The 69,946-nt window shown below is 53.7% G+C and overlaps 4 long non-coding RNA genes across 6 annotated transcripts; 1 reads left to right on the top strand and 3 right to left on the bottom strand.

Moving 5' to 3' along the window:
- Positions 1-14,384: 14,384 nt before the first annotated feature.
- Positions 14,385-17,669, bottom strand: LOC121077451. The gene is made up of 2 exons (XR_005824052.1): positions 17,527-17,669; positions 14,385-15,319 (listed from the first exon to the last, which is right to left on the bottom strand). It is a non-coding gene; the product is annotated as an uncharacterized LOC121077451 (long non-coding RNA).
- Positions 17,670-22,024: 4,355 nt separating this feature from the next.
- On the bottom strand, positions 22,025-36,903 carry LOC121077450. 2 transcript variants are annotated; one of them, XR_005824050.1, is made up of 2 exons: positions 36,807-36,903; positions 22,025-23,810 (listed from the first exon to the last, which is right to left on the bottom strand). It is a non-coding gene; the product is annotated as an uncharacterized LOC121077450 (long non-coding RNA). The 2 variants fall into 2 exon arrangements; XR_005824051.1 differs by lacking the exon at positions 36,807-36,903 and adding an exon at positions 24,703-26,592.
- On the top strand, positions 23,680-36,910 carry LOC121077449. The gene is made up of 3 exons (XR_005824049.1): positions 23,680-23,812; positions 27,846-27,851; positions 36,813-36,910. It is a non-coding gene; the product is annotated as an uncharacterized LOC121077449 (long non-coding RNA).
- Positions 36,911-49,575: 12,665 nt separating this feature from the next.
- LOC121077542 lies at positions 49,576-54,752 on the bottom strand. Of its 2 annotated transcripts, none has more exons than XR_005824132.1 (4): positions 54,550-54,752; positions 51,589-54,421; positions 51,267-51,483; positions 49,576-50,398 (listed from the first exon to the last, which is right to left on the bottom strand). It is a non-coding gene; the product is annotated as an uncharacterized LOC121077542 (long non-coding RNA). The 2 variants fall into 2 exon arrangements; XR_005824131.1 differs by having other exon boundaries at positions 51,589-54,452.
- Positions 54,753-69,946: the final 15,194 nt, after the last annotated feature.

Here is a 69,946-nt window from a genome sequence, read left to right on the forward strand (position 1 = left end):
GCTGTCCCTCCTGCTCCGGGACATCACCAGTCCCTGGTCACTGCACTGCACCAGCAAGAAGTTCCTGACGTTCAGCCTACGTTTTCCTTTTCTCATTTCCTTGTCTTTGTATCACTCACTGTAGCCCCTTGAGCTAACCTAAACAACTCCCCCCGCCTTGGCATTTGTGCTCCGAGGAGACTTGCAGATGGTTCTCATATCCCTCCTGCTATCGGCTGGCCCGGCTAGATGTAGTTAAGTTGTTAATGCAGTTGGGTGTAGTGTATGTTAGCTTCTTTTGAGTGCAAAGATGAAAAACACTGTGCTGTGAGCGCTTATTATTGTTGCTATTATGCAGCCCTTTTAAACTTGCCATATAAATCATGCCCTCCAGCTCCTTGATTATGTTCCTGGTTCTCCTCTGAACTCTCTCCAATCCATCAGCATCGTTCCAGCCAGGAGCACAATATCGCAGGTGCAGGCGGGGGAGCCTTGCGCCAAGAGCCTCTCGTCCTCCTCGGAGGCCGGCACGATGCCGAAGGGACCCAGCCCCGAGGTCCCGAGGTGGCTGCAGTGGCACCAGCCCTGCACCACGCCTGCAAACCGCCTGTGTTGCCAGAGCGATCTCAGACAATGCTCTGACGTTAACGGCTTCTCTGGTTGCACTGTCATTTCCCATTAGAGGCCTTGGTAACTAGCACTTCATGAGGCTTTGCAGAATAATTTGTATGTTTAATACACCTCGAAAGCCCATGTTGGGCTGCAATTAAGGCGGGGGGAGGGAGAGGAGAGAAGAGGAAAAGCCTACCTCCCGCTGGTTGCGAGGAACCTGCTGCTTTCTGCAGAGGGCTGCTTCAATTGAGGATGCCAGGGAAGCTGGAATTAGAGGCAAAGGCATAATTTGTCATTTGCAAGTGTAAGCCAAAGTCTGCGCTGCTCAGAAGAGAAACGAGAGACCTGGGAGCTCCTCCTGGGAAATCAGAAGGGGAAATGCCCTGTTTGAAGAGCTGCTCTGTCCACGGGGCAGAGCTGGTGGCCCGGAGCAGGATGGGGACCGCTGGCAGGACAGGGGCTTGGTGCCGGTCCCGGGGGAGGAGACGCTGCAGCCTGGGCTGAACGCTGACCCGCTCCGCACCAGGGATGGGAAATTCATCTTTCTGAGCGCTGCTGGGTAGCTCTCCCTTGCTTCATTTCTGCTTCTGTTATATACAAATGTTAGAGAAAATAAACAAAGGCAGAGAGTGGCCCTCCCCCCGCCGGGTCCCGCAGGTGCTGGGTTTCGGCGGCGCGCACCAGCGTTTATTAATTCATCCAGTCGGCAAGTAGAAAAACACACGGAGATGCAGTCACAGGTAACCCACACAGCTCTCCTTATTTCAGCAAATGCAAACACTGCTTCACATGAGGAATTATGAACTGCTGGGAGTAGAGAAGTCTCGAGTGAATTATTCAGTGTGAATTATTCTCTTAGCCCTACACCGATGCACTGCCAGTTGAAAGGAGTTTCCACTGATTTCAGCCAGTGCAGGGCTGGTGCCTTGGCCGAAAGGTGACAAATGTTGGGAGCAATCCACGTGTCACCAGAGGCAGAACAGGACCCTCAGCCCCTCCTCGCCTCCCCCGAGGTCCCGGCCAGGGATGCTCCAGTTTGTTTCAGGACACACAGACTGGGTCCGTCAGGAATCCCATCAGCAGCTCTCGTGGCTCCTGAGCAGCAGAGACCTGAGGCCGTTCAAAGCCAGGCTGCCACCAAACCTCACCAAACCACCCAGGCTGTACACCCCTCCTTCCAGCCTTGGGCTGCTGTGGGTCCTGCACTCCTGATGGTAACACTGCCATCATCCCCTTAATGACTTGTCATGCTAATTAAAGGTGCCTCAGGTCCCTGCTGGTGCTACCACCAGGCTGGGTGCAGGATCTGCCCCTGCACTTTGCTCCTGCCTCCTTCTCCAGCCCAGGAGTCCTCACCGGCTCTCTTCTAGGCAATGCTTTTCCTGTGCTCTACTCCTGGCTGTTGCTCCCAGTTAATCTCCCAGGGCTGCCCCACACAAATCCCCCGAGCTGTGATTTATGCCCCTCATATTCTTGTAGATAGTTATCGGATCTTGCCATGGATGTCGGGTAGCCTAGCTGGACAGATTTAGCTCTTTTAATCTCTCTTCATAAGTCAATCCCTTCAGCCGCTTAATCATTTTTGTTGTTCTCCTCCAAATTCCCAACGAGATGGTTTGTCTTGCAAGTGCCTGATGTACAGTCATATATTTACCAAAACTTCAGCAGCTTAACATGGAAACGGCCGCACGGAGCAGGTTGTTTGCTCGCCAGCAAACCCAAAGAGCCACCGAGCTCCCGATGAGATGCCAATGGCTCCACGAGCTGCTGGCTCGGGTCAGAGCCTCCGGGCAGCCTGCTGGGGAGGGCTCAGCTGCAGGAAAGTGGAAAAAATAAAAAAACATGCCGCTCGTGGCAGCGAGGATGTGCCCTGCGGCACGGTGCACGGGCAGAGGGACAGCACAGCCGAGCCGGGTGACAGCCCTGCCCCGCTGGGTTTTGTCACCGTGCTCATTTCTGGGACACCCGGTGAGAAGCTGTGACCAGGGACTTGCTTTCTGATGGCTCCCCTGGCCCAGCTTTATTGCATTTCTTCTGGGAGGAGGAGGGCTGCAGATAGCATCTGAGGGCTGGGAAAGCCACCTGGCCGAGGGGCCCGGCTGATAGAAGGGCAGATGGAAAAAGCTGAGGCAGGCTTTGATCCCGGTGGAGCTGCCGGGAGGAGGACTGGCGGGTGGTGGGAGTAGCAAGAGCAGGGAGGGAGCCCAGACTGCCTCTGTCCTTTCTCCGAAACCTCCAAAAGCATACTTAAGGGTTCATGAACAAACTCTTCCCCCTGATCCTGCTGCCCCTGAATTCCCCGGTTAACAAACATGCTCGTGCTTGAAATCACAGCCGAGGAGCTCACGGGATGCGGGCTGACCGCACTCGCACCTGCTCTTTTAGTGGAACAGCCTTCACTGTTTTTTTTTCCGGCCTCTGAAACATGGGAGGGAAGCCACCCACTCCTAAAAGCAGGTCACGAGCACCCAGCCTGTGGAGCTGGGAAGAGCCCATCCCCGGGCACGGTGCTCAGGGATGGGAAGGAGCATGGCTCAGGACCGAACTGGAGGCCAAGGATGCCTCAGAAGTGGCTCGGTGCTGTTGAAAGAGAAAAAGGGAGGGCTCCTGCCATATAAAGGGAATTTTGGAGGTGTTTTTTTCTCACACAGACCCCACATGGCCGTCCTGGCAGCTGAAGCCCCATGGAGCTGCAGTGCCCAGAGCCAGCTCACCCAGCCCAATGCCCGGGGCTCAGCACCCTGATGCTGCCTCCTGGGGCTGGCGTGGGGCTGAACCCACTGAGGGCACGGGCTGGGCCCTGCCAATCCCTGCATCCCACCCCAGGACCCCAAAGCCGAGCGGAATTCGCCTCCATTTGGGACAGGGGTGATTGTTTCAGCAGAGCTGGGTTAAGGTTTCACCGAGGAGCCCCAACAGCGTGGGGCTGGTGGCTGGCAGAGCTTACATCTTTCAGTAAAATCCCCCTCCCTCTTCCTTCCCTGTTCCCTGATATTTATTATTTCCCCTCATAATGCTTTTTTCATTATGAGATAAAAATCTCTCCCACTCCCCCTAATTGGAAACAACAGCTCCCAGCCTGCCGGCCCACCGTGGCCGGGGCTCGGTGCTGCAGCCGAGGCTCCGCTCCTCTCCCTGCACCATGCCCAGTCGGCGTCCCCAGCCTAGGACACCCATCTGGGCTTTTTTTTTTACAGCAAAGCTGTAAGTGATGTGTAGTTTCCTCTTTTCCAGGAGGCCAGAGCTTACTTAGGATGGGAGCGCTTTGGGGCACGGCGCGCCCAAGTGTAATCCTGTAGCTCGTGTCCTGAGCAGCACCCAGCCCAGCTCCCTGCCCGCCCCGGCAGCCAGCTCCATCCTGCACAGCCAGCCCAGGCTCCCCTCTCATGGAAACCCTATCTCTGCAAACACTTGCTCCCTTTATATCTTCCTCCTTCCTTTTTTTTTTTTTTTTTTTTTTTTTTTTTTTTTTTTTTTTTTTTATGGGGAGGCCTCGGAGGAGAGGGAAGCAGAGGGGGCTGGCACGTCCCCCTCCCTCTCACCTCTCCAAAATAAAGGGATGCAGCTGGTGAGGCAGCGGTCTCTGGAGCAGTATGGATGGGGTGAGAAAGTCATTACCTGCCTTGGGTTTCACTGTGGGAATGGCTGCACCTTTCGCTGGGAAACGCCTGCGTCTGAGGGGGCTTCGGAGGGGCAGGGGGGCGGGGGGGTGGGGGCACAGGGCAAAAAGAGTCCATCAATAAAAGAGCTAGGAAAGAAAAAGAAGGGGATTGCTTTTTTTTTTTTTTTTTTTTTTATGTAGACATGTAGAGTCTGAAATAAATTACCTGTCTCCAAAAACAGTGCATTAGGAGGAATAATCGATTGAACACGCCACAAACTCTTTTTTATGGTGCTGTAAGGCTGGCTGGTGCTGGGAGCCGCGGGAAGGGAGAAGCTGTTACATGCAGCAGAGGGGGTACTTCGGGGAGGAGGAGGGGGTTGGCCTTCTTTTTCTTTTCTTTTCTCTTTCTTTTTGTTCCTCTCCTCAGTTTTATTTATTTATTTATTTATTTATTTATTTATTTAATCTTCCCTTGGGGACTTTCCCCTTTGTTCTGTTGTGGGGGAAGAGAACTGGATTGTGTTTCTCCTGTTCCTGACTCAAAGAAATGACATCAGCCCAATGTGTTTCAGCATCTCTTCCCTTCTGCACTTCTTACCCCTTCCCTGCCCTGAGCAGTTCGGTGATTTGGAATTTAAGAAGAGATTTATTCTCCCCCACCCCCTGTTTTAAGTGATCGTGGAAGAGGGAGGCTTGGGGTGGCGGTGGCAGAGAGGACCCAGCAGGATCACCCATCTGCCTGTTTTTTCTCAGCACCCTGCCGTGGTGCTCGCCGTGTACCCGACCCCTCGCTGTGCCACGTCCCAGCACCCCCAGCCCAGCAGCAGGGACAGCCTTGGCTCGCCTGCTGCCAGGGGAACACATCCCTGTGCACCTCGAGCTCTCCCTGGTGAGATGGCAGCAGGACAGAGCCCTCAGGTGGTCCAGGGGCTTAGACTCTGTTCCTCTGGGACCAGGGAACAACAATGAAGGGGGAGGAATTAAAAGATGATTTCCAGAGCCAGGAGTAGATACATGAGAAAGAGCAACAGCACAGCAGTCGGGGGAACGCGAGGGTTTCTGACAAGTTCCCAGCCTAGGGGTGATATTCGCCAGGAGGGTCATTAACTTCCCCGGTGGGAGGGGAAAATTAGCTTTTTTTGGAAGCCCTTAGGTTGTTTCCTAAGGTTTTTCTGCTTACCTGATGCTCCATCGCAGCACCCTGACGGCCTGCAGGGAGGTGGGATTGACTTTATTCCACCCCGATGCTGTGTGTACGCCACAGCCTCGGTTTCCCTTTGAGCACCAAAGAAGAACCGGCCCTTTTCCTGCGGGTACCCTCTGCATGGGCAGATATCCAGGCTTTGTTGCCAACTTGCCCATGAACCTCCAGGTCCTCTAACACTACACAAGGCTGAAGATCTGGAAAAAGTGGTCGTGGACCCTCCGGTTGGCCACTCAGGGGTCACAGATGAGCTGCGTAGCTCACTGCTTAGCTAGAGCCAGCTCTGCCACCCGCAGGTCCATCGACAGCTCTGGGCAGATCCTGTGCATCACCCAAAAGTGCTCCGCAGGAGACACCATTAACCTTAGCGATGCAGCCAGCTCAATTCCCGGCTGGTGTTATCCATAATTAAAGTCGCACGGAGAAAATAAATCTTGTTCCCCACTAATATGATGGTGGAGCATGTTAAATTATGGTGCAGTTTATCAAATGATTGCCCGGTGCAGCTACCTTCTTTAATAACTTCTGATAAAACATGTCATAAAATGATTTGGGAATTAATACCTACTGGATGATGCTGTGACAAACGGCTATAATATGTTTCGCTACAGAAAGGTGCGAGTTCTTGTTTTATTTAAGAATCTCCAGCTGGATTTCATATTCATGTAAATAAGGGGCTGATTGACAGGCGAGGGCTTAGGAGGGCAGGCAGGTGGAAGAAGGGCACTGCTGTTTTGCCAGCATTACCTTCTCCAGCAGCATGCTTCTCCCACACTTCTCCACCAACAGCCGGAGGGGACCGGCACCATTTTGGTGCTGTTACATCCCTTCCTCCCATTTTCCCCTTTCCTCCCTCCTGCAATCCAACCTCCGATAACCTCCGGGACTGCGGTACCCAGCCTCCAATATTTTCATGGTGATAAAGAGGTGAGGAAAGCTGGGTTCGGCTCGTTCCCACTGCCTCCCGAAGTCGTGTTACTGACTGCAGTTAGACACCGTGGTTTCCACCTCCTCCTCGCTTGGAAGCGTTTACAAGTGGTTTGAGAATCCTTGTCAAAATACAAGAGCTGGGAACTGCCAAAGACGCCAAACGGAACTCGAGAGAGAGGAGCAAACAAAAAAAAAAAAAAAAAAAAAAAGAAAAAAAAAAAAGGAAGAAGGGAAAACATCCTGTAAAACTATCGCTCTGTTACACAGGTCACATTTGATTATCTCCTCTGAAAATTGAGTTCTCAGCAGAAGATGTAAATTTTTCACAGTGCAAATCTGCTGTCAGACTCTGCAGGGATTTCCCCTGCGGAGCCTTAATCGTGAGCCCGCTCCTGCTCTGCGCTGAGCCCATCAGCAGCATCCTCGGGCTCTGTGATGGGCCAGAGGGGCTCCCAACATCCCGCAGACCCACGACACAGGTCTGCAGCTCTCCTGGGCTTTGCAGCAGCCGTTGCCAGCACTACAACCATTAAATAGCCCAGGGCACAGATCCTGCTGCAGCAACCCAGCTCCCCTTCTCCAAGACGTGGTGCTCACCATCTCTCCTCCCACCCCTTCTGGGGTCTCGAGGGGCTCACAAGGGCACCCCAGTGCTACCAGAGCACCCGCTGCCACCAGGACCCCGCCATGAGCACCCGGCCCTGCCGGCCCCCAGCTCGCAGCCGGGCAGCAGCAGCTGCCAGTAGCACCCCTATAAAGTCGCAAAGCAGCTCTCATAATCAGCCCCTGTTTTCCCACCCTCATAAATGTCCAAAGCATTTGCATTTTAGGCTGAAATTCCCCATGTTTAATCTCTGCCCAAAGGAGAAAATCTGCGGGGAAAGCCTGAGCAAATTTTCTTCATCCATTTGCAATTTATCAGCAAAAAACAGGGGAAAACCGACTCTTTTTCTAAAGTAAAAAATAGCCTAACCACACTTTTATAAAAGAAATCATGGCTGAAGCAAAACAGTAAAAGTTTGTAACTGGAATCCCAGATAGAACCACAGGCTTTACAAGGTTGGGGAGGGGAGAGGGGGGAGAAACATGCTTTAAAAATAAATAAATAAAAAATCCCCACATTGTAAACTAAATTAGATAAATACCACAAAACAAATATTGCATGTACTTGAGTCCTCAAACAATCAGTTCAGACCCTGCCCTGTGTCCTGTTTTGTCTTTGTTACCCGTGAAAACTCTGGCGATTGTGCTCACTGCCAGCAACCTTAGCAGAAACAGCTAGATTTAAGTAAATATTACGGAATATCCATAGGAAACACATTTTGGGTTGATAAGCACAAATATATGCACTACTAACCTCACTCAACAACGTGCGTTCATCCGCAGGCGACAGAGCAGCGCAGCGTGGCTGGCTCGCCCCGCAAGGCTGCCTGAGCCTCAGCCGCCGAGTATTGAGGCAAAATGCTTACAGATGGGCCCCAAGCAGATGAACATTACTCACTACAATCACTCAGTAAAAAATAAAATAAAATAAAGAATTACTTTGATTAAAATCACGCTCCACAGACGATTCATGGAGGAATGACCAATCCCCAACTTGGGATGCTCCAAGGTCTCCCCACGTCCTGGTTAGCCCTGGGTCCCCCCCAGCCCCATGGGTTATGGGGTGGCTGTGACACAGGGTGCATTGGGGACTGGGGAATAGGGATGTTACCCACCTACTGCTGCTGAAGGACTGGAGGGGAACCACGATGCTGGAAGGAATAAGGTCCTGCCTGAACTGACACAAGGCTGGGAGCTTCTCCTGTGCTGCAGGGGACAGAGGGTGCACCCGGAGCTTGGTGTGGTTTGCTCAGCTTCCCGTGGGGACGTGGCAATGCAACCCACCAGCCCCTTCCCACCCCTCTGAGGCAGGGCTGGGGGCTCCCTGAGAGCCAGGGGGGGAAAAGAGGGTCCTGAGGGGGTCAGGCAGCTGTGCTGTTCCTGGCGTGGTGGCAGGCACAAGGAGGGCACCAGCTTCGAAACCCGCTCATGTCACAGGAGGACATTCAAGCGCTGCCTAAGTCCATTTAAACCTGATATGATCCCATAAACTCTGCCTACCTTAACTCGTATTAAATGGAATTGGCTGGGAGTGTGTTGTAACCGAGATGTAAGTCAGTTCATCTAACTCCTTCCCCGTCTCTCCTAAATGGGGGCTTAGGGGAAAAAGAGCCATCAAGGAGCTCAAACCAGTAATAATGGTGTTATGTTGCAGTAGAGAAAATTAAAGTCAAACATTAGAGAAACCTTTATAACTCTAACTAGAGTTCAGACGTGGAACAGGCTGCTCAGGGAGGTTGTTGAATCGCTCTCCCCAGAGATATTCAAGGATAAGGCTAAGCACACATCTGACAGGGATGGTTTACCGGCCTGACGCAGGGGATAAGAGGGAGCAGGTGAGCTGGTGGAGGTGCCTTCCAGCCGCAATAACTCTGTCGTTCGCGATGATCGGTGCAGGGCCCTTCTGCACGGGAACATCATGAAGCATAGCCTCGTTTTTGCATAGCCTCATTTTTCACCACCTCTTGCATAGAAATACGCTCTCTGAGCACTTTCCAGCGCTAAGTGACAGAGAAGCATGGATCAAGCACCACAGCCACTACGAGGCCCGTGCTCAGGAACTCGAGAGGGCTGCAGGAAACGTAAAAGCTCGGAACAAAGAAATCCACAGCAAAATGCATCTAGGGGAATTGCCGGGCAATGGGAACGCCTCCAGGAGGACTTTAAACCTCTCCATCCAGAAGGCTGCACTGCTGGGGCAGTGAAAACAGAAGCGGCAACCCGGCATGCGGAGCGGCTGAAGATTTTCTCCTGAAAGCACTTCAGTGAATATACAGCCCGTCTGCCTTCGCCTCCCTTTGTTTATAAGCTGCAAATACAGGCTACAGCCGGCGCGCTGCCGGGGCTGCTCCCTGCAAGGAGCCCTCGGGTGCCGCCTGCTTCCTGCACCCACCAGAGCCGCCTTCTGCAGGGGGGGCACTGGGGAGCGTGGCAGGGCCCTATCCTGCTCCCACCCCAGCCCTGGGTGCTGCAGGGGCAGCGCTGGATGCTGCCTGCTCCCTAAAGCACCAGCTCCTGGGGCCGCCTGTGAGTCTGGCTGTGGCACCCAGAAAGTCCTTCTGGCTGAGAGGAAAGGAGAAAAGGGGGCTCTGGGCACTGCGGGGGCCGGGTCTGCACTGGGGGGCCAGCTCCCCACCCCAGGATGAAGCCCCAGCTCCAGCGACTGGTGGGCCAGGCGTGGAGGTGCTGGGGAGAGACTGGAGGCAGCAGGTAATCTCTCCATCGGCCCTAGCTAATTTGTAAGGCATTACTGAAATGTCGACTGTACATATGTTAGTGTTAAGTCAAGTGGAAGGTATGCTCAAAATGTGATAAAGAAGTGGCTCAAGGAAAGAGGAGGAGCACAGGAGATAAGGAGCGGGACCCAGGGCCACGCTGTGCCATGACCACAAGTGCCCGCTGACAATGTGACAGGGGATTTTGCTCAGGGCTGTGCCCGGGTGACCCAGGGTCCCTCTGCCTCTCATTCCTCTGCTGTTCCCGGCACGGACAGACCCCTGCGATCCTTGGGTACCCGTCTGTGCCCAGTTTCTCCCAGAGAAGCATAAGAGACAGCTCAGATGTGGGTGAAGCATGGAGTGGGCTGCAAGCAAAGAGGAGTGTGGGTGAGGGCTTATCTTGCACACAGCTTTGGGGTATTTCTTCCACCGTGACCTCCCTGGCCCCTGCCATCACCACACTGCTGCAGAAATCAGTGCCCTGAGCCCGGGAGCTCTGCGTGGGCTCCCCTTCGCCACGGCGGTACGGCAGACCTCTCCTTGGACTTATCCCAGCGCTGTGGCTTTGAAATGCTGGGAGAGAGAGGAGGGAAGGATTTGCCTGGCCAGCAGATCTCTCCCAGGACTTCAAAGGCTCTTGGATTCATCCCAAAACAAAATAAGATTTCTTTAATTTTCCAGCAGGATAAGGGGAGAGACCTCCCTGCCAACCTCTGCTGAGCGCCTGTGCAGAGCCAGCGAGCGGGGCAGCTGCGTGCTTCCCTTTCCCTGCGTCTCCGAAGGGGAGAGGACATCGTCTCCTCCTCCCTCGGCTCAGAGCAGACACAGAAGATTGAGTGCCAGAAAGATTGGCAGCAGGAAACTGGAGTTCTTCTTCATTCCAGCAATTTGATATATACACGTGCAGTCTGACTTCGATTTCGGCAGTGCGGGGATCCAGAGGTGGGTGTGCAGCCCAGCTTCCAGCTGCTCCAGAGGCAGGAGAGTGCTTGTGTTTAATGGCTGTCATATTAGCAGTTGCTATTTAATATTTGATGTTTAGTCTGGTTTGTCTGCTTTTCCCTTTAGATTCGGGTCTATTCCAAACAAACAGAGCCAAAACAGGCTTAGGGAGGAATCAGGTTCAAAGATAGACACAAATTGGTTTCAGGCTGGCCGGGCAGCTCGCGCTCCTTGCTGCCCAGAGCAGGGTGCAGCTTTTGGCTGCTGCCTTCTGCTCCTCTGACCTGTCAGGTGCTGCGGGGGCACACGGGACACCAGGACCTGGGGCTGCCTGGGCTCCCCGTCCGAAGGCTCATGACCACAAAGAGGCACCAGATGGAGCCACTGGTGGGGAAGGTCTCGCCTGCCTTGTCCTGCCTGGGGCTGGAGCAACACAGGGAGTGCCCTGAAGCCTGGTCCCAGCTACAGACACACGTGTGATCCTGCAGGAGCATCGCTGGTGTCAGATAGTTCCTCCAACTTCTAGAAACCAGAGTTAAGAAAAAAAAAAAAAGTACCTGGCATCTCCTTGGCAAGGTGTGGAGGTGTAACATTAGTGTGTGTTTTACAGTTCATGAGCTGCAGACAGCTGGAAAAATAGTTAACGTTCCTGTTTTACATGCTCCAGCCTGGCTTTCACAGGGAGCAGGTCTAGCAGCTGAGCTCTGCCAAAACAGGCAACTGCAGGTATTTAACTTAGGGACGCGACTTGGACCGTGATGCACCAAGGTCTCTGGGGTTTCTTGGCACAGTGGAAATCAGAGAGCAGGTCTGGTCTCGGTAGGCTCAGCTTTAGGGAACAGATGAATCTAGCGCGTTGTGGTTTGGAGTAAGGCACAGGCATAGCACAAGTAGGAGCAAATGCATCAGTTTTAGGGGCCCTGGACTGGGAAGGTAATGCTCAGCCTGAGCCCTGCGTGTCCTGCTGCGTGTGGGACATCCCATCCTGGAAGAGGCAGCAGCCGTTTGCAGACCCACGTTGCCCAGCCCCTCTCCCCTACCCCTGCCTCCCGGGAGCTCAGGGGAGGAGAGAGGCAGACTTATTTTTTCTCGCCTAAGTGAAGAGCTGGGTAACCCTACATTGACCCCAGATGCCTGCGCTGACCTCCTCACCCAGCCAGCCTCCCCGAGCTGCGTTAAGCATCGGCCCTGCAGCCACAGCCAGACACCCAGGAGCCGGAGGTGGCTGGGGGAGGATTAGGAGCAGAAACATCCCCAATTGCTGCGGGAGCAAGGACGTGGTCAAGCAGCCCCTCGCCCTGCAGTGTAGTGCCATGGAAGAGGGTACAGAGCCCGAGGCACAAGGCTCATCCTCACCTCTCTGTGCTCACACAGGATTTGTGCTTCTGGGCATGATGCCTAAAGCCAGGCAGGATGGAAGCTCTGCACTTTGGGCAGCTCCATGTGGTCTCCTTAAGATGACAGACCCACCGTGGTGGCACTGCAGTCTCAGCTGCTTGTCCCAGTGTTCCTGATCCACCTGGAAATTGTCTTGTAAAAAAAAAAAAAAAAAAAAGATTCGATCAGCTGAGACCCCTGAAGCTCACCTGTGCTTTGCACAGCAAAGGAGAAGGCACATGGGGGGTGCCTTTGTTATTAGTACCAAGCATGGAGACAAACGATGTTCCTCAAGCAGTATCACAGGACAAATCAAACCCACAACAAGGAGAGCACTGCAAAGAGCCCTACAAGGCTTCAAAAGCTGGTTTAAAATAAAAATTAAACTAGGAAGCAACAGCATGAATCATGGTGCATTTCAAACAAGGAAAGGATATATTTAATTTCCAGTTTATGAAGCCAGTTTTATTTATTTATGATTATGCTCCAGTGTTTAGCTTATGTACAAAGTAATGACTCATTCCTGAGGCAGCTACAAGTCATATTCGGAATAGTACATTTCCTCCATGAGGAAATTAAAAAAACAGTAGTCCTTTCGGCCCCATCATCTGAGCATCACAGGGGAAAGGCTTGACATTTGCATCAGAAGATTTTCCTTGCCTCGTCCCTCCTCGGTGCGGAAACCGCCTGTCCTCCGGGGTAGGAAACTCCTGTGTTGTTAACCAACTGCACCAGGGAGCGACGTGTCAGCACTGAAGTGGGGCTTCTGAATGTTCTCCATTATGGCAAATAACATTTAATGATAAGAAATAGCTCCTGTCACAAATATGAATTTTTTCCTCCCGGTGAGGTGGCAGGGCGGTGGGATTCATCAGCCCCTGACTTCTCAGCCTCGTTCCTGCTCTTCTGCTGGCTCCTTGCTGCCCGTAAGCAGAGCCTTTCACACTTTTTGCCCTTTGTCAGGGTGATGTTTTCTGTCTGTTTCTGGAGATGCACATGGGAATATCGGTGTGGGAGCCATGGCTCCCACCCCAAGGGCTTGCAGATGCTGGGGGAGCTGCAGGAGCCTTTGCTGTGCGAGGGGGCATGGGGCAGCAGCATGTCCCCACCACCCTCCCCATCAGGGCACCCCAGGGCAGAGCGCTGGGCTCAGGGACCCCTCTGTACACCCCAGGCCATCACCAGGAGGCTGCAGAAGCGTCCGTGGTCCCACCTCACCTGGGCCTTTCCCCCAGGATCGCTCCCACCCTGGGGTCCCGGTGGCCCCCCAGCCCTGGGAGCTGCTGCAGACCCCTGGAGGAAGCGCCATCAGGCTGCTATTTAAGGCTCATTATCTCAGCTCTGCTACAGGCTTCCTGATAATTCCCTGAATTAGCCAGGCAGCTTTGTTCTCGAGTGTTTTTGTCAGATATCTTGGACTACACCTCGGGGAGGGGGCGGGATGGGACAGGGAAGGGGGGGTGACAGCACCACTGCTGCGTGTTTACAAGTTCCCAGGCAGGAACTACAACGCTAATTAATTTCTCATTAAGGAAGAAGTTGAAGGATAAAGAAGCATAAAACCAGAGCTCTGGGACATGCTGTGGAGTCCAAAGACACGCACACACTTTTTTGCCTTTCATCCCTGAGAATGAGGTTCCTTTCATAGCGCAAACACCTTGCTTTCTGCTTCTCCCTTTTATCGCCAATGCTGCTTTCCCAGAGACCTCCTCTTCCTTACCACACGTTTTAGGGGCTGTGGCGCAAGGCACATGGTGAATCAGCACAGCCCCGTGGGTCAGCAGAAATAGGGGATTTCTGGCAAAATCTCGACCTTAGCCCAGGGTGACGCAGTGACAGTAACTGGGAGCAATGACTCGGGTGCAGCTGCAGCTGCTTCCTGCGAGCAGAGCGGGGCTTCAGCCAGCCCCATCCTCCCCTGCTGCAACCCGAGGGGAAATGCGGGTGTAGCTGCTCCCTGCAGAGAGCCGGGACACGCTGGGGACGCCTTCCCAGCCTGGCTGACCCCTGTCCCTGCTGCTCCATGAGCCTTGCAATGAGAAATACATGCTTGGGTTTGCGCCTGAGTGCCCGCACTGTGCTGGTCTCTGGCTGCTTTACGGGTCAACCCCGGGAGTTTTCCTTCAGCGAGCAGGGGACGAGCCAAGGGCACCAGCAAATGGGGTGGGAAATGGCTCCGAGTAGAGGCAGCTACAGCCTCACTGCCAGACGGGGAAGGTTTGGGTGCTCAGACAGCACCCAGAGGTCTTTGAGTCTGGTTCTTGCTTTATGGGAGATCGTTTCATGGCCTCACGGGAAGATCAGAGCCCAGGGACCCAGTCCAGCTGCCACGAGGGACAGGCACCAGCACCCTGCTCATCTAGCCGATCAGAAACTCCGTCCCAAGGCTTTTAGGGTTTTCTTTTTATTATTATTATTGTCTTCCCCCCTTCCTGTTACAAATCTCGCCCAGACAGTGTGGGATCGCATGGCCTCTCAGAGCCGTGGGGTGACACAAGCGGCCCAGCCACACGCCCTTCTTCTAGGTGGGATTTGCCTCGTGCCATAGCTTTTAAGTGCTATGAAAACTGGTCCATTTTACGGTGTTCAGCGGACTGTGTTTTATAAGATATTTTGTCTCAAACATTAATTATGCAAACAATAAGTTTTATCAGGCAAATAATGAATGTGAGGATATTGAGTATGAACTTCTTGCCTCCCCTTCTCAGCACACGAACGGGGGAGCAAGTGTTTCCTGTGTAGTCACAAAGAAGCTGAAGGCAGCAGGGGTGTGAGGAGCTGTGGGTGGCAAGGCTCTGCCAGGGCCACAGCAGGGACAGTGGCCATAGAAACACCATGATGCTGTGTAGGGGCCATGGGGTGGCACACGGGGGGGGGTCGCATAACCCATTGTCCTGGAGAGCCCCTGCTGTCTCCAGGGGAAGGAGCTCCGTCCTGCTGCACGGCTGGGTGGGTGCAGCCAGCAGCGGCCAGCGGGGAGGACTGGGAGCTCTCCTCCTCCTCCCCACCACCCCCAGCCTGGAGCTCGTGAGCGCATATGCAGAGCTCATGGAACAATTTCTCCTCTCATTTACAGAAGGTTTTTCCCAGCTTGGAATTCAGTTAGCTGCAGTTTTCGTGCACAGCGTGCCTGAGTTGGCTGGAGTTCGGGGAGGTGCAGCCCTTCCCTGCTCCCCCAGGTGCGGAGGGAAATCACACAGTTCATTTTTTCTGGCTGCAGAATGCCTTTTCCTTTGCATTCTTCATCTCTCAGGTACTTAATCACCATGCTTCCTATTCACATGTCTGGTCATTTCACTTGTGTCAGGGCTCCTTAACTAGGAAATATCAAGATGTTTTCACCCTAGAAAGCTGAGAAGCATATAATTAGCCACCCAGGTAATAAATTACCTGCACTGGCGACAGCCCACTGGGGGAACCTTTATTCTCCATCTCATCCTATTATGCTGAGCCAATTTAGCACATCTGTAGTTGTTTTAAAATAGTAATTTAGATGGAATCATAGCAAAAGGAAGCTTATTAACAACTTAGCTGCCAAGAGAAAGATGGAAGGGACAGAGGCTGCGGCGGAGGGCGAGGCTTGTTCCTGGCTGCAGGACAGCCCGAACAGTGCCGCCAGTCGCGCGCTGGAAGCGCAGCGCAGGAGCCGGGGAGTTCCCTCGCCAGCTTGGCACGTGGGTGAGTGCACGGCAGTGACACTGAGCTGGTGAGGCTCCCCGGGTCCCCAGCTGGCAGAGCCGAACCCCCACGGCCACCAGCTGCACGGCCCCGGGCACTGCTCCTTTGGCACCTCCTGAGCCCGGCACCGCAGTGAGGGGCGCTGGGCTCCACAGGTGACAACGCAGCGGACAGCTGAGGCCACCGGCCACGTACAAATCACCAAGAGCAGCTGCTGGGAAGGAAAGAGCAGCTCCAGCTTGGAGGTAGAAGAGAGAAACAATATCAGTGCATGTATAAATAAAACAGTTTCTTTCTGCCTCCGTGGTGCCACACTGTAATCCCAGTGCAACCATCCAGGCCGGTGTTTGTCGTGAGAACTGCGCTCTCCAGGCTCCTCCCGCAGCCTCAGACACAGAATCACTGAAGCGCATTCAGCGGGAGAGCCAGCATTTGCTCTGGTGGGCATTTTGTCAGCCAGCAGCCTTACCTAATGCACCATGTGCAGCATTCGGGTGAGAATTGTTTAGAGTGCTCCATCATGATCAACAGGAGGCTTTACTTGGCAGCAGCCGAGGTTCCCAGCACTGGCCACCGATGCCAAGTGCAAACCCAAGGGCTCCACGCCTTGGCACTGGCTCCTGAATAGACAAACTGTTCATTTCACCAAGCAAGCCTTTCCTCCTTCCTCCTTGTTCTCACTATCCACCATATGAGATCTGTTAGGCACTTTCCTTTGTTACAATGGCCAGGGCTGTATCAAGAGCCATGCAAGATCCTTCCGCCCTGGACACGAACAAGCTAGCTGCTGTGAAACCTCCCCAGCCCAAATCCTGCCTGAAATTCAGTTCCTCCCCATGCTGCTGTGGGGCATTTCATGATTATGGCAGGGTGAGAGGGAACACAAACCAGTTTGTAGCCTGGAATAAGGGATAGGAGAGCCCTCAGCTTCACTTTGAATTCAAAGCAGATGTTCATCTGGACATCACCATCCTCCAGCAGCAAACAAAGAGGGCTCAAGATCTTTTTTCTTTTTCTCTGAGGCCCCTGGCACCACTCAGCCCATGCACACCCAGCCAAGCTCTTGCCTTCCAGAGCAGGGCAGCTGCACCCAGCCCGTGGGGAGCTGCAGAGCCTGGGGCTTCCTCGCAGCTGGGGCGGGCTGCCCACGGGGCCAGCAGCCCCCTGGAGGGTGGCCACAGGCAGTGGGTGCAGCTGGGCTTCTTGGAGGCTTCAGAAGTGCCTGTGCGCTCTCCAAGGAGGGGGCTGCAGCTTGCCGTGGCACTGCCAAGGCTCTGGGTTTGGTCAAGGGTTTGAAGGCAGCAGGAGGTGGAAAAGCAGGCTCTGGCATGCAGGGGCACTGGGCAGCACGCCTGAATCTCCATCCCACCCCTCTGCCCACCCATACACTGCCAGCTCCAGCCAGACCCCCCGGTAGAAGAGCTCGGACACCCCCAGGAGGCTGCTCTCAGGGCTCTTACCCAACGAGACACTTAATCCTACCCCAACTCCTCACAACAAGGACCTAAACCCACATGAAAGACGTTATTTTTCCAAATTCCTTCGTCATCTGGCAGCCCGGGGGGCACATCTACCTTGAACAAAGCATCCTGGCATTTCCTCTGCCATCACCTAACCGCTGACTGCTGCTTCGGCTCCCTCCGTGCCTCTGCTTGCTGCCGATGGAAGCCTGGCTGTGCAGGAGACCTGGCCTGGCACAGCAATAGCACCTCCAAATAAATGGGCTGTCAGTAAGTGCTCCAAGCAGGCAGGGCCCTGAACATGGGGCACCCTCCCAAGGCCACGTACTGTTGTTTTTCTTCCTCCAAACACAATGCTTAACATATCTTTTTGATTATGTAAATAAACAGAAAGGATATGCGAAATATTTCACTGCAGACCTCTTCAGAGCGCAGCTATAAGGTGGTGGAGCCCAACCACTGCTGCAGGTTGCCTTCAAAGTGGGTCCCCACACCGTGAAACTGCATCGTCCCCAGGTGGTCACCTGAGCACGGGGGGCTCCCGGCGACCTTGGAGCCAGCAACAGATTTGCCTAAAAAAGGCAGAGCAAAGCATGTGAGGGGAAGCTGTTCCCTGCGGTTTTATTTTTCCTTTCTTATTTCTTATTTACACAGGTTTTTTGAGGTCTGCTCTCATATTTTCGCTCTTTGCAAATGGAAAAGAGCGACACAACATACCAAAGTCCTGACCCTGAATGGCTGCAATAACCCGCTGCTTCAGCCCACCGAGCTCACATCCAGCTAATCAGCTCCCAGAAAACCAGGCCATACATGAACATCCCCCCTCTAGATTCCAAAGAGGATTTTTCTTTCATTAGGAGGCCAGCAAAGGCACCTCTTCCATGTAACCCCAATGCCTCGGCTGCGTGCATGCCCGTGTCGAGCAGCCGGCGGTGCCTGCAGCCCCCGAAGCCCACCCACGGTGCCCGTCTCGCACCCCGGCACTCCCACCCTGCCTCCTGCCCAGATGGCTCAGTGTGGTCTGTTGTCAAATCACCGCGCTCCGGAGCTGCTCAATATATCATTTGCCTTATGCTTTCATTGAACGGATCGTTGACCCCACTTCTCCTCATTGTCTTTGATTATCTGAGGACATCCCATTCGCTGCCTCATGCATAGCTCCCAGGAGGATTCCAGTCCCTTCCACGTAGAAAACCAAAACAAATGCCCTCTCATTTTTTGGAAGGCTGGCTGCATCTCTCTGATGAATCAGCCATCCCTCTGCATCCACATTTCACTGAAGGGCAGGGAGTGGAGGAATGGCTGTGGGTTTAGTCAACTGTAGATTGAGGAAAACAGGAAAAAAATCTAGTTGACTCAAGCATTAGTTAGCAAATCAGATTACTCTCCACTTCATCTATATTATTTAGGCTTAATTGTATTACTGGGGCTGTAATACAGTGAAAATACAATTATTGGCAGAGAGATTGCAAGAATGGCATCTTTAGGAAGGCAGGAAGAAAGGGCACGTGGCTGCTATTGATGAAGAGGCTGAGACCTACCCTGTGCTGAGACAAAGACTCCTCTCCTTCAGGGATTCCAGCTCATATCCTAAATTAGGTTGGAGCTGAAGTGAGCTGAAGGCTTTCCCCCAGTCACCAGATTGCATCGGATATCACTGAGCTGCCGTGTGGCCACTGGTAGTCGGGACTCTGCAGAGGACCAGAGCAGGACAGAGTTTGCCTTGCCTGACGAAGGGAGGCCCTATCGAACACCTTGGCTGCAGTGCCAATAAACATCCCACTCCATTACAGCCTGCCAAGGACCACGAAACATGCCGATCACTCTTCCATGTACAGTTATTGAGCGTGTCATTGATTTTGCCATCCTAAGCACCATCGCGCAAACCTTTCCGCTGTGCAGTCATTACCACAGGACGCAGCTTCGGTACTTACTGCTACTCAGGAGGCAGCACACCGGGGGCTGTTTTCCCCTCTTGCCCTCACCTAGGGACCAGCAAATCCCACCCCATCTTAACAAAACAGCCTTCTTCCTAGGAGCAACACTGGTTCCCAGTGGAAAGGGGCTTGGCCCTTGGACCTGCCCTAGTCAATGCTTGCGCCAGCACCTGCGAGACTGTTACAGTCAGGGGAGAATTTCCTCTTCGGAAGTTTAAAGACAAGTAAGACTCAGAATAATTAAAATCCCTTCTGCAATGCCATTAAATATAAATACAAATGGTGTTAATATCTCTGGTTACTACGAGAGCATTCCCAAGCACCCTCTAATTGTCTAATTAAATCACTAAGGGCTTAGGTTAGTGACAAGGTAATCCTTAATGGTGCCTTGCTTGTACATTTATATAAGGTACAGTACAAGATTGTTGTTTATCTAATTAATCCCCAAGGTCAGATTCAGAGTTGGTGTGCAAGGTAATGTAATTTAGGTCCCTTGTATTTTGTCAGGCTTGCTCAGACCTACTTACACCCAATTGCTGCGCAGAAGGAGATGAAGCCACGCAGCTCGCGTGCCGCGGAGCAGGAAGGCAGCCCCAGAGCACGCACATGGAGCTGTCACCTTCTCTGCCCCACTCTTGGCCAGGCCCTCCATTTCTCCTGCTTGTTGCTGTCCTTGCACTGGGCTGGCACTGGGGTGATGTAGGGGGAAGGGGGTACAGCACACACTGCAGTTTGGGATGCCTGTCTCAAGCCAAAGGAGGAGATGAGAAGCAACAGACTCCAAGGAATCTGCATCCCCCTGCCTTGCTGCATGGGCAGGATGTGCCACACTGGATTGCTCCTGTACACGGAGAGGGGCAGATGGAGAACCTCTCTCCTGCAAGACAGATAATTGTAGGAGCAGATATTTTCTTCCAGAATGAGCTGCAGAGGCTGAACCTACTCCTGCCCACCTCCCCTCCCATGGCAGGGCCAGCTTTGAAGCGTACCAGCTCCTGTTGCTCGTGCTCCAAAGACCCCCTCTTGCCAGATAAAGGGAGTCTCTAATGCTACTCATCACAAGTGCCAATGAAAAAAGAAAAAAAAAAGGCAACTTTTATTTCCCTCTCTTTGAAATAACGAACCCCTCCCTCCCCGCTTCTAATGTTGGATCAGACAACGCTGATGGCTTTGGATAGTAACCGCTCGGTCTGAATTCCTGGGCAGGCTGTCAAGTTGTCACAGACCGTACATGTGCAGCGAGTGGATGGTGCTCCATTGTCCACAAATCAGGAACAGATGTGAACATCCTGACAGCCACGGGCTCCCGCGGCAGCCTGCCTTGGAGGAAATAAAAGAGCAGCCGAACTCCCAGAGATGCGGCGACTGCTACCCCCCTTCCCGCCCCATTTCTCACAATGAAATATGCAAAATGTTAAGAACAATGGGCACGTTATGAATAAAGATGTGCAGCTGGGCAAATAATAACCCTTCCCCATCGATGCCAGCCTTGACCCCCAAATCATCCCCAAACCATGCTGGCAGCACTGCTGGAAAATCCATCCCTGCAAAAGGAAGGGATGGATTCCTTCCCCTTCCCCTCGCACCCTGACAAGGCCTGGGAGCCCCCCGAGGCCAAGGGCAGCATCCCCAGCACATGCGTATAGCACCAAATTCAGCACAGTCCCAATCCTGACAATGCTGAGAGCTGTTACAACAAACAAGCATGGCACAAAGCCGATGAGCTTGCTCAGGAGAAGCAGCTCATGGCCCTCACAGCCCCACAGGGAGACCTTTCTGACCACCAGCTCCAGGGCTGGCCTCAGCCCACCCGCGTCAGAGTCACAACTTGGCCCGCTATGAATGCGGCTCAGCCGGTGCTTTCAGAGCTGTGGTGCCAGGGCTGCGTCTTCATTTCCATGGTCGGGGTGTATAATTCCGTCTTACATTCCTGGGCTTTCTGCTTTCTTTTCATTTGCACCGTTGTAAATTAGTATTCGCTCCACTGGAATCTGTGGCAATGTAAACACACTGTTTGCAAGAAGAGGGCTGGCCTTTTTAAAAACTTCAACTGGTATCTTTTACCGGGACGCATAAAGCAGAGAGCAGATTTCCGCTTATATTTGTTGTATTTCAAACAGAAGCAAATGTTTATAGCTGGGCTGTAAACCACGATAATGTGGGACAGATACTTTACAGAAGCTGCACTTGTAGACAAAGGAAAAGGAGAACCCGTGGGTTAACTTGGAAGTTTGGCTTGCCTCTGCAACGCTTCTCCCGCCTTAGACGCATTTACCAAGCATCAGTCACATCCTACACATTTATAAAATTACACACACACTGAAGTCATGCACTGACAAAAATACACATACACTGAGTCACACTCCTGTGAAATTTAATTTGTGTCCGGTCCCACATTTATGCAATTTCACACACTCGCGAATGGATATCCTGGCAGCACAAAAGCCACCGACACGGCCCCTCAGCCCCCTCAAGCAGGAGCCTGCACACTCTGCGCTTACAGCGCGGAGCCGCGAACCTCGACGCCGACATCTGGCAGGCGATGTGAGAGCAAGTGGACAACAAGGCGAGATATCACTGTCATCCCATGCAGCAGGGCAACTGCATTCCTGAGAGACAGATGCGATTCTCCAGGATCTCATCATAGAGCCAGAAAGCGCTAGGACCCTCGCACGCCTATGATATTTGAGCCAGCGCATCCCCAAGTCCGGCTGTCTCTTCGAGACGCTCCCTGACAAACAGTTTCGGTGACCCAGGAATATTATCTTAGCAAATCAAAAACGTAAACATTTGGGTTCAGGACTGTGCTGAATGGATTTGAAAATGAGTTATGGTAGGAACCCGGCGAGGAGTCTGAGTTTGGTTTGGCAGTTGCCTCCTTTGCCTGGAACCTGCTTTTCAAGATTAAATACGATACTCTGCAATACATCCAAAATGTCAATTACTCCAAGTCTCTCAGGTTTGCAATTACAGAATGCAAGTCATGTTCAGCATTTTATGAAACTGCTTTTTTTGGCATGGACCATCTTTCTCTTATTGTAAAAAATAACTTTCAAATCAAAGCATTAAATCAAGGCAAATACACTAGAAAAGGACGCTGGGCTGTAAACCCTTATAACGCTGTAACTGGAAGGGGGCTGAGCGAGACGATTTCTGTTCAGGGAAGGAGAGCACCGAGTGGTAAATCAGGGAGAAAAAATGTGAAACCGTCTTTGTTGAGGAACGCCTAATCCCCCCATCACAGAGCTAAATCCCACAGTCACCCTGTTGGACACCCCCGTGGGACAGGGGAAGCAAGCCTCCAGAAAACACCTCTCCCACCCCCCTGCAATCAAAAAGTACTGTCATGTCTCGCATTTCAGCATGCTGCAGAAGCAGCTGCAGGCAATTTCTTTCAGGCTTTTCCAAGCTTTAGGTCTCCACTGCCAGAGGCACTCTGCCCCCTTTCTTCCTCCACATCTGTAGGGCAAGTGCAGTGGATTTGGGAACACCGCCCGACCTCGCTCTCACAGCACTGGGGAGGACTCTGGCTTGGAAGTGGCTGCAACACCAGAGTGCTCCACATCCCTCTGAAGGTCAGGCTCTGCTTTGTGTGGATGCTGCCTGCACCGCAAAGGAAAGGTGAAGCTCCTGGCAAAGCAGTGATTACAGGGGAGTGTATTCGTCTTTGAACCAGCGAGTCTGGCTGACAGGGAATCACCTTCCTTCCGCTGTGAGTTCAGCTGCAGCTCCCCAGCCTTTCAAGTCCTGTCAGATCCTCCAGGGTCAGGGGAAACCCTCAGCACCAGATCTTTAAAGACACTTTAATTCGTGTCACTCCCGAAGGAAAGAGCCAGCAGACCTGGTAGGACCTGTGCTTCGGGAGGCACCTCAGCTGGGTGACACCTCACCTGCACATAGTGTGAGTGCTGACACCCACCCGCCTCACAGCAGCCCAACCAGATTCCTGGCTGGGCAGGAGATCTGTCCCACTGTTTTCAGTCCTGTTGACATTCCCATCCCGGCTGGTGGTGTCTGGCTAAGCCGGGGCGGCTCCACACAGGGCTGGCCGCAGCCGTCCCAGCCTCAGGATAAGCACATTTTCATCCGTGCACACGTTTTATTTCCGATGAGGAGCTTTGGCAGGGGATAGCCAGGAGCTGTGAGCTCACTGTGTTGATGGTTCCAGGTCAGACCTGGCTGCTGAAAGCCCTCAGCAACATCACTGTCCTCACGCACCAGCCTTGCACGAAGCACACCGGTGCTGCTGCGCCGGGCAGCCAGGCACCGCCAGCCCCAAGCTCCCAGAGCTGCCACCTCGGTGCTTTTCTGCAGCAGAGAAATCCTTTACAGTAGGAGAGGGAAAGGGAGCATGCATCTGGCAGAGGTGCAAGGCAGGAACCAGAAGCTGAGCGAGGACTGGAGCTGGCCAAGGAGTCTTAAAAATCCCTGCCATTGGACTCGAGAGCGCCATTCCTCTGGACCCTGCTGCGGGCTTGGGCCCCTTTTGGATGTTATTCCTGGAGATGCAGGTGCACAGCGTTAAGAGATCATTTCCTGTTTGCACTGCAGCTTCAGGGGATGGATTTACCACTGGGCTCAGCCTGCCCTCCTTTGCTCTCCATCCCCCTTTGTGCTCACCTCCGCCTCTGATCCACGCAAGCACCTAAGAGCCAGGCAGATCTGCCGCACAGCTGGAGATGTCCTGTTCTGCAGGGAAAACCCAGCTGCTCTCCCAAAAGGCATGCTTCCCATCAGGGGAAGAGGCAAACAGCTCCTCAGTGGGGCCTGTGCAATAGATAAGAACCTGAGCGAATATTAGAAAATGCAAAAGGCAGAGCAAGCTGAAGGAGGGAGATACAAGCTGAAAGTCAGGCAGCAGTTCTCCCTCAGCTGAAAAGGGTTTTAATTGCCAATCACACAAAGGTGATCTGTAAAACCAGCCTGAAGTGGGGAGTTCATTTGAAACACGTGCAGGGACTGCTTAAGTTGCCAATGGAAGTGCAATTAAGCACAGGAGCTGGGGAACAGGACCTGCTGGAGCCAATACAGATGGCCCCACATTACCAGCACTCAGAATGAAAACCTCCCTAATTGCAGAAGTTGATGGAGAGGGAGAGACTTGCCTCCTCTCCCCAGATCAACACAAATCTTCCAAAAAAAAAGCCACTCTGAAAACTTTGGTTACTAAGTGAGCAATTTGACTCAAAAGTTAACTGAGTTTTGTCTGCCTTTAGCAGCCTGTTTCCATGTGTTTCACCTGCTACACATGTATGAAAGGGGCAAGAATTTGTTACTCCAAAAGAAAGATTTGAGAGAGAAAAAGACACGTTTGTCTGTGTCAGATGGACAAAGGCAGTACAGTCACACCCTCAGATCTCTCCTTCCCTCTCCACCCTTTGGTTCATCTCCCTCCTCATGGGGCAATTCTCCTGCTGGACCCATTTTCTTTTCAGATTATCCGGACTTTTGAAATGCTTGGGACTGGTCACTCATCTGCAATAATGCCTTTGCATTGCAAAAGCAATGAAGGTTAATATCTGATTAAGAAAAAATGAGTAGTATCATAAAAACAGATAGTATCTGTCATTTAGATCACACTCTAATTTAGGGCAAAGGTTAAGAACTATGTTAACAAGGAATGCCATATAAAAAGGCATTTCTTACAGCAAAAACTCACCTGAGAGCTCTTTGTATGCGCTAAAGGAGGAAGGAGTCACCTCAAGCTCCCAGTCCTCAGTGTGAAAACCAGAGTGATGTAAAGTCACAGAGCATCTCCTGGGATTTCAGGGATGCTGGCCTGTTGGAACAGCGCTGCTGTCCTGGAAGAGTCATTGACCACAGCTGCCCCCTGCAAACAGGATGCTCTGCTGGGGTCCCTGCCTCACTGTGCTCTGAGCAGGACACCTTGCAGAAGCAGGAGCAGGCCCTGCTGATGGTAAGTGCAAGGCACGGAGGAGGTTCTCCAATTACCTTCTGGAAACTTTATATTTTTGTGAGCTCAGTCTTCCTTTATCAGCAGAGATTCAGGTCTTAACAGCAAAGTGAGTTACGCTTGGAGGAAACTGAAACCCTTGGTAAAAAACAATGTTATCTCAGTGAAGAACAGCCCTCCAGCAGGGCACGCACCAGCAAACCCCAGCATTTGCAAGCACCTGACACCAGGGATATTTCCCCTGTGCTGCTCTTCCCATCCCTCAGCCAGGAAGTCAGTGCTGGTGGAAGGGGCAGGCTGGCAGCCCTGGGACAAGCCCGTCCCGAGGTCACTTCCAAAGGACGATTTGCTCCTTGGGCTCTGGGGTGTTCCTGGCCCACCAGCACCAAGAAGTGACACTTCTGAGCTGCATTTCCCTCTGACAGAGGATGGATGCCCAGTGTGGGAGGGCCTGGCAGGCTCCACAGCCCATCTCCCCACACTGGTTGATGGCAAGGTTGTACCAGCAAGCTTGGCTTCTTCACCGTTCAGGGCAGGATGTTGTCGGCACTCACCAGCACTGGCCATGAGAAAACGGGGCAGCCTTCAAGGACCAGCACAGTCCCACAGCAAGGATCAGGCATCATTAACCTCCTCGTGGATGCTTATCTTCATTTGTGCTGAAATGGTGAGAACTGGTGGTCTTCAGACACCAGGACCCCAAGTCCCCTGGTACAGGGGAGCAGCAGTGCCTCATCAGCCCGTGGTCACAGGGAGATGCTGGGAGAACTTTTTTCCTTTGGTATAAGTTCCTACAGTGCATTTAGACTATTAAACCAAAAATCAATTCCCATTTGATGTTGCATCCCCAGAAAGGCTGCTCTGACAATCTCCAACCAACGAGGGATCAGACAGGGAGGCGAGCCGGGCTTGCTGCCCCGCGTCCTTCCACCACCGTCGCTGCCATTAGCTGTTGAACACGGTCCAACAGCGCTCTAAGAGACGCCGAGAGCCTGTCAGTCGCAGCATGTGCTCTTTCTCATTCACTCCCCAAGAGAGATAGCTGTGGATGGAGTGGAAAGCTTTCCGAGTAAGGCTTTTGGTTTGTTTTCTGTATACAAGTTGCTGTGTGTTTATACTGGGCTGGAGAGGGTGTATTAAAACCGGGGCTATTGCATGCTCTTTAAGCATGTAATTACTAGAAAAGATATTGATACACTGAGAAGAGTTTAAGGGGAGGCTATAATGATCCAGAGGCTGGAGGAATCCAGACAGAAGTATTTTAAGTGCAGCATCTGCCTACTTTAAGCAAGCAGTAACCAAAGGGCGAGATGACAACATCCTGCAAATAGCTAAAGTGCATAAACACTGCAGGGAAAAAGGCTCCTGGTACACGCTGCTGAGAGCCAGGGATCACAGTAATAAAGAGAGCTGTGGCTGAATATTGTTAAGTTCCCTGAAGTGAAGGTGTGTTGAGATGGCAGCTCCTCAGGGAAAGCCCCAGAAAGGACGGGGGTTCCCTGGGCAGCACAGCTGCCAGCCACCACAGCCATGGGGCAGGGAGAGGGGAGCTGAAGGGTCACAGGCACGATCCTGGCCCGCAGCAGTCCTGCTGCTGCCATCGGAGGTGGTTTTCTTGGCTGCAGAAACAACCTAAGGAGAAGGCATCAGGTAAGAACGTGCCATTGCAGCAAAGGAGGGTGCCCCATCTCTGAAAATTCACTGTAATTCCATGGTAGTCCCCACTCCTCAGGGCCAGACTGTCTACAAAGGTCTTGCATTTGGCATGGGAGAACAAAATTAACCCGTGAAATGAACCTTTGCTTCTGGCTGGGCCTTTGTAACATCCATCTCCTCCACAGCTTCTAAGGAAGAGCCAGGTCCCAGCTTTAATTAGCTGCTAAGAGCTTGCTTGCTCTCTTCACTCCAACTACCCCTGTTCACAGAACTTGTAAAGTCTAATTATCTTCAAATCTTTTAGGCTGTTAAAGGTTTTGTTCCAAATCTGCCACCAACTCATGTGATGTCAGTGGGTCTGTTTTCTCCTGGCCTTTTCTCCCTGGAAATCAGGGCAGGAAAGGTGCCTGTCCCACAGGAAACCAGAGGTAACGAGCACTGCAGGTGTCTGAAGGTGGCCACCTCACCTTCGGAACCTTCTTTTTTGCTGACTTTCATTTTCAGCCCCAAATCATCTTAATAAAGTACAAGTCCAGTTTGAAGAACAATGGAAGGGAAGATTTTGCACGTTTGAATTAAAGAATTTTATCACTTCCCAGAGGTGATCAGTGGAATTCTGCAACGCAATCACATGCACAGAGCCACACCAACCACCACCCCCAGCTGCTCGCCCTCCGAGCCCTGCTGCTGGAGTCCTCCACTGGGCAATCGTTTTGCTTTGTAATCCTACTTGAATGCTTTAAACACTATTAAGTGTGGACACCAATACTGATACAGCACTGTTGATTGCACCAAGGAGGGATTCATGGCTATTTAGGACCCTATTAAGTACATACAGTGAAAGCAGGCAGTCATAACCAGGTAATAAAAAAAGCATCAAATTATTTTTATAGTTAGAGCTACCAGAAAGTTCCTGTTCATCCCAGTACAAGTATTGTTCCCTGATGGTAAAAGATTGTTTGAAGAGGAGGGACAGCTGCTGCCTTTCACACTGTTAATTATGAAGATGGGCTAAGAATTAATCAGGTAAGGGGAGGGATAAAAAAACAGGATGAGGAACTGCTGAATTTGTCCTTTAAAGTTAACCACCTATTGAAACTTGTCAGAAACCCAACATATACATCCCCACATACATCCTCAGCTTCCAAAAATGTTAATCTACAGCTCATTTTCTAACCTTATGCAAGTATATAGGGTGCATTACATTGAAATTCGGCTGGACACCCAGGAAGGGAGAGGTGCAAGGCAGAAGGCTGGTGCCCACTCACCACCTGCCCTGCGGAGCGGTGGGAGGCGATGCCTGCAGATCCCCTCCACCCTCATACACCGAGCACAGGAGCTGCCAGCTGCAGTGTGAAAACTGCTCTTCCCCAGCCAGAGTGCCAGAAAGCCAAGCAAAATCTCAATCATCAGAAGCAAAGAATCAAAACCCATCTAGCTGGCAGCCGAGCTTAGGAGCTGCTGGTCTCGGAGATGGGATTGATAAGATCCCTGGGAGGCGCTGCAAGATGGGAAGTCTGCATGCCAAACACAGCCAATTAATGTCAGCCCTTTTCCATGCCAACCAATTAAGCTGTGTATACTTGTCACCAGCAATTGAGAAGGGGGTGGAGGGCAGAGAGGACACAATTCCAGAGGAGCCTTGAAGATATAAAACCTGCTTAATTTATGGAGGGGAGGGTGAGGGCATAGACACCCTGCACTAATCCAAATGGGACCTGATTAATGTCTTCACTAATTTAGGAGCTGCTTGGCTCTCATGACCTGGTGAGGCTTCATTTAACAGAAACCAGGCTGGCATGGGAAGCAAAGAGCAGCTTAACAATGTAAGAAGCAACAGATGGGGTCTCCAGCCGCCTTGCCAAGCACCAAAACTGTTTTCTGAATGCTTTCTCTTAAGCCTCCAAAAGGGAGAGAGGAACACAGAGCGATAATCACAACCATAAAAACATGTGGCTTACCCACTAAGCGGGCAGCCAAGGGCTCTTTTGGCCACGGAAGCAAAGCTGTGGCAGCAGGAGCTGGTGCTGAGCCCTGTTCCCCACATCTCCAAGAACAGTGGACAGCAGCAGGGGCACAGAAGAAAGGCAGCTTTTGACCTGCCTAGCCCAGTGAAAGCCATGGCCTGCTGCGAGGCAGAGGACGGTGAAGTCCCCGGGGGGGGGGCTCACAACACTGCTGGGATGTCAGAGGGGTGCTGTTGGCCAGGCAGTGCCTTCTTGACACATATGAGCCAAGCTGCTGTCCTGGAAAACAGGCAGCCTCCCTCCCAACATAACCAGTGCTTCAAGCTGCAAAGAGCTATTTTGGAACGTCTTGCAGCAGAGAACATCACTGGTTTGGAGGTGTCCCCAGCACCCAGCAAGCCCTCTTCTCAGGGTGAGCCATCTCCAGCTGCCTCCCCAGACACACTGCCTTGGCTCTGTTAATTGCGTGGCAAGGAGCCTTCAGGCACAGGTTAGCAGTGGGCAACCACCAGCGTGTTGTGGCAAGTTACCTGGCTGACTGCAAGAGAGATTGAAAGATTAAAGCCATGGAAAAAATGCACAGAAGCAGGGAAGTCAAATGGAGCACCCAGTTCAAGCCTCAGACAATCCATTTATCAGACGGGGGAGCAGAGGCACCAATAAAGCACAGAACAAAGCAAGCCTGCCTGCATCTGGAGCTTTTTAATAAAGAAACAGTAAAAAACAAATAACAGAGCAGCCCCACTAGCTCTTGCCAAGGGGTTTCAGGAATTGCACCTGGCAGAGGAGAATGGCTCAGACAGTTGTATCTCCTCGAAGCCAACGTTGTGAGGAGTGAAAGGTGTCGTTCCTGTACACGCCATATGCCAGCATGTAGATGCTAAAAAAATACTGATGTAGGGGTTTTGTGTTTGTTTTTTTTAGGATTTCTTACTCTTTCCACCCAGGAAATAATATCCGTTTCCACAGATCCTGGTTGTACTTTGTCTCTGGAATACTTAGTCTGCTAGCAAACAAAAATAAGGAATGACCACTGACCTCCTCCTCCCTTTTTGTTTGCATTTAAGAAGGCATGTACATTAAAAACAGAAGATATTTATTGCAATTTCTTGCAAAGCCTTCATAAAACACCACATAGCCTGAGGAGCACAATAACAAAAGCAGTGTTCAAAGTCAAGTCAGATAGTCTCGCCTCTATTTGAACAGGGTTTTTTCACCTTTTCATACAAATGCTCCAGGATAGACGGAACAATGCCTGACATTTCCGAAGCCTGCATCAGGTCCATTTAAAAGCCTGGCGTGCACAAAGCACGTTGTTGATCCCCCGGTCTAAGCCAAATATGAAGACAAAAAATAAAGAAAGTTTTCCTTCTTTTCCCCCTGGATACAATAGGCACCAGAAGGCCAGGCTTTCTCCTGAGCTTTCTGATGCAGCAGGCACCATGACCCTTCCGCAGCCGTGCTCACCTCCACCAGCATCCAGCCAGGTTTTGGGGGCGTTTCTCGGGCTGAGCTGCAGCCACACTGCTGCTCAGCATGGGAACAGACCTGCTGAAACCCACCAGAGGAGCTGGATCCAGTGACCCACACCTTCGTAAACCCAGCAGGCAGCATCCTGCCTCCAGCACCCCCAGCAGCCCCCTCCTCCTGAGTCCAAACACGTCTTTTGGCTCGCTGGAGTCCATCCCTGGTATTTACCTCTTCCTTCCACAAATGCCAGTCCTTTGGCCAGCCGTGCCCTGCCGCAGCTCGAGCTGCTGTGTTTCAAAGGCTTGGAAAAAGTGACAAGCAGCAGCTGCCTCTGCTGGATATGCTAAAAGCAGGGAGTGCCATTACCTAATCCTAAATGAGATGTGTTTTAGAGCAACAACTAAAGTACGTGGCTGCCTGATACACTCCCTTTAAAAGAGCTTCGTCTCAGCTGGCTCGATGGGAGATAAGGTGGTTGTGGAAAAACAGGGGAGTGTCAGCAAGGAATGAGCTACCCCTTCCTGCTCCGCTTTTAATTGATGAGGAGCAGCTCCTGGCAGAGATGCCCTCCCCAGGAGTTGCAAACCTAAGATTTACACACAGTCTCAGCATGCACAAACGCAGACATACCTGGCAAGCAATTTACAGCATGGAACAGTCAGAGCACACCAACAAGCCCCACAAATGAATTTCTGTTCTTTAAAGTGTTGCCTGTTCCATCATGAATGGCTTATTAAAGAAGTCCATGGTGTTGCTCTCTGCACGTGAAGTAGTTTATTGCAAGTGATTTATTAAACTGCTCTAACTTGTCAGCAGCCACTTGAAACATCCACTTTCTTTTCTTCCTTCACATTTGCTAATGTCTTTATAAATAGCTGAATAAATAAATCTCCAACACTTGTGTCTGACTGTCACATACCCAAAACTCAATCGATATCAGCCCAGATTAGGAATGAGGTGAGACTGAGCCCTCCCCACTTATAACCAGCCCCATCTGTTGAGGTAAATGGATGGTAGCACACTTCCAGAAGATGTATTTTGTGCCTTCTCGCAGAAGAGCTGGGCTTGACAGTACCTAATTCTCCCCATTTCTGGCCTGGCCAGTAGGTGCTGGATCCCTGGGTGAGATGAATGGCACTGCTGCAGGACTCCTCTCCCGCATCCTTCCAGCGGAGATGCTCATGGGCAGACCCTGCTGGCTTTATAATCTACGGAGCTAATAGAGTTCAGATGCTTTCAGCTCAGTTCCCACTAGACAAATCTCTTTCCAGGACAGGACTCCTTCCTATCATTAGTTTTACCAGTCTCAGCTCATCAGCCTTAATTTATTTGCTGCAGAATCACTGTTATTTTAATGATTTGCTCTGAGTTGAAATTCTGCCCGTTACCTCTTAAAGTTTATCCCTGTTTTGAAAGAGCCCAAGTGCTGCTTCTGCTGGTCCCAGCCCGCAGAGCACCCTGTGCCTCTCCAGAAGTGTCTCTACAGCACACAAAAGCCAGGCTAAGGGTGGGTTTCCCCCCTGCCCAGATAAATGCTTGAACATAACACATCACCACCATGCATTTGCTGTTCCCAGCTCAGGTGCCATGGGTAGAGCAGGCACCAGAGCCTCTGCAGCCCAGCCGCGGGCACCCGGCCTGGCTCTCTATCCATCCTCCTGTCCCGGTAATTTAGCTCGGAGCTGCAAACCATATGCTCTGGATGCGCCTCTCTCCTCTTGCTCTGGCTGTTGCCACTGAAGTCCAGGGAGATTCTCTGGAAGAAGCCACTTTTAATTTGTAATCTGATTAAGCCATTAGAGGCGAATAGAGCAGTAACTAACACAAATTGCCAATCGTTTCCATCAGCAAATCCCCCCAATTAATCCTGAGATTAACCCTGATTACACGCAGTAATGGTGATCAATGCACCCTAATGGGGTAAATCCACCCACTCCACTTTCTTCCACATCCCAGAACAATCAATTTTAAATCAGCATGATTTATCTGGCAGGATCCGAGCAAGGCAGGGAGTAGAGATGGGGCACCGCCTGCATCTCCAGAAACAATCAGAGGAACACTACCTCATTAAGCTAACTGCCTCCCTTGGGGAAAAGAAAGCCAAACTCAGAAAAAGAGCTGGATACAGAGAAACAAAGTGCAGGGGAACGCGAGACATTTCATCCGCCTGCCTACTGCATGCCTGCCCGTTTGAATCCTCCCGGCACTAAAAAGCTCCTGCGAGGTGATGAGACCAAATGGCTCAGAGCAAGGCTGCTCTTCTCAGGGATTCCTCTGTCAAAGCGAAGAAGTCAGGCTGCAGAAGAGCTGAAAAGGAAAAAGCCTTCCCACTTTGTGATCCAAGCCTCTGTTCTTCCCTTTGCTGCCGAAATCAGAAGTTACCCAGGACCATCCATTCCCGAGGATCCCCAAGCACTTCGCAAGCTTCAGAGACTGGCTTAGTTCTCACTTACTTCTGTGTTATTTATAGAGCAGCTGATATCCAAATTCTTGCTTCAATGGGGATTTTGCCTTTGTACAGACTAAGAAAGGACTAAGTCAGAAGCTCAGGATTTGACCTTTGGTATACAGAAATCAATTCATCCTGCACTGAAATGCAACCATCTCCAGGGTGAAATGCAGCAGTAGTTTAACAGTGCATGGCAATAAAGCAGGTTGATTTATACAGCCTTCTCCTCCAGTACTACTTCCCCTACTTTGGCAAAGTAGAAGAGGAGCAGAGAAGAACTGCTGGGAGATGTGCTAGGCTCCATGCAGCATCTCGCTGCAGCCCGTGGGACAAAAGCAACTCCAGCAGCTCAGGGCAGTGTTGTACCCAAAGGCTGGGGCCTGGGCAGAAGTCACATCAGTAATGGTTTTTGCTGTCCCCAGCAGGATGTTTTGCAGGTTTTGTGATACGGGAGGGAGCACCTCAAGGATTACAATTCCTCCTGCTTTAATCCAAACTCTGACCAGGTATATTCCAGGTGGACCCTTTCCAATATTCCCCCACCAGCAGCTTGCCCTGTGCTGAGTCAGCTTTCTTCCACCAGCACCATTAACACTCAAAGTGGCATAAACCCTGGGTTCACACCCTGCCTCACACCTCATTAGGATGATGGGGCAACATGTCCTGGCAGAAGTGAGAATCCTTTCCCTTCCTTCATCTGATGGGTGAGGGGAGAGATGCAGAGGGACACCAGAGGGACTGCAGAGCTTCCACACCCACTGCTCAGCTCTTCCCATTAGGATTTAGGGAAATGTGATGGGAGCTGCACTAGATGTACCCCTAACACTGTCATCTCTAGATCCAGCCATGCAAAAACTGAGCTATGTGCTCCATAAAAGCACAGGGTCTTTTCCATCCCATTGCACCTAGGTCCTGAGATGCTGGAGCTACCAGAAATCCAGTCCCTGTGCAAGTATCACAGCACATCCTGACCCACCTAAATACTGAGGAGGGGGGGTACACAGCCCCTGTGGCTCCATGCCCATTGCAGGACCCACACTTTGCCGCACAGACCCAGCTTCTCCTTCCCCCAGGAGGGAAAACCAGTCCCCTCCTGTCCAAAACACAGCAGGGGTTCCTGTGCCAGGACTGGAGCTCAGGGAAAGCAGCCGTTCTGTGTAGCAGCTCCTCTGCCCACACTGCCTGCTCCAGGAATGCTGTCAGAGAGGAGAAAAACGCACAGCAAGAGGTTGCCTAAGTATCAATCAGCCTTACAGTCCCCCAGGGAGGAAAGGTTTAGTTCCCCTGCAGAAGCAGCGGTCAATAAACACGGCACGTGCTTTATCGCCTGTCACGGCTGCCCTCTCCCATCAGCAGACCTGACACCAGCCCAAGGCAGGAGAGGAGGCAGGAGCCCAAGAGCCTGGCCACGGTGAGCCCGGCCACCTCCTTTCAGCACCTGCCTCCTGCAGTGCCACAGAGGATGGCAGAGGAGATGTGCTGTCCTGCACACCGCAATGGAAAACAGAGCAAATCCCTGTGCTGACACAGCACGAGGATGTCCTGGGATAAGGAGCATCTCACAACCCAGACACAGCTTTAGGCCGGCAAGCTCTACACAATGCAGGGAATTTTTGTAGTATTTTTCCCCAAGTTAAGCTAAAAAGCCTGGGACACTTGAGCTCTGCCCACACAGCACATAGAGAGACTGTAGCTCTGCTGCTCAATAATTCACTGTAATATATATGGGATCAGTGACCCCTCAGCGAGGCTCAGTGTCCAGCCCAGCCATGCCCCAAGCCCCCCATCAATCTACACGACCCTGTGAATCAAGCTGGCAATACACAACCCTGTTCCCCAGGGCAAGATCCTGCAGCTTTCCCCCTGGAGGCACTTCCCAGCTCAGGGGCAGGCAGAGGAGCTCATCCCGCTGTCATTGCTGGGACACCTCCAAGGCAGGAGGACACAGGCAGCTGTGCTCCTGCTGAGCTGCTCGTGGAGCAGGAGACACGGCAAGTACCAAAACTGGGGAAAGCCTAAGGGAAGTACTCTGGCAACTCCAAGGCTGCGAGAAAGCAGGCCAGGGCCATTTCTCCAGAGCCCTGCCTTTGCAGCCAGCAGGCTGGGTTTGCACCTTTGCACGCACAGCCCCAGGTGAGCACTGTACGAAGCACACCAATGCTGTCAGCATTTCCAGCTAGCACTACAATATCATCTGCCATCGTTTGAGACATGGATCAGACCCCAGACACACATAGGCACACCCTGCAGGTGATTTTTTCCACTGCTGGCTACAAGGGGTTTCAAAGCACTTTGTTTCGGGATGAGGTGCAGGGCCCCAGTGCCTCAGCTGCCCCCTCTCCCCCCCGACTCCTACAGCCTCTCTCAGAGGGGCTTTTTCTCTCCTTTGATGTTCAGATGAATCAAGCCTCAGCCGTGAGAAGCCCCACGGATTTATGAACTCCTCCTCTATGATGTCTTTCCAATAGCATCCCCCAGCAGAGCATTTGCTCTCCCTTCCTCCCTCTCTGTGCTGAGCCAAACATTCCTTTCTCCTCCTCCGTCCCCTCTCTGCCGGCCCAAGAGCTGCTCTGCTCGACCAGAGCACAGGCTCCGAGCAGACAGCTCTGTTCTGCAAAGTGGGCCACTGTCAGCTCATTTTCCTGATTACAGCAGGTTTGATGCCTCCTTACTGTCAGCCCTACAGAAGGTAATGCAGGCTCACTTGACAGCCAGAGATGAAATACTGCAATTCAATCTACTCCCACCCCAAATCATGCCAGGTCTGCAATTCTATAGAAGTTGCCACAGACTTGAAGAGAGAGGGACAAATAACTGTGATGGAAACCATTCACTGGAGACTTCTAGGGGAAATTATACACCCGCAAGGGGAAAAAGGATCATTAGGAGGTGACAGGAGAAGGCATTTGCATTGCAAGTCAAACCAGCTGGAGGCTCGGAGGGAAGCATTGTGGTCACTGCCCTCCCCAGTCCAATTCAATCAACTCTAACAACTGGGAAAGCCTGGAAGACAGCCCCACTAGCTATTTGACCCAGATCCCCCAAACATAGAAGTCAACCTTTACCTATAAACAGAAGTGGAGTGTTGCAAAAGTCCCACAAAGTTCACCTCCTGCATTAAACCCCAGCACAAAAAAAAATCTGCGTCTGTCTCCTTTTTAGCAGTCACCTCCACCTCGACAGCTTCTGAGAGCCATAACTGCATGGGGAGATTGCTTTGCTTGGCAAACAAACGGAGATTAAAGTGAGTTCACCAGGAACATCTCTATTTAGTTTCTGGGCTGAGCATGCTGATAATGTGATGGCACGTTTAACTTTCGCTGCTTGAAACAAGGCACAAGGAGTTGGAGGAGACATAAAAATGAAGGAGAGTTTATCCCCGGCATGAGCATCACACCAAAAACCCTGTCCCCAGATGCAGCCCAGGCCATGTAAAAAAATGCCACTAAGGCAGAGGCAGCAGGCAGGGAGAGGGGCTGAGCCCACCTCCAGCAGCAAGCACACAGCAGATCCAGAGGGGTGGAACAAACCCCCCGGGGACAGAAAGCTTCACACCCCACCCCTCGTTTCTCTGCCAGAGCATTAGCACAGTTCCCCAAAACCCAGGAGAGGAGGTTCAAGGAAGGGGAGTGATGAAAGAGGGGCTGAGAGGGGCCGCCTTCCAGCCAGCTGGAGCAAGGGCTCCTCATCATCCCCTGGGGATCCACAGGCCTCTCGCTGCATCCACACTCAGGATGTGCAGAGAAGCCTGCCCTGACATTTGCACGCAGGCTCGAGCCAGAAGCACTGGATTTGCAGCTCTGCCTTGGCTACAAGCACGGCGTGGAGGTTTGCAAGGCAGCCTCCAGCACGTCCTCAGATGGCCGGCGCAGCATTAGCAGTCTCAGCACATCCTGGCAGAGGCAGCTCTCCCCGGTGGGCAGAGCAGGCGGGGAAGGAGGTGATATACTCAAGTGACATTTGCGCCTGGGCGCGACTGCGTGTCACTCAGCACAGCCAGACCACGCAGCGTCTCTGGGGCACCAAAATTACACAGCCGAGTAAAGCCTACAAAATCCATCTGCCCTTTTCAATATTTGGAGATAATTAACTCCTCCAAGCTGAGATATTACAAAAGAAAGCTGTTAGTGAATCTGTTCAGCCACAGGTCTGGCTGGATACGGAGCTTGCAGGCACCTGGGACACTAAAAGGGCAAGGAGGACATTTCATATTGCCACACATTCCTGATTCCCTCGTAGAGAGCCCACAGGAGGACACACATACCACAGTAGGCCAGAAGAAAAAGACCAAGAGCAGACAGACTTACCGGGAGAGAGACGTCATCGCCACCCCCTCCGCTGGTACCATCTGAACCACAGACGTCTCTGGATTACTCTGGCCCCAACAACCCACCTAGCAGCTGAGCAGCACCCAAACCAGCCAACCCCCCCCTCCCTGCAGTATTTATATGGCCTGCAGCTGGCCCAGCCCTGCCACCAGCAAATCCCAGTCAGACCAGTTGATTGCAGCTGCTGGAGGGGGGCAGTTAACACTTTCCCTTCCATCCTCACCCCGGAGCTATACACCCACTGTGGGGTGATGTCAGGGAAAGTGAATTCAAGGGCAGTTCTGCTCTCGTGTCTGCTCTGTTCTTCACACCCATCCCATTCATGTTTATCCCAAGGGTGGGAGAAGCTCGGCGGCACGGGGTGCCTGTGGGGGTTTGGGAGCCTGGCACTGCTCTGGGTGGGCACCCGGAGCTGCAGGCTCCCCGTGCATCTGAGCAGATGTGCAGGCTTATCTTTGAATAAAAAGCAGGCCAGTGGTCAGCAAACAGGGCAGGAGGGGAAGCACATGCCCAGAGTGACCGGGAGAGACACAAACTGAGCAAGCAAGGGAGAGAGATGTGCAGAGCCCTGGGTGAAACCGAGAGCCTGCCGGACAGAGAATTCAGCAGGCATCTCCTCCTGTGAGCCATTATACTGGTTTTGACAGACTTTTCTCACCCTGCAGCACGAGGGATGTGAATCATTCACAGGTACAACGTTTTGGCTGCCTGGGGAGCTAACATGCTTTACTAGCTCCCCAGGCCCCTGGCTTCCCAGCCCTGAGTGCTGCATGTGCTGCTCATAAAACCTTGGGAAAGCCTGGGGAGAGGATGAGTAGGATGCGTGCTGCTGCTCACCTCCCCACCCCGCACCTCTGCCGCTGGCCCTGGGAAAGCACAGCATAAGGCCATTAAGAAAGAACCTGACGAACTCAGGATGAGGTCCTCAAGCAGCTGGCAAGGTTTTAAGACTCTCCGCTAATTGCTGGAGCGATGCAAAGGCTGCCAGTCTCCGGAGCAGGGCAGATGCTTCCCGCAGCAGCGACCCCGTGCAGAGCCGCCGCTTCCCGTCCCCATCCCCGGCCGCTGCTGCCTCCGCGGGTCATGGGGGCAGTAAATATTTGCACAGGGCTGGACAAGGAGAAAGCAAACAGGGTTCTTTTATTTATGGGGCTTGGCAGCCCGCTCCCCGGGCAGCTCCACGGCGCTTCCGTCCTCACCAGCCCCTGCACACCCCAGCTGCTCCATGGGAGAGGTGAAGAAGTGAGAGATGTGAGGCCAAATCGGGGAGGACAGGGAGGAAGCGTGCGTGACAGAGAGAGGGAGAGTGTCAGAGCCGGGATTTGCAGAAGCAAGTAAAGTGGTGTTGCACGGGTGTTTTTGAAGCTGTGTTTATTTTACCTGCAGGCTGGAAGGAGGGAAGATGGATGCATCTGCTGCTCCGGCTCCCTCCCACTCCCAGGGCCTCTCTCATGCAGCCAGGCCCGCTGCGCTGGGTCCCCAGCAGGATTAAACACTTTTTCTGTGCCTTTTCCTCCTGCAGGGGGTGGTTCCTGACCCCAGGGGTCTTCCAAGAGGGACAGCAGGAGCCTGGACCCTTCCTGCATGGACACAGGTGTGTGCCAGGACACGCACATGCCTGCACACATGTGTACATGTAGGTGACCCTTGCACAGGGCAGGGCTCGTTCCCCTCCCCGGGGCACCCCCCTGAGATGCTCCCCAGCCTCCAGCACGTGCTCCAGAGACACAAGCCATGGAAATACCTTCAGAGCAGCTGGGTGTCCCAGGAGAGCCTCATCTGCTTCGTATCATCCACCCGGAGACTGATGGCAGGAGGCAGAGGGGAAGGAGCTCGGGGTTCACTGACCCCTCTTCGTGCTGAGTGTCTGGGTTTAGGAAGGATTCAGACTTATTACAAACCTCCGGAGTTGTTGATTTCTTGGATTTCTGTCATGTCATGAGGAGCTTTCTCCGGGCTGGAAAGGGCAAGGGCATGTATCTCATTCCATAAACTCCTCTGAGATGAAGGTAAGCCCATGAGGCCAGGGGTTAAAAAGACCCAGACCAGGCTGGAACTAATAACATGGAGGAATATGTGAACAACAGGATCCTGGTGGCTCTTTGGCAGAGGTCAAGATGGTTTGCTGGTGATGGACAATGTTTGTTATTACATTGGTGCCCGGCGTGAGGGGCTGTGCCGAGACAAGCCCCATCCCTAAATCTACTAATAGCTCGGAGGGATAATCAGTCCTGGCCTGTCAAGCCTGGCGCTGCCCATCGGTTCCTTCAACATGGTTGACAAAGTGCTTTATTTATGCACCATGACCAACACGGGGACTGGTCAGTCCATCGCTCACTCCAGCAGCACAAGCAGGAGAGTTCCTTCTGACAGACGGATTGATGGCCTCCAGCTGGAGGTCTCCGCAAGCTGCAGGATTGATCTCCCTCTCCCAGGTAAACCACAGTGCTTCTCTTTCAGGCGGTCGTTTCTCAAGCCAACAAATGCACAGTAGCAGGAGTGGGGGAGATCACAGCAAGCAGGGGCTGTGCTCTAGAGGTGGAAAGTGGGAGCCAAAGCAGCACCCCTCCTGCTGCACCCACGGAGCGCACCTCTTCCGAACCTGCCTGCCTCCTGCCACCCGCCAGTTCCAGCCCCCAGCAAGGGCTGAGCTGCGCCCTTGGGTGTCTGTAGGAGGACGAGGCTGGCATTCCTCAGGGCTAGGGGAGGTAACGTCCCTGGAACAGCAGAAGCAGGCTGTCACACAGGGTGTGACCAAGTTTTGGGCCAGAACTGGTTGATTTTCAGAATCTCCAAACTGGCAGCCCTGGCTGTGTCTGACTCTGCCTTGCTTCTTCTGCCATAATTCATCCTGCAGCAAAGTGAGGCTAAACGGTTACCATATGGGTTCGATAGCACGCCGCACCTGTTTTTCCCTGTAGATAACCACATGTGGTACAGCATGATGGAGAGCCCGGGCTGTGCACACTCATCAGCCCCAAGGCAAGCCGTGTCGTGCCACGGGGTGCCGCTGCCTGCAGTGGGGACTCCTGGAGCCGCTCATCTCCCTCGTGGGTCTGCTGGGCTGGGTTTGGGGCCCCAGGGAGCAAGCCCTAAGCCATGAAGGAGTCCCCAGCTCCAGACACCGCTGGATCCTGCCCAAAGGTGCCACAGGTGATGCTGCAGCCTGCTCCCCCAAGCCAAACAGCGATGGGAGGCCACAGAGAAGAAAACGCCCCGTCTCCATCAGGGGAAAAGGAAAGGAAGTCAGGGGCATTTTCCTCTTGCTATCCATGCATTTTCTTTCAGGGAATGTAAATTTCCACAAGGAAACAAACCATCGCTGACCTACAGAAGCCATCTGACTGGAGCCCCGGGAATCTCTGGGACGAGTTTACAGAGCTCCGCATAAACATGGCAGACAAGGCGCAGGCCTGTCGCAGAAGCGTTGCACCTCACACGTACGCATGCTTGCAGATGCCACTGTTCAGAGCACATCTCTGTGGCACAGAGGGGCTGCTGGCCATGGGCAGAGTGATGCTGCCCACCTCGCTGGTGGCTGCGTGCAGGCAGAGCCTCCCTAACCCTGCCGTGCCTGGCAAGGAGCTGCTGAGGCTCACACTTTGGCTGATTTTTGCAGTCAGAGGTCGTTCTGTTTTAAAGGTCTTGCAGAAATAATGAGCCAAACTGATTTGCTTAATGCTGAAGGCAAGCCAGCACGTATCAGCTCTTCTGCGAGCTCACAGCACTGACAGAGATGGAGCACCTGGCCGGGCAGAGCACAGCAGCACCGGGGTGCAGGCCCCAGCACTGGCAGCCCTCGGGCTGGGGGGGGGGGGGCCTCTCAGCAGCACCCCCTCCCCAGGAGCTATCTGAAATGCCTGCCATCCCCCAGAGGCAGGGATCATCCCCCTCTGCCATGTCCTGGGAGGTGCAGCAAGTGATGGCATGGATGAGGTGCTGCCAGCAGTATATGCTTGGTTTAACCCACCCTAGACATCACTCAAGAGGGGTTCGTGTCTGCCCTGTGTTTCTCTGGTGCTGGTTCAGAAGCAGCCCGGGACAAAACAGAGCTCTGTGTCCACACTGATGGGTGCTTCCCGGGCTCGGAGCAGCTGGTGACATCCTGCAGGTCCATGTCTGGGTTTGGAAATCCTCTCTGTATTCTTGGTCAGTCCTCGCTCCCTAAGCAGTGCTGCACCTTAGGCTGGAGCCTCCTCAGACAACCCAGAAGCCGGGGCACATTCCCTGCTTCCCACTCACTTCCCCACGGTGCCCTGCAGCCGATGCAGCACCCAAACACTGGCAGGGGAGCTGCACACCAGCCCCAGCTCCAAGAGGGGTATCTGGATATCTGCCGTTCACGGGGGGCACAGAGGTGGCTTCTCGCGCTCTGCAGCCCGAGGGGAAGCCCCAGGTATCTCTAACCCTTTTCCACTTTTTCCCTCCCCGACTGCTAAAATATTTATGTCAAAAGTAGACATTAAAATTTAAGGAAAGCTAAATAGAATTTAAACTTGTGTATTTTGAGAGGAAATGAGTCCCGTAAGGTGATCATGCTGCTAGGCACAGATGATTGATGTCGGTTTATTTATCTGCTACCGCTAAATGCTTGCAAAGGAGACAAGAAAAGGATACAGCCGAGCTCCGCGGGGCGGGGGCAGCTCCTGCCACTGTGGCAGCTCCGAGCTGGGAAGCGCCGAGCAGTTGTGCCGGGCCAGCCTGGGCACCACAGCCCCAAACAGAGCTTTGGGCTTGCACAGTGCAGGTCTGGGCTTCTCCCGTCCTTGCTGTGAAACCACCGGTGAGCATGGGGATGGAAGAGCAGAGAGAAACTGGGGCCTGTCGCTTCTGCTCAAGCACCAAAGTCTTTTCCTTTTTATCCTTTCCTTTTCCCTTTCCTTTTCCCTTTTTTTCCTTTTTTTTCCTTTTTTTTCCTTTTTTTTTCCTTTCCTTTCCTTTCCTTTCCTTTCCTTTCCTTTCCTTTCCTTTCCTTTCCTTTCCTTTCCTTTCCTTTCCTTTCCTTTCCTTTCCTTTCCTTTCCTTTCCTTTCCTTTCCTTTCCTTTCCTTTCCTTTCCTTTCCTTTCCTTTTTCTCTTTTTCCCTTTTCTTCTCTTTCATTTTCTTTCGTCTTTTTCCCACCACTGTCAAGAAAACCACTTGAACACATGAGAAGTGCCTTGATAGCTTCTTTCATGGTTCCCACCCCTCGTGTGGATAGCACCACACCACTCGCCAGTGGTGTTATTACATGGGTAATATCTTGCTCTCCCCTGCCTGGAGATCCCAGAGCTGCTTTTGCTAGCTCTATTTCCTTTTCCTTATGAGGCCGCTTTGTTGGCCTGGCTACTATTTGCATAATGGTGCCCATAATCACTTGAGAAGGAAATCATTTCCTTTCACTGGAACTGGGGACCTTTTCATTGCATTTATTTATATATATACATTCCTGAAAGCCGTGCACTGACAGATGCTGGAAGCGGCCGCCCCCTGCTCTGCAATCAGACACCCCTCCACCCCGGCCTTGCGGCTTCCTTTTAACATTCTTTTTTTTTCCGCAGAAAACAAGGTTTGTTGATTGAACGGTGGTGCTTTTGCAAACGTTGTTCGTTGGGTTCCAGCCATCTGTTAATGCGTTCAAGGTTACCCAGGGGCTGACTCATGCTCACGTCTCTCTCCTCAAATCCTGCTCTTCCCCATTTTATACTTCCTTGGAAAGAGATGCGTGCCTTGGTATGTTCGACACCCATGGAAGCGTTGGTGGCTGATTACGAGCTGCCAGGTGGCCGTGTCCTCCAGCAGGGTGCCAGGCATGCCCTGGGGGTGCCACCCCTCTCCGTGGGGCTCCCGCGGGCTGGGGGTCCCAGCCGGGAGGAAGGAGCTGTTACTTATCATCGGCCTCTTCCAAAGTCGTTGCTCAGGTTTCCTTGCTTTGCGGGTAGATAAATATGTGTATGTAAATAAAGCCCTGGGACAGGGAACGGGGAACGAAAGCTCTTGCTCCAGGAATGCAGTCAGGAAGAGGGGGCTGGGAGAGAGGAAGAAGAGAGACGGAGCAGGGGTGCACGGAGCAGTCCCAGAGAGGTGCAAGTAGGAAAACAACGAGGCTGCTTCCAGTGCAAACATGAGGACCTGGGGAGAGGAAGGTGCCCGCATGATCTGCTGGCTGTGTGCAGCACGGGCTGCTGCCTCCCCCAAGGCCGAGGCACGGATGGTCTGTGAGGGTCCTGCCCTGTGCTGCTGAATCCATCCCTGCAGGATCCGTCCCTCCATGATCCGTCCCATGGACGAGCTGTTGCTGCCTCTTGCTACCCCCAAAAGCCCAGAGCAGAAGCGGGGCTGGGCTTTTGCAACCAAGAGTAGAGGGTTGGGGTTGGTTTTGTTGTTTTTATTTTTATTTTTTTTTATTTTTTTTATGGAAAAAATGCTGATGTGTCAAAACAAAGTCTCTTTGCAGGAATGTGCTAGTTTCGGTTTAACTCTTTTCAGGAACTTCTGGTCAAAACTGAGAAGCTGAAGAGTGCTCCCATCCCGTCCAGTCCCATCCTGTCCTGTGCTGTCCTTTGCCACCCCTGCTGCCCCACGCCCACAAGGGCACGGGGCACCCAGGCCAGTGCCCACCCAGCTCCACCAGAGCCCTGCTGCCCAGGCGTGGGCTGAGGGCAAGCAAAGGGTTTCTGCCTCCAGATGTGGTTTTGATTAGACATTTTTGGAATAAAAATGAGCAAGTAAAGAACAAAACAGCTTGGTTGACATCGCTGTACGCTTCCCGTAAAAGTTTCCATTTTGATTAATCAACATTCCTCGTGAAAAGCATCTCCTGCCCCCCCGCCATCACAAAATCCGTGGTGGGAGCTGCTCACCACGGCCCTCATGGCACACAGGGTGGGGGCTTTGCCTCTGCACATCCCCACGGCCCCTCGGGGCACGGGCTGACCGCCAGAACCCCCGTGCCATGGTGCCAGGCAGGGGGCAATCAGAGGCGATCTGCAGCCCTTCCAGCTCCACTTCAGGGACTCCAGTCCTGCTTAATGAATGATCATTAACTGGGGACATTTCAGATGAGAAAATTGTTTTAGGAACGAGCAATTAAATCCTAACGCTTAGATCACGTAACTCATTTCTAATTAAACTCACTGTAAATTATAGCAACGGTATTTATTTTTAATGAGGAATAAAACTGAAAAGAAATAGAGGCCCTTCAAAAAAATGAAATGAGTGGGAGGGAAGGAGCAGGAGGGCGGTGGAGGGGAAGAGAGCAGAGTGGTGAGAGTTCAGAACCAGGCAGAAGAAGGCTATTAAAACTCTCCCCGGCAGACCCGGCAGCAGCCAAGCAGCGATCTCCATTCCTCCTCTGCGCCCGAGCACCTCCTGGCAACAGCTCTTTATATTCTGACCTTTCCCAAAGGTGGGGAAACCTCCGAGGCCGTGCCTCTTCGGCGTTTGGCCACTGGGAAGCGGGCTTGCTTCCCTCTCCCTCCAGATACAGCTGCGGCGTGACAAGGAAAAATGGTGCCCATATGGAGGCATTAATGATCAGAGGTTGAAAGCAAGCACGGAAGGATCGACTGCTCTCCAAGCATATATTAATCGCATCCATCACGGCTCGGGCAGCGGCAGGGGAGGGCAGGGGCAGCAGGCAGGGAAGCCTGGCGAAGGGGACGGAGCAGGAGCAGGTGGTGAGAGGGATGCAGCACTGCAGGAGTGGGTCCGATGGAAGCTGGGCGAGAAAATCTGGGGGTCACCTGGTGGGTCTGCACCCCCTACCACAGCCCCCCCAGGAGGTGCTGCAGGGCTGCGTGCGTGGAGCACAAGGAGAGGAAGCCCCTGCCCAGGGCACTGGTGGTGGCACGGCCACGGCGGGTGGAATCTGCAGCAGACAAAACACATTCCGTGCGATCACTGCGACTCAGCGAGGATGTGTAGCTGCGTAATGAGCCCTCACGTGCAGGCGTGCATCTGTTGCTAACTCCAGTCAGTAATCCCTTCCTGTCCAACACACCAAAGCCCTCCGGGCCAATTGCACAGTGCCATTACAATTACGCTCTGCTGGTGCCTTCCACCCAAGGACCTCAAAGCACTCTGCAAACAGTAATTAAGTCAAATCACTACCTTTCCAGTACCTCTTTTATCCTTAATTTTCAGATGGGGAAACTGAGGTGCAGGGCTGGGGCCAGACCCAGCCACCATCACCGCAGAGCCCCAGAGCTGTCTCTGGCACAGCAGCCCCACTGTCATCCAACAGCCCCCCAAACATCCCAGGGCACCCTGGCAGCCCCAGCAGGACACCCTCCAGCGATGTACCATGGTTTCACAAGCTGTGCATAGGAATTGCCCTGTTCCTTGGGCCAGGGGGTTGTTTTAGTGGAAAGCATGCTCGTTTGGATCCAATAATGATGGGCTTGAGCCCGCGAGGCTGTATTCACACCAAGCCTGCTTGGAGAGAAGTTCAGAAAGTGTCGGGGCTGAGCGATGCCCACCCAAACCGCAGCCCCAGCCCTTGGGCAATGACAGCAGCGTGTCCTTTGCTGGGAAAAGTGGCAGGTCTGGGCTCAGAAGCAGCAGCCTCTACCCTGTGCAGGTCCTCTCCGCCTGCAGCAGGTCTGGACGGCAGCGCCGGGAAGGCAGCGGGGGCTTGGAGCAGAGGCACCTCCCTCGGCTTCCCGGAAACCTTCCCACGGGGCCCCCGGGGAGCTTTTCCTTTCGCGCTGGCTCTGTTTAAACAAGCTCGGTGCCTTGACACTGCGGTGCACGCTCCTTCCCTGAAAGCCTCACTAATGACTTTTTCGAAGGGGCCCTCTCAGGCTGCTAAGCCCACGGCGGCCGGAGCGTGTGTGGTGTGGCTCGCCAGCTGTCTGCACGCGGATTTCCATCTGATCGGCGTGCAACGGCAGCAGCCACGGCGCTGGGCTTTGGACAAAAGTAATGATTATTCACCTCCTCCCGGCAGCCCCGGCTGTGTCCAAATGCTTCCTGGCGGTCGCATGCTGCAGCACGGGCACTGTCCTCTCCAGCCCCTGGGCTCTGTAGTGAAATAGCTGCACACGGATGCTTAAATTGCAAATGTTTTTCCCCATGGCTATATTCCCATCACACCGAGCTGTGACCAAAATACAGGCACCAATGGTGGCTGCGTTGGAGAGGACAGAGATGTGCAGCTGGGGAGAAGGGGAGTGATGGGGACGTCTGTCCTGCCTGCACCTGCCCGGGTCCCTCATGGGGAACAAACAGAAACCCTCGATAGCCGGGGCATGCACGCAGCATCCCCCTCCTGCAGGAAGCAGTCAGGGAGCAGACTGGGAGCAGAGGCCTTGTCCCTGCCTCTGCCACTCATTTTTTATTTTTTGTCACCCCTGAAGAATCACATTGGGGCGCCCAGCTCAGGGCTGCGCTGAGCTGCACTGGGGTTTGCGGTCAGATGCTTGCGTGGGTGGCCAGGGGGACAGGTTCTGTTCGTGTCTTTCTCCTTGGTTTATTTGCATTTGCAGAGATGATTGGAAGAAAAGTCCTCTTCCGGCTAGGGGATAAATAAAGCAGAGAGAGATGAGCACTTGAGGAAAATGGCATTAATGGGAAATGACACACTTGCTGCCCTGCAGCAGGTGGCACCCAGGTCTCTGCAATAGGCTGGCACCCAGGCAGGGAGAAATGCATCAAGGCAGAGTGCAAGAGAAAAGGAACCAGCCTGGCAATGCAGGCGTGTTGCTCTCTCTGCTTTTGTGGATTTTCTTTTCCTTAAGCCCCACACCCACCTGCAGGAACATTTGGCAGGTGACCTGGGGAGCAGAACTGCAGGGCTGGCCCCAGGTGGCAAGGAGCAGTGCGAGCGCCGGGGCCAGGGAGGGCACAAGGGCAAGCGCTGTGGGTCAGCTTCGCCCTGCCCTGCACGGGGTCTGCGAGGGGAAGAGCATCGCAGGAGCATCCCGGCAGGAGCTGGGCTCCCCCTGCAGAAGGCAGACTCACAGGGTCCTTCCAGCTCCCCTTCAAACCCTGAACGTCTCATATGGTTTTAGCACCTGGGGACTATTACCATTATTAATAGCAATTATTGTCCGACTGCTCTTTACACCATACCAGGAGATTGCCAGTAAGCAGGATTAATCTCGCTGCTGCTCCTCCTCCCGCTCCACCACGGACGGAGGCAGCAGGAGGCAGGGCCCGGCCGCTGCAAGGTAGCCGAGTCAGCACTCCGGCTGCCCAATTTAGCCCCGCTGTTCCTGTCTGAAATGGCATGTGCATATGGGAGAGGCCCGGCTGCGGGCTGAGTAACCAGGTCAATGTTAAACACATGCCCCTTCAGAAAGATTATACGGAGCGTGTTTTCCATGGCCTCGGACAGCTGTGCTCTGGCAGTATCATCTGTCTTTTAATGGTGCCCTGCAGAGCTCCGGGGTTGCCACTATTTAGGCAGGAGAGAAAGAAGCAAAGTGAGAAAAGGAGCGGGGAGGTAGTGGGAGGGAGCGATCCCTTCCGTGGTGACCGCACGCATCCTGCTGGCGGGGATGGTGAGCGGGGGCAGCAGGAGGGCTAATAGCCAGGGAGCAGCAGTGGTCCTGCCCTTCCCTGGAGTGCAGCCCCAGCCGAGGCAGGACAGCCAGCACCCTAACCTCTTCCAGCTCCTGCACTAAGGGAAGGGCGCCCGGACGGCTCCTTGCTGCGCGGCGGGGACACCTTTGGCTCCCAAACTGCTCAGCCCCCCGCCTGGGAAGCAAGAAAAGGTGCTGGGGCTGTGCTGGGTTACGTGCAGATCCCAGCACCGGGCTCCTCCCGTCTGAGGGTACCGGTCCTCCGGGCTCTTCCTCCGGTGAGACGTGAGACGGTGGCTGGGATGCTGAGGAGGGGCGGGATGCAGAGGTAGAGTGATGGGATGTGGGCTGCTGGAGGTGGTGGGAGGGGAGTTGCTCCCAGAATGGATGATCCTATTAGATCCAGATCAACCCGGGAGCTAAAACCACCGAGCCTGCGGTTAGGACTGTAGGAGCTGGAGCATTAACACCCACGGCACCTTCCTGCTCCGTGAGCCTGCCCATCCGCCTGGCTCCCTGCAAGGAGGCACAAGGGCCTTCCCCAGCTGTGCCGAGCTGCCCCAGATAAATACCCGACAGCTGGAACAGAGAAAAATGGAGCTGGTTCTCTAACTGCCAGCGTGAGCCGATCCATCACGCTGGTCCTGGCACCTCTTTTCGGAAGGGAATCAAAGGGCTCCTTAGTGAGAAGGGATGAAATGACAGGTAGAAAGGCCAGAGGATAAATCCTGCTGCCTACTGGGACTGTTAAATATTAGGAGAGATTAGTGTCTGACAGGGGAGAGTAGGGCAGCAGCTCTGCTAAACAGCCAAAGAAATGCGTGGAATTCCTGCTCCTTTGTCAGTGGTAAAGTACAACACTCAGGGTGGAATAAGAGGGAGAAGAAAAAGTACCTTTCCCTGATAAAATATAAAAAATATAAAATAAAAAATAAATAAATATGATAAAAAAAGGAACCCATACAGAAGCCTGTCTCGCTCAGCCCTTCCCGGAGCTGCCTGGGATGGGGCAGCAGTGCTGCTGGAGGAGGGAGCAGTGCCCCGGCTCCTGCGTTTCACCCAGCATCATTCCTGCTTCTGCACATCACCTGCCTGCATCCCAGTCCTTCCACGGGGGATGAGCTGTGAGCAAACAGCAGAGAAGGGAGGATGGTTCAGTAAAGATAGCAAAAAAAAGGCTGGCCAGAGACATTTGCTGTTCTGTCCCGGCTCCTCCCCTGCCTCTCTCCAGTGCCTTTTGCACCCCACTGTAGGAGTCCTTCCAGGAAGGACCTGCTTTCTCTGGTTACAGAAATACAAGCAGGCTGCACTCACAGGCTGCACATCAGCCACTGCACCCCGAGCAGCTTCAAGGACCCCTGGCCAGCCCCATTTCTGCACTACTCACCAGGTCAGGGGCTCCCTGGCTCCCGACCCCTGCCCGTCCCTTCCTTCCTTCAACCCCCAACCTCCTGCCAGGGAGGACACCGGCCAGCTCGGTGGTAGCACCCCCGGTGTCACAGCTGCAGCCATCAGGGATCAGGGGTCAATCCAGCTCAGGTAGATTATACCCAGTGATAGTTTCCATTTCCTTGCTAAGGCGTCATAAAGCGCTTTGCTCAGACCTGTAAAGCACATGTGATGGGATTTAAAATATTAAAAAATTGGCCAATTTTCATTCTTTCAATGTCTGGCATGCCACAGCTTATTAACCAGCAGAGAAGCTTCTGTGCTGGGGACAGCTGAGTCAGGGGGTGTGTGTGCACGGGGCTGCACGCGGTCGGTGTGCCACTGGGCAGGGAGGAGGAGGTTGGTCTGCCGTGGGGGAGGCAGCAGGGCGCAGCGTGAGAGTGTCTGTGGGTGCAAGTGTCTGTGTGTGCAAGTATCCATGTCTGCATGAGCATCCATGTGCACGAGCATCCATGTGCTCTGGAGAGGAGCAGCAGGGAAGGGATCAGCCAGCAAGGAGGGCCTGGGACCCGCGGCAGGCTGCAGGACAGAACCAAGCCCCCATCCACACGTGCAGCGGGTCGCAGGCTGGAGAGGGACCTAGTTGGGGGGCTGGGCTGTCAAATTCGGCTCCATCCCGAAGTGAAATTGGGAAATGTGTCAGGCTCCCATCTTGAACCAGTTACATTTCTTCCCTCAATTACCCCTTTGGAAAGCTATTTTATAAACTCCCTCAACTGATGATTAGGAGAAACCTTTAATTTTTAGCTGACATTTACTCATGACAGGTTTCTACCAATTTAGCTTTATGCTGACGGTGTCCTCTCGCTTAAAGAGTTCCTTACATTCCCGGGTGTTTCCTCCCCAGCGTACAAACCTCTTAGCCTCTGTATTTTTCTAGACTACACAAGCAAAACTCCTAGAACCAGCTCTCCTGCCTGTGCCCACTAAACCACATTTGCTGCTCTGTTGGGGAAAAAGAAATCCACTGATGCCTTGTATCCACCTCAAATCAGTAAATCTCATCCCACCTCCTCATTTTCAATAAAAATCCCAAATGAATTGGCAAACCGTGATATCTTCTATCCTTAAATGCATTCAATGCAAGATGGGTGCTGAAGAGATCGGATGGAAGGAAGAGAGCCTGGCTCCAGCAAGAGCCCAGGGGCGAGCAGGCATTTAGCCCCTCCGCACAGGGGTCACCGTGCCCGGCAGAAGGAAGGCTTCGGAAATCCCAGCAGAAGGCAGACTTCTCCCCACCACGCTGGGGCTATCACAGGACAGGAGCCTGCTGAGATCCCAGCCAAAGGATGTCCTCCGAGGCTTCAGACCCAGCTGGACGCTGCCTGGGCAGCACGTGGTGGTTGCTGCGGGTACTTACAGAGGCCATGCTGAGGACCACGAAGGCATTTGTCATGGGCAGTCCTGAGAAAACCCAAAAGCGTTTCCTTTGTGGTCCTCACGCTGTCAGAAGCTGCTCCAAGGCTGGTCTCTGGACGGCTGTGCTTTGGGATCTGAAATTCTTGGCAGTGCCAGAGCCTCGGGCAGGGCCACCAGCAGCCAAAGAGTGGCTTCTCCAAGCCCTTGCTTCTGCTGGCTGTGCACCGACGGCTCCGGCTGCGGCAGGTTATGTCACATCTGAGAGAGCAGGTAAAACAAACAGCGGCGCTCGCTGCAGCTGGTGACAGCCCCTGCGGGGAGCACAATACCCACAGTAGCTGCGGGCTGGCAGGTGCCCCATCGCTGCCACTGGCATTGCCAATGTTATCTTTGGATGCAAAACCCGGGGAAAATTGAGTGCTTGGAAGAAGACAGGCCCTCCTGGGCCATATTAGTCATTCCTCGTTAGAAAAGCCCTGCTGGTTTCTTTGTTTCTCTTGCTCTCCAGTGTACCTAGATAAATACATTTTCTAATTCTCCAAGTCCCGCTGAATAGGAGAACAGCAAGGTGAGAATATTAAAGCAGCAGATTATCAAGTGCTTCCTGAGGCTGGGAGCTCCAGCAGAGGAGCCATGGGGAGGGGGCTGGGGGCAAGCGGCAGAGGGAGGGAGGGCGGGGGGCAGAGGAAGAGGAGGAGGCAGAGAGGGAAGGAGGAAGAGACGGAGAGAGAGGAGAGGAGAGAGCACATGGAGAAAACAGAGGGAGAGGCGGCTGGTGGAGGAGAGCAGAAGGGGGAGAGCTGGGCTGTGGAGAGGTTTGGCAGCCGCTGAAAGTGTTACGCATTTCAATTTTTAATGATTCAAAAATACAACCATTAACATGTCAGAGGCAGAGGTAAATGGCAGAGCTTTTTTACAAGCCCTTATGTCTTTGAAGAACAAATGCCATATAAAAGGGAGGTTTTTAAAGCATTTTGGCTCTGCCACGCTGCCTGCCTGCCTCCCTTTGAGGGGAGCGTTCCCCTTCCAACACTGCCGATGTTTGCGACCTTTTGTTTGTCTCTTTTTTCCTCCTATTTGTTTATTACCACCCCGTGTCTGGGCTCTTCCTGTGTGTGACACAAACCTGTGGTATTGGGAGCAATGCTTTGCTCTCCCAACATCCTCCGGCGAGCAGATTTGCATCAGGCGCAGACAGGGACGAACTTTGAGCCCTCCTTCCCAATTTCAGCAGAGAAATCACCCTCCTGCCCCTGCGATTTGACTTGCTGCTCTCTGCCTGCTTCTCTCCGTGTCCCCTTTGTCTCTGCCTTCTCCTCCCCGTGCTTCAGCCACGCAGACTCCTGCGAGACAGGAGGTGAAGGTCCGGCTGTGTGTGCAGGAGGGGCTGTAAGCGAGGGGGGAAAAGGTGTCGGGTATTTCCCCAGCACACTACGTGGCGTTCCTACCCGACCTGGCCGACCAGGTGAGTCGATCCCAGGTAGGAGGAACCGCAGGAGCTGTGGCATTTCCTTTTTGTCTCTTAGGAGGTGGCAACAAGAGTGGGTGGTGGTCAAACCGAGACTCTTGCGTTGCCACTGTCACCATCGGTTCTGGCACAACTGCTAGCAGCAGGGCATGCCGAGCACAGCTGGTGCTCCTGCCAGCTCTAGGGCACATACTTCCATACAATATAAATGACCTAGCTCAAAAATAAATGAGAACTCGAGGAGTATAAAACAAGAAAGGAGGCGTTGCGTGCCAATTGGGCATGTGAGGTTCAGGTCACTTGCATTTATCCCATGAACGAAGCAACAGACTTTAAAAGGCCAAGTTATGGCAATGGGAATAAAATAGCACCCTTTGGGGTGGGGGGAGGAAGGTGTTAGATCCCACAGATGGTCTCCCTGAGACTCTGAGGCAGGAGTGATGGGAGTCAAGAAGCCCCCGTGCCTGTGCATGGCATCAGACCTCCTGCATCCCTCCGGAGCCACCTCCTTGTGCAGCCCCCGTGTGCCAGGAGCAGACTCGCCCTGCCCTGCAGGCTGCCAGCACCGGCTCTGGGGTAGGCAGCGCAGGCACCCCGCTGCCCGTGTGCCCCCAGGCAGGCTGCAGGACATCGGGAACAGCGTGTTCCCAGGGCCCAGGACCCAGCCAGGAGAACACAGCGCCGTGACAGCCCGAGCAGCTCTCTGCTCCGGGTGGGCAAGGGGGAGCGGGGCCCCTCACGGAGGGCAGAGAGCAGCGCTCGCTCCTCCCCGCCGCCAGCTCTTCCACCTCCCCTTCTGCTGACCCTACGCTTTCTTCTCCAGCTGGAAGCACAAGTCTCCAAACAGCTCCTGAGGGGTTGTTCTCACAGCATTCCTGCCCTGCTCTGACACGGGAAGTGAAAGGAGCCTTGGGAGAGAAAACTTCCTGGCCTGAGCCCTGCACAATGCTGCCGGCCCCGAGGCTTTCCGAGAGCCGCGCAGCCTCCACGAGAGCTGGCAGGGGTCGGGGACAGGCAGAGAGCTGGATCCTTGCACCTCTGAGAGGATTTCATCACTCAGTCTTAGGCTGAATACATATCCATCATTTACAGATTTCTTTTTAATGGATAAAGTATCTTCTTTTTAAAGAGAAACCCCGCTGCTGATGGCATGAACAGCTGTGCAGAGAAATATCATCAGAGCAAACCCAGTCAATAACCCTCCCTGGGCATCCTGGGGAAACTAACAGCTTTTGGCTTTCAGAATGACTCCGAATGCAAAGGAATTTCAAAGAGATGACAGCAAGCCTGCCCTGTGTGCTCGAACACATCCTCTGCTGGGCCCTGTCTGCCCGGCCCCTTCGGGTAGCCCTGGGACAGGGTCAGACCCTCGCACCCCCTCTCCGTGGGGAGATGCCACGGAAGCCCCCATGTACCAGGGAGAGGTGTCCCATTGTCACATGCCATTCACTTGGGGCTAGGCTGCCCAGCTGCACCCAGGAAGAAGCTCCTGCAGCCCCCACCGCCCCTCCTGAGATGTTATTGAGTCGGACATGCGTTGTTCTGCTCCTGATGGATCCCGGCACTGGAATACCCATCTGATAATCAAATAAAATAGCCCAGCCCCCTGTGTGCTGCATATTTTATGTGCTGCTCCCTGACTTCCGTTGTTCCACATTGTTTAGACTATTAGTCAGAATAATTTGTCACCCTGCCCCTGCTGCCTAGCGGGATTAGCTGGTTGCGGGGAAAGCAAGCGCGGTTGCCACTGCCGGAGCTGCGGGCGGCAAGGACGCGGTGCTGAGGCGCACGCTGAGATCCATCAGAGCTGAACCCCTGCACCACGGGGTGGCTTCGTGGAGCCTGGGGGGAGGCTCATCCCCTGCCCCGAAGGTCTTGCAGGCTGGGGAAAACAGGCAGAGAGAGCTTTGGGATAGGAAGGGGGGGGACAAAGAGGATGAGGAGAACGGGCAGGAGTCGGAGCTGGGCTCGCAGAGACGAGGCACTTGCCTGACAGGCGAGGAGAGGCTTTTCTGGCACGGCAGCACAGGCTGCAGGCGCTGCTGAGCCGCAGGAGCTGCTGCCAGCCCCGCTCCCCCTGCCCCGGGCGGTGCGGGCAGAGCGGCCGCGCTGGCTGGGCTCCACGCTCCGGCTCGCAGGCAGGAGCTCAGCCCAAGCAAAAGAGCTTCTGTTCCCATTCCTGCTCAGATCCCTTCAGGGGTTCCTCGCATTATAAACACCTCCTCGGGAGACAGCAATTGCTCTGGCTGCTGTTATTTTGTCTGTCAAGTCTCCCTGTCAGCTCCACTTTGGTGTCAGGAGCTTGGAGGGGGTCTGTGGGCAGAGCCGCAGCGGGAGCAGGCGGCCTGCAGTTCAGGAGGGACGCAGCTCGAGGAGCTGTCGCTGTCCCGTCGCTGCCTGCCCCACTCCCAGGAGCCAGGTAGATGTTTCCACGTCTGTGCCAGCCCCAGCAGGTCAGCCGGCGGGTCACCCTGGGGGGCACAGGGCATTGCGGGAGCTTAGCGAGCCAGGGCACTCGCAGTGGCAGAAATGTCAGTCTTTTTGAGCAGCCCCTAAAGCCTTGCAAAGGTGCCATAAAGGCTGGCAGGACTGTAGGAGTTGTTAGGAGCTGTCTTCTTTGCAAGGGTGTTGCCCAGACATCTGTCTTCAAGCAAAAATGTGCTAGCCAGATCAACGGCGTGTGGCTGAGCCCTCTCTGCTAGGCAGCGGCTGGCCTCCCCTTCTCACCCCTTATCTCCGGGCTGCTCCTCAGAAGCCAAGTGCAGCATCCCCTGCAGCTGTGTCCCAAAGCAAACTGCAAATTCAGGCCTTGCCTAGGAGGCAGAGCAAATCCCCATAAAACCTCTGAATGGAAACAGAAGTGCGTGTTATTAAAAAAGGAAAAAAAAAAGAGAGAGAGAGAGAAAAAAAAAAAAAGAAAGAAAGAGAGGGAGGAACCCACCTCGCCATCCGTGCACGCAGCGTGTCCCTGCGAAGCCAATGCCCTCTGCACTTGGTGCCCAGGCGCCCTGCAGCACACGGGGGGTGTCCCAGCATGCACCCCCGGCACAGGACCCCCCCACGGCCACGCTCAGGCCCGACATCCGCTCCTCCTGCCCTGCTTCTCACAGCCCAGAAGGGGTTAACTCCCAGCAGCTGCTCCCCAGATGCCGGTTCTGGAATTCACATTTGTGTAATAATAAACCTCGGGGTAAGCGGTGGTGATGGGGGGAGCTGCTGCCCCCCACCCCCCCCCCCCCTGGCTCCCCCCGCCCAGTGAGGGGCTGCTGCCAAGCGGGCGGCCGGGGGCCGAGCAGCAGCCCAGGTGCGGTGGGATCCCTCCCGTGGGATCCCTCCCGACGGACTCCCAGGGAGATGAATTGGGGGCCGCCGGGACAGCCTGATGCATTTCCATGCCCATCGCCACCCCCCTCTCCCCCGGCCCCGGGATGTCCCGGGGGGCCAAACGGAGCGGGTCTCCCCGAACGGGGCAGGAGCGCGGCGTAATGTGTTTCAGGAGAGAGGGGTGAGGAGAGACGGGCATAAATTTTATTTAGAGGCTTTCTCTTTAATGGCTCCCATCGCGTGGCGGGGCAGCACACCTGCTTCCAATAGCCAGCCCCCGGATTCAGATTTGGCTGCCCGTGGGTGCGGGAGAAGAAACCTCTTCTGCCACCGCCTCTGCCCAAACACCTCCTTTGCCCCTCGTCCTAGGGCATGCCCGTGCTCCCCTCGCTCTCCCCCTTCCTCCTGCGTGCGGATTTCCCCCCTCGCCCCTCTCCCAGGGGCTGGGTGAGCTCCCGGCCGCCCTCATCCCATAAGGGTGCTGTGGGGCTGCAGTCACGGCCCCGGCAAGCCTCGAGCAGGGCAGGCAGGAGGCTGCAAAGCCCTGCCGCCCCCAGAGTGGCTTCACGGTCCCGGCTCAGACCCACAACGGCCCCCAGTGCTATGCAGGGAATTGGAGAGAGATCAGAGGTTTCGCTCAGATGGGCGGCAGGGGCAGGAAGAGAGTTCGGGGAGTCTGATTTGAGCCTATCTGTCACTCCATTTGTCCTGAAACCCTAAACCAGGTCGTCGTCTTTCAAGTGAGGATTGCTGCTGCCAGCCAGGATGCCTTTCTTCTCGTGCCGGTGCCGTATTTCACACTGTGGGGAGTCACCAGAGCCTCCCGCTGACCACAGCTCGTCCCCTGCAGCACCAGGCTGGGAGACACCAGCACAACCCAGGGCCCCCCAGAACCCCACGGGATGGTGAGGACACAGCCTCAGAGGCCACGGGTGGAGGAACAGGAGGCTAGGGGGATTTCACACCCGTCCCACAGGGCTGTACTCGCGGCGGGGGGGCACCCAGGCTCACCGAAGGACGGGCGTCAGCTGCAGCAGCCCCGGCGCCGTGGGTGGGTTCGCAGCCCTCCCGTGGTCCCTCTGATCTCCGGAGCTCTGCAGCATCTCCGCTTCCTCCCGTGCAGATGGGGGGCCGGAGGGGGGGGGGCATGCCGCTTCTAGGGGCCATGCGTCATCTGCTCCTGCTGCTCGGCAGCCCCGCACGCAGCACGCCCCAAGGAGAGGGGTGCTGGGGAGCAGACAGGGAGGGTGATGGGTGTGGGGAGCCTGTGAAAGGTGAAAGGCCAGCTGATGGGGTACGGGGGGGGGGAAGGGGTGGCTGTGGGCACAGAGAGCATCCTGCTTTCCTTCCCAAGGAGCTGAGCGGGCTTGCAGTGAGCTCGCCGTGCTGCACCAGGGAGAAGCCACCGCAGCTGCATGTGACAGTCCCCATCCTGCTCCTTGTCAGATAGCATTGAGGACAGCGGGGGTGAAGAGCACGCAAGCGCAGCCAGAAGACACAGACACCCCCATCAACACAACCCCGCTGCAAACCTTCCTTCCTGGCCTCGAGCTGCCCTGAGCCAAACCCCGGCCGATGCCCCGGGAGGGATTTGAATCAAGCTGTTTACGAGGCTGTGGAGCCTCCTTGGGAAGACCTTCAGCATGAGCTCCATCCTGGTCAGCCAGGTGAGGACAACCCACAGCGTCGCCCATTGGAGTGTGATCGTGCCATGGTGCTGGGGCCAGAAATCCCTGCCCATGGCCAGCCTCTGTGCTACCCCTGTGCCAGCTGGCATCTGCGTCCCGCTTGACAAACATCTTCCTGACAGCATCTGCGGATGGCCCCAAGTCACCAACGACAGCACCACGCTCGGTCCCGGGCAGAAAGGCTTGCACAACAAAGGCACAGCCAGCACGCCTGCCTGGGGAGAGCAGTACAACCCCGCGAACCTCGCAGCTCCTGGGAAGGGGGTATTTCTGAAATCACCACCTTTGAAGGATTTCGGTGCATCCCTGGGGACGTCCCCAGAATTAACTCTGGGGGGGGGGTTGGAGCAGGAGCAAGGCTCCGTGCTCCTGCAGCCACTGGAGTGCTGGGGGGACAAAATGCGCTTTTGGGGAGCCTGCAGCATGATGCTGCTTGCAGTCTGCTGCTGCTTCCCCTGGGCCAAGTGCTTTCTCTAACACCAAAAAAAAAAAAAAAAAAGGAAAAAAAAAAAAAGAAAAAAAAAAGAAAACCAACCCACCCAAATTATCTCAAACGGCCTCGTTATGACTATTTTATTTGCTGGCTTCAGCCCAGCCGCTCGCTGGCCAAAGAGCCTTGATTTCTCCCTCCAGCTCCAGCTCTTTGGGGGGAGCAGCCTGGCCGCGGTCCCGTGCTCTGGATTCAGACGAGCCTGGGTTTCCTTTGGAAAGCACCGTTAATTGACATGAGAAAATAATCCAAGCCTCTTTCTCTCTCGAGCAGCAATGGTTCTCCTCAGAGGGCATCCTGAAAAGCCGCGCTGCTTTTTTGGGACCGTGCAAATGCACCAGTCAAAATAACACTCCCCAGGCCAAAACCTCTTCCCTGGGGCAAGGCTGACGGCTTCAAAAGCCTTGCTCCGGAGATGCCTGCGGCCGCTTGCTTTGCAGGCTGGCCATGGGCCGGCTCCAGCCCCGTGTCCCTTTCTGCTCCCCTTCCGCATCCCCTCTGCTCGCTCCGTGTCCCCTGGGAGGGCACAGGGACCTGCTGCTTCTCTGCTCTGCCTCCACCACGGACCTCCAGGTCTGGCCAGCCTCCCTTGCAGAACCCCTGGAGGCTCCCAGCAGCACCCTGGGGACAGCTGGTTGTCACCTCTGCCTGCCCTGCCCAGGTCATCCTGCCCTGGGAGTCACTGGGAAAAAAATGGGGCCGAGGGACAGAGAAAGCAGCCAGCAGTGGGCAGGAGCTGGGGTGCCTGGGGACCCCAGGGTGGTTCCATAAGGTACTCGCTTGTTTGTTGGTTGCCTGGCATTTGTTAGTTTTAGAAATAGTCTTATCTTACTGATCTAAAAGCAATAAGAACATTTTATGGGAAAAATAAATCCTACCTTACTTCTCCCCAGTGGTGCATTACTGCATCCCAGAAACAGCACCGTCGGAACATTTGGGTCACCACAATGAGCAAGCACATTTTCAAGTGGCAGGCTTGCTGCGAGCACATAGCACTGCCCTCCGCTGGTGTGGGCAGGGGCACCAGGATCTGTGCCGGCAGGAGGAAGACGATGGGCGAGGAAGCCAAGGGTGTTTTCAGAGCCCTTGGGGCCCAGCGTGACCCCACTGGAGAGGCTGAAACCTCAGCCTGGGGAAGAGGAGGTGATGGAGGGAGGGTGATGGAGCTTCTCAATCCAGTGCACATGCTGCTTGCAGTTTTCATGCACCCCAAGGAAGGGGGAAGCAGAGGGCAAGGGCATGGACGAGCCAGCAGCAAAGCTTGGAGCTTTTTTGCTCCTGCTCGCTCCAGACATCACCCACAGAGCAGAAGCCACCAGTGGTAGGACGGAAACTTGGGATGCAGTTAAAACTTGTGGCTCAGGGAAACTTCTGTGGGTGCGGCTCCTCCCTGGGCCTCAGAGGCAAGCAAAGGATTCTGCCATTATTGCTGTGAGACAGTAATTTCCACCAGCCATAAAACTTGCTTTTACATTTGTATAAAATACACTTAAGTGCATGCTAAATGCAGAGCAAATGAGACAAGAATTGCAAATGGAACGAATGCCATATTGATTATCGAGGATTTATTCCCTGAGGTTTAGCAGGTTTGCCATAGGCACAGATCTCCTTGCACATGGCTGTCGTTAACACTCATGAAACCAGCCATTAATAGTTAATGGCTAATTTAATAATTAATCAGTATTTAACAAATGCAAAGGGGAGCAGCCTGAGAGCCTCCAAAATCAAAAAGAGAAAAAGTTTGCAGCGGTGGCGTCCGAGCGAGTTTGGTTTGGTTTGCTGGGCTCCAAGGCCGTAATTTGGGCAGTGCCAAAGGACAGCTCCGCAGGGCCAAGCCCCAGGACCCTGGCCAGGACCCCGCCGCCAGCCCCCATGAATACTGCATGCTTACAAATGGCTGCAGCGCCGCTGCTGCCTGCTCCCTAATTGCTTCAATCGCGCATCTTTTCAGGCGCTAATCTTTTCATAAATATTGATACTTGCACTGGAAGGCAGTGCCCAGGAGGGGCGACTCCTGGCCAGCAGCAGAAGCCATGCCACCACGTGGAGGCCACCAAGGGCCCCCACCCCACGAGGCCTCCAGCACCCTTTGGCAGCACTCCCGTGCCACGCGAGAGCCGCGGTGGCCGCGCTCCCGGGGGACCGAGGATTGGTGCAGAGCCCCCGCCCCCGCCACGGGACGCGGAGGCTTTGAGTCAGCCCTGGGCATTTGTAAATTAAAGGCTTATTATTAGCAGTACTTGAGATGTACATGTTCCGTCTCCCTCGGGACGTTCATTTCGTGCCGATTATCATATTTTTTAAAATGTAATGAATTTATGGAGATAATTCAATCCCACTGACTAGGAGGGTGTCTTACTTCTGCCACAAGTAAAGCTGCTGCGTGTGTGAAAATGGAAATTGCTGCGGCACTTTCCATGCCTTTTGCCTGTCTTCCCCTACCAAAGGATCCCAAAATGCTTTGCAGGCCCTATCTGCTGGTGAGATCGACCAGAATCACAGCACTTCACAGGAACACAGCCACCTCTGGGCTGGAACACAGAAACTCTTTAAGTAGAACCAGAAATGTAATCAGATTAATTAAGTAAGTACAATTCCAAGGCAAGAAAGTCAATTAAATGAATCATACGTCAATATGTAAATAAAAGGAGCTGGCTTTGAAGCAGGATTAGAGATAGGAGTGACAATCAAGAGCGCTGCTTCTTGCAGAGCTTGTTCAAATGCCTTCCAAGAGCCACTTCTCGGGGCCAGCACCAGCACCGCATGGGGCTGCTTGCCACCGGGATGGGGATGGGGACAGGGATGGGGACGGGGACGGGGACGGGGACAGCTCTGAGCGGGATCCATGCACCAAAAGTGCTCCAGCAGCTCCAGCTTCTCCAAGACATCTGCAGAGCCAAGCGTGTTTGAAGGCACACAAGCGTGTCTGTGCTTCCTCTGCGTGCTTCTGCCCACACACTGGCAACACCAAAAGCTTTGCATACCCATGCCCATGAGCATGTGTTACCGTGCACATTTGTTTTCCCAGCCAAACCCGATTCTCAGTGATTTGCCCCCATGGTGCCTAGCTGCTCTCCTCTCAGCGGTCCAGATACCCTCTGCTTTTCCAGCACGTTTTCTCTCCTTTCCCTCCTTCCTTTCTCCCTGCCAGTGAAGACTCCCTGCCACGGATGTCTTCCTGCTCCCATAAATCTTTTGCATGGGCTGAAATAGTGTCACAGAAAAAAGATCTTTTTTTGTGCAAATTTCAATAAATGCCACTGGAACAACACAGTAAATGATCCTGAAAATACAAGAGCAAAAAGGAGAGAAAGAAATGGCAGCCGAGGGGGAAAGAGAGTGAAACGCCTGGATTTAAGGCTGCCAAACAATGCATTTAAATAATTCAATTTGCAAAAGCAGAGAAGAAAGAGAAAAGAAAAGAGGAGAAAAAGCTCAGCTTGTGTAGCAACCCAATAAATAAACTCAGAGAGCACGAGGCTGGGAATGCAGGACTGGGGTAGGCCTTCTGTTTAGAGGGTTTTCATTATAATGCTGGCAAAAATAAGAAATATTTTGATAGATTAAGGCCATAATTTCACTTTTGGTTTCTGAAGTGCCCCGCCTGTAACAAGTGCGGTTTTGTGGGCGCAGGGACACACATAGAGCTGCAGCTCCAGCGGGTTTGAAGCAGGACACCTGAGGGGTGCAGGGATCCCACTGTCCCTCCGACCACACCGGGGCTCGTGCTTCCTCCGAGGCTGATCGTCTTTTTGTGCTTTTGCCTGTTATTGCCCCTTAATTACCACGGCTGGGGTTAACGAGCTAACTTTGATTTGCATATGTCTCTGAGAGAGCCTGTTCATCCTGCCAATTCCTGCCTATAAATCCCTATTCATGTCGACGTTGTTGGGAAAACGAATCAAAATAATGATCACTCATTGCCTTTTACCCGTGCAGCCCCAGCCAGGTACTTCACAAAGGCATCGAACTCTGAAGAGGAAAACCAAGCAGGAGCATCACGAAGTTTGTTAGCGATTCCTGCAGCACGGTAACCCCTGCAGCCACCCTGGTAAGGTTCACTGAGCATCACCCCAGGGAAGAGCTGGACAGCACAGCAAGAGCTGGGCACCCCTGTGGTGGATGCGTGGGCACTACGATCTCTGCTGGACCCCGCTGCTGTCCCCCAGTGCTCTGGTGTGATGCCTCCTGCTGACTGTTCTGGACTCAGGTCTCTACTCCACGCTAGGTCAGGGAATCCATGGCTCTTTCTTAAAACCAGGGCCAAGCAGGACAGGAGCTGGGACACACCAAGGGACAGGCAGTGGCCGGCCCCTGGCACCTCCCCATGGCACATCCCTGTGCCTGGTGCCGGGGGTGGCTGTGCCCAGCCGCCTGCCGAGTGCTCCCTGAAGAGACCAAAAGGCTTTTAAACTTAGAAAAGCCACATTTTATGTAAATAAAGACGAGAGGCCTCCCTTTTCAAAGGGAGAGAACTCAAAGCAACTAGGGAACAGAAGAGAAATAAAAAGCTCTTTCCCTGCCCGCCGCACCCGCGAGGGCAGAGCCCTGCTTGCACACTTGGATTCAATTAGCTCAGGGACTTGCAGAGCTGCAGCAAACTCTGCTGAAGCCCCCCTGGCTGCCAGGATGTCCCCTCTGCCTGCGGAGGTTCCCGGTCCCCATGCTGGCTGTGCTGCAGTGAGTGCACCCAGTGCATGGGCACCCTGCGCCCTCACCCCGCTGTCAGCCCTGGCAGCACCTCGCATCTCGCCCAGGCTCCTCACAAGCACATACAATTGAACAGCTCAGCCCAACAACATATTGGCAGCGATCCCAGGGCTTTACCAGGAGGTTGGTGCTGAAAACCAGGTGGGATTACCTGCACAGGGTGGGCTGGGGCGTGCTGCCCACCCTCCAGGTGAGGCAGGGGCTGCTGCACACCAGTAAGGACGCACATGTGCAGGGCACTTGCTGGTGGCATGGCACAGGGAGCAGCTGCCACCTCTGCTCACGCTGCCTGGCTGTTATTAGCACCGACGCTGCCACCTGCCAGCACAGGGGCTGCTGTTGTGCCCAGAAACCGTCCCCATGCCCCTGCAAAACCCTGGCACTCGGGAGCAACCTCAGCAACCCCAGCCCACAGAGGTGCTGTGACACCCAGACATGGCCACCGCCACCACCCTGACCCCCAGAGCTGCAGCCCTGCACACGCTGCTGCCTCGAACACCCCACGCCCCTTGCAGAGGTAACTCTGGGTCATATATTTGAGATATATTAAACTGTGAGGGAATGTTTAATTATCTGTTTAATGACGCTTAAAACATGTTGGAAATATTGTTCTGCAGAGGAGAAAAGTGCACGGCATCCTCTACTCCCAGAGGCCGTTCATTACCCCAGACGGTTTTGTGTTAGTCACAGAGTTTAGGTTCTCATTTTATTCCCGTTCACACCCTGCTGCCTCGCTGGTCCCTGAGCTGCAGAAAGAGGCCCATAAACAGGGGCAGAAGAAATACCTGCAGCAGATGGGTCTCAGCAGCAAGGACTCAGCGCCTGGGGAACCCAGCACTTTCATGGGGTTGTGTGGGTGGGGATGTCCGAGGGATGCTCTGCACAAAGGACCAGACCTCATCTCAGCCAGGAGCCAACCGTCGCTGTAGGAACACCAGGGTCTTGTCCTGGGTGCCAGCAGGGGACATCCACAAAGCCCTGTATGAACCCCCCAGGATAGCACTCACCTCGCCTCGAGCACAGTGCCTGCGGCAAGGATCGGGCACTGCTCCTGCCTGGGCTCCAGCAAGGGGAAGGTGATGGCTGCTGTGCTCGGTGACCTGGCAAGGGCTGAGGCAGGAGCACCGCGGGGACCTCGGCTCTCTCCTGACAGCTTTTACAGACCCTACATTTCACTGGCTTGAAAGTGCTGACACTTGTGCTCCCACTTAATTCCACCAGTGCAGCCCATTTCGGGGCTATGAGCCTTGGAGAAAGCCAGCCTGGTTCACTCAGAGTGGAGATGTAAATCCTCATCGGACCCCTGGCAGCAAACATCACCACCTCCATGCCATGCTTGCTGGCTAAAAGCCTCCTCTTGCAGCGAGGAGATGAAGCACCGTCCTGCTGGAGCCAGCCACGACCCCTGAGGAATCCAGGGGAGGTTGTGCCAGTGGGGCTGGCACAGAGAGGACCTGCTGTTGGTGACCCCAGACCTGTCCCCATGCAGGAACTCCTGTGAGTGTAGGCTTTGAAACTGGCATTTGGGACCAGCATCTGCTCAGGAAAAGTTTGCTGTGCAGCCTGCTTGCAGCAAAGTCTCTTCCTCAGCGAATGCGGGGCTCGGGTGCCTCTTTCAAAGGGTTCCGGAGAGCTGGCCTATTTCTGGAAAGGACAAAGTGCCATTTCCTGATTTATTTGCAGTTTAAGTGGGTCTGCAAAGTCCCATTTTGAGGTTGAGGAGGAGGGCAGAGGGATTAGCCCACAAACAGCTGTGGTGCCTTGAGTCCTAGAATACTCTCTGAAAGAGGATCCTGGCCCTGTAGCTGAGCTCAGTGAAGAGCTTTCAATTTATTGTTCTTTTTAAAGCACCTGTGCTGCAGGATGTCATTTGTCTCTGTGGAGGAGACAGAGTGCTAGGATTTAGGTCCCCACGGACAGGCAGCCAAAGGACCCTGCACATCTCACGATCCCAGCTGGGTGTCCCAGCATCGCTCCTGACCGACACAGGGGGAAAAAGAGATGAATCCCATAAATCCCGTAGTCATCTTTTTAAAGTCCTTCCACGTCATCAGGCCTGGTTTCATCTCCATCTCATTGCCCTACAAGCAGCAGAATCAATGCACGACACCACATCAGACACTGCTAGAGGGGCAATGCCATTTCGTGTGTGTTTCGGTGAGGAAGGTGGTGCCAGGACGCACCAGCACTCCTGTCCCAGTAAAACATTGCCATCATAGAAAACACTCCCACTGCAGTTAAGCAGACGTTATGGGAAAAGCAAATAGGGTTGAAGCAGCAAGCAGAGCACCTTGCAGCCACGAGCAGCTGCTCACCTTCAGCAGCACAGGCTAGAGTTAGATGTCAGTAAACATTTATTTGGGGTATTTCAGTCCCAGAGGTCCATTCAGGCCTTTTCTTCCATCCGTATTTTCTCATGGGATCCTCAAGCTCTGGAGCAACTCCCTGAAGGCAGAGGTATGGGAAGGGATGTGTGCGCTCTGGGCCCTACAGCAAGGTCCTGCACTGCTTGTGCTCGAGTCCCACACTCATCAGTGAGGCAAATGTCCGTAAAGGCACCCCAGAGGGGTCTTGCAGATCAGCTTTGCATGAAGAAGAAAACAATGACATCCCAGTGCTTCCCATGCAATTCACTTCCCTCATACTCTGGAGACTCTCTTTTCTTCCAAGAACCTCCACGGCTTAGATTTTGGGAATAATTACTGCTCTTCTTTCAGTGGTAGCACTAACAGGGCTCCTCACGGGGCCAGGGCACGCTGCAGCCCAGCTCTCCTGAGAGCAGCTCCAGGACATCAAAGCCCTGATGTTGCTGCCTGTGTCTGTGGCCCCACAGAGCTGACCGGGGGGAGCCAAGGCATGGCAGGAGCAGGCAGGAGCAGGCAGGAGCTTCGTGCCGGGGCTGCGGGGCCGGCTGGACAGGGCATGCTGGCCTGGGTCCGCCACAGCATCTGGCTTGCCGTTGGCAGACACAAGGCTCAGCAACTTTCTCCGAGCTGAGGAAAGAATAACGACGGAGTAAAAAATAGTCCTGGTCCCTCGTGAGCCGCGTTCATTAAGAGAGAGCAGCATGCTTTATGGCTCTCGCGTTATCCTCCCAGTGGTTTCCCCAGAATGGGATCCTCCAGACAATGAGAGCAGCTCCGCCAGCGTGCTCTGCACCATCTCCCGAACGCCCTGAGCAGGGGCCATCACTCAGCCTCTGTTGGCGGCTCCGTCAGGCCCACTCTGGGACCACCCCAGCTGCGGGTCTCCTCCACCCTCCTCTCCTCCCCACGCCGCCCCGCTCCCCATGGCTGTGAGCTCACCGGCTGGAAATCCATGGGGCGTCAGCTCGCACCTGGGGCACGGGCGCTGCTGGACGAGAGGCTGCTCCACGTCCTGGTTTCATCTCCATCTCATTGCCCTACAAGCAGCAGAACCACGTTCTGGCTCTGTAGCTCAGCAGTGGGCTCTAGCCACAGGATTTAGGCCTGAGTTTCCAAATTCCACCCACTCGAGCTCAATGCTGAGCTTGATGAAGACTCCCTCATGCACCAGCTTATGCTCGCTGTCTCCTCCTCCAGCCCTCCCCAGTGCTCTCAAACAGCAAGTTGCAGCTTGGAGGAGAAGGTGGAACACCAGGAGTAACACCACCATCTCTTACAAGAGAGTTTCACCTGCCTCTGCACGTACCAAGAAGGCAGCTGAAGGATGGGCCCTGCATCCCAGCTCCATCTCAGCATCAGTTCCACGTCTCCCACTCAGAGATGGTGCCTGCCCTGGGGTCCAGCACGGGAAGAATCTGCCTGGTCGTGGGCTTCCTTCACATCCAACAGGATTTGCATTCGAGGCTAATGATGTGCCAATTGCTTTTACAACAAATCCTCCCGGAGGTCTCCCAGACGGCTAGTTGATTCTTGTGGCCTGCTCTGTATGTAAGATTATGTAGCTGCTGCTAACCCCACCATAAATATGTTTTTAATGTTTAATTTGCATCTCACTCACATTCAATAACTGCTCTGGGAAATCTAAAGTGCATCTTAAAAACTGAGCCACAATAATTATTGAATATTAGATACCATCATTGGAGTATTAAAAACATATTTCTGTATAGAACCAGAGTTTGAACACACAGCACAGGGCTGCACCACACACAGTGCGTGCCAAACGCCGACAAAACAGCCAGCTTCCTATTGCAATATCAGCAACAACTTGCGTTCCGGATGCATTTCCCGTCACAAGGACCCCAAAGAAATTGTCCCTGCAGCCCGGACAGGAGCGATGTGCCATGTGTGGACACGTCTGGGATCAGGCTGCACCACTGAGCCCTGGCACAGCTCGTTCCTCCCAGCACGGGGTCAGGGACCGCTGCGGGATGGCCCAATGCTGCTCCCTTAGAGCCAGCACCTTGGCAGCTCTGGTCTTTCATGCTGGCGTGTGGGTAGCCACAAGTTAAATCAGCGAGCCCAGCAATGGCACTTGGTGCCTAAATGGAGAAATGTGCTCTGAAGAGGCCACTTAGCTGCTCTCACTCTCTGTTTTACCTGGTTTGCCCACTCCAGCATGGCAACTGCACAAGCAAATGAGACTTGCAGCTGAGCAGAACCTTTTCAGAGCTAGCCCCAATTAGGCTTACTCGCAGGATTAGTGTACATATTTTAACAATGCAGATAATAATAAATAAAGGGAGAACATGCATTAGTTCCACCCGGGGCCCCGCAAATACCCAGAATTAGCGAGTTAATGTAAAAATAGAGCATGCGACTATTATTTCCCCATCCTCAAAATTTTCATCCTCTGACGGATGCACTCAAGGGAACAGTTTGAGTGTGTCTCTTCAAGACACTTTCTTAGTAATTTGACTGCAAGGTTTTTGCTTCTGTGCTCCCAAGAAATTGGAGGAGAATCAGCACTTCCCTTGATCATGTAAAACTTTGATATCACCAGGCAGAACTGCTTCATGCCTCCAAGACCTGTTATGTTATACAGTCACAGAGGTGAAGATCATAGACCCCAGCAAGCACAGAGGCGTTGTGATCTATCACTGGAGCTCCTTCTGATGCCATGAATCAAATCTCCAAGGTTTTAAGAGACCAGGCACCAAGGCATTTAGCAAGCACAAAGTCTGAACAGCCACAATAAGGCCTTCGATTGCTGCAGGGACCTGATCCTGGCCTTGCACCTGAGATGGGGTATGAGTTTGGGCAATTTATTCCATTTTCCTGGCCTCCCTTCTGTGGGGGTAATCTGAGAGGTCTGTTTCTACACAGGCAATTCTGTGGTTCCATATACAGGACTGGCTTAGTGCAGGAGAGGAAGAATCAAAAAATACTAGGCCTGTTTCTCTGCTTTGCCTTTCTTGGGTTAGAAGCGAATTCATTTTGCAGAGGAGGGAACTGCAAGGGAGCAGCACAAAACTCAGCTTTTTCCTGCGTCAGGAGTCTGAAACCCCAGGTTTCTCTGGAGTCCATTAAGGCTAATAAATTGGCTTTTCCCACAAAGGCAAGATTATCCTTTGGGATTTACCGCCACAGGATTTTGCAGAGCTGCAGACAGGCTCAGGTAGGTGCAGGGCAAACTCGCGGAAGAGAAACGCAACCCAGGCTGTTAGGTGCAGCCACCTGGATGCTCTTGCTGCTCGGTAAATCCCTAAATCAGTAGGTATAAGAGCAAAACGTATTTGATTCTGCATTATTTCTTGTATGTGTTATCTCGGAATCACGCCACCAACATTTTCCAGGTCTTGTCATCCTGGAAGAAAAAGCAAGGCACGACACACGGAGGCGTTCCTGCGGCACACTGAGGCTGGTTCCCAGCCGCGCAGCTGGTGCCAAAGAGAGACCCGTGTCCTGCCAGGTGGCCCTGCCTTTATCCCCCAGCACCAGACAGAAGCACGAGGGTGGGAGTGGGAGCAGCCCAGCACGAGGGGACAGTGGCTGCCACGGGGCACCCCGCGTCCCAAGGCTGCCGGGCAGCTGCAGAGCCAGGCTGGCAGACAGAAGGGAAGCAGCAGCTCTCATGCTATTTCAGTCCTAAAAGAGCTGCAAAATTCATGAAAAATAGAAACGCGTGAGAGCAAAAAGCGAGACTCTTATTCCGGCAAGCTGTTTCAAGCTGACGCTTGCGGCTGGCCACGTTGCATCCCCCTAACCCCCCCACAAAGCCCCGCGCCCGGGCGCACCGTGCAGCGTGCGCTAGCAGGGCCGCGGTCCCTGCGCACGGCCACGAGACCGCGCGGAGCCGAGCACCAGGCTGTCGGAGCCGGTCTGCGGAGCTGTCAGGGAATCTGAGAAAGCCGAGTGTGAAATCAGCATGTTTTGTGGGACAGTGGGCACAGACTGCCCATATGTTACCCACACACATCACCAGTCATCTGGGAAATGCGCACATCTTACAGGCTTTCATTTCTCCATTTTTCCCTGTTGGACTTGTCAGAGAAATTTCGCTGCCAGCCCATATACCTTCGCGAAAAACGCATGGCTCAATCTTTCACAGATGGACTTCCCTCACGTCTGGGCTTTGATCAAGGCAAGAAAGCAGCGGGGGGGGATTATTACCTAGAAATGTGTCTGTGGAAGCATTTGTGCGTGCAGACACGCTCCTGGTGCCGTTTGCAGGTTCATTTCCCTATGCCTGTGTGCATCCACGCCGCTGCGGCTCAGAGCGGACCCAAGGGCACCGCTCACACCCCAGCATCACCCAGCCAGCCCAGCAGGTGAGGGGGTCACCAGGGGGCTTTTTCTCCTCCCCTCCCTGCCAGCAGGGTTCACACATTGGCAGGACCGGGGCCAGGACCTTGCCGGAAGACAGACAAGTGAGAAAGCTGAGCTACACCACTTTGCTGCTCTTCAGGGGCAGCTGAAGTGCGCTGCCTCCTTTTTATTGTTCTCTTCTTTCCATTGGGAAGGGGGGAGGATGGAAATCTTCAGCGCAGTGTTTCCACCAGGATCCTCAGAGCCCTCCTGAATACCTCCTCTGAGCCCCTCTGGCCTGCTTTGTTTGCAGGCTCTGGGTGAGTGGTGTCAGGAAAACATTTTTAACCCTGGCTGTCGGGGCTGGAGGGAAAGCCCAGTCCCCCCCCGGCCCAGGGGGACTGCAGGGAAGTGGTGAGCCTGAAAGGGAGGCAGCTCTGTGGGCACCTGGTGGCTGGAAAGGAAGATAAAACTGAAAGGGACCGGAGCATGGGTGGGTCTAAACCATGGCACTCGCATGCAGATCGCTTCATTACATTTGGGAGGAGTTGCTTTGTTTTGTTGTCTGAGAGAAGGGCATGTCACACAAAGCAGAAAAGCTGGGGGATGCAGCAGGGAGGGCAGCTGATATTTGCGGGCGGGGGAATTAGTTCAGCGAGCGCTAAAGTCTCAGAAAGTTTGTTTTAATTTTCCCAGGAGGCTTGGGCTGGTTATTCATTAGCAGCGCCTTCAGATGCGGACCCGGCCTGGCTGCTGCCAGCCGAGCGCAGGCAGAGGGTGACACTGCTGTGATCCCCGGCATGAGGGGGGCACCCAGGGCCTGCAGCAGGGGGGACAGCCCCTCGTGTCCCCTCTGGTGAATCCTGCCAGCCCCGGGAGCTGGCACCTGCTGCAGCCCAGGGCAGAGCCGGCACGCTTGAGATGCCCCGAAAGGAAGCCTGGACGGAAATGGGAGTTTTGGATGGGGATTACATCCAAAACAACAACAGCAACAACACTGAGGGTAGGGGAGAATGAAAACAAAAGACTCAACAGCTTAAATTGCCCTTTCTGAAAAAAGCTCAGAAGAGCTTTCAGAAAACCTGGAAGCTTTAACCCTGCAGGGCAGAGAAAAGCCTCTGACCCTTGCAAGCTGCATTTTTCAAGCAAAATGTCAGGGCACATCTCAGAAGGCAGAAAACACTTTAAAGGATGAAATAATTGTAAAACACCCCCAAGCATGGAGCAAACAACAAGACAGCTGGGATATAAACTGATTTATTTTTCATTTGGCCGATGATTCCCCCAAACTCCACCACCCTTTCACGAGGACATGGCAGCCCTGCCCAGAAGCCAGGCACAGAGGGGCCAACACCAAGGTGCTGCCGTGCCCACCCTGTGCCATGCTGCTCCCCTCTCTGCACACATAGCTGGCGTGGATGCACCCGACCGGGGACGGCGGTTGGCCTTCCTGGC

This window comes from Cygnus olor, chromosome 13 (assembly GCF_009769625.2).
Source record: "Cygnus olor isolate bCygOlo1 chromosome 13, bCygOlo1.pri.v2, whole genome shotgun sequence".
Classification (NCBI taxonomy): domain Eukaryota; kingdom Metazoa; phylum Chordata; class Aves; order Anseriformes; family Anatidae; genus Cygnus; species Cygnus olor.